Source organism: Bos indicus, chromosome 6 (assembly GCF_029378745.1).
Source record: "Bos indicus isolate NIAB-ARS_2022 breed Sahiwal x Tharparkar chromosome 6, NIAB-ARS_B.indTharparkar_mat_pri_1.0, whole genome shotgun sequence".
Taxonomy (NCBI): Eukaryota; Metazoa; Chordata; class Mammalia; order Artiodactyla; family Bovidae; genus Bos; species Bos indicus.
In genome coordinates, this window is record NC_091765.1 from 89576140 (window position 1) to 89647339 (window position 71200).

General features: G+C 40.5%; 4 protein-coding genes across 6 annotated transcripts; all 4 read left to right on the plus strand.

Moving 5' to 3' along the window:
* The first annotated feature begins 2960 nt into the window (after nt 1–2960).
* Nucleotides 2961–4623, plus strand: PPBP (pro-platelet basic protein). Its single transcript, XM_019962914.2, has 3 exons — nt 2961–3208; nt 3553–3688; nt 3814–4623. The coding sequence occupies exons 1-3, from the start codon at nt 3088–3090 to the stop codon at nt 3914–3916; spliced, it is 360 nt and encodes a 119-aa protein (XP_019818473.1). The 5' UTR covers nt 2961–3087; the 3' UTR covers nt 3917–4623.
* A 7200-nt stretch (nt 4624–11823) lies between these two features.
* Nucleotides 11824–13062, plus strand: LOC109560173 (platelet factor 4). Its single transcript, XM_019962158.2, has 3 exons — nt 11824–12013; nt 12276–12444; nt 12593–13062. The coding sequence occupies exons 1-3, from the start codon at nt 11914–11916 to the stop codon at nt 12678–12680; spliced, it is 357 nt and encodes a 118-aa protein (XP_019817717.1). The 5' UTR covers nt 11824–11913; the 3' UTR covers nt 12681–13062.
* A 20917-nt stretch (nt 13063–33979) lies between these two features.
* Nucleotides 33980–36070, plus strand: LOC109560573 (growth-regulated protein homolog gamma). 2 transcript variants are annotated; one of them, XM_019962915.2, is made up of 4 exons: nt 33982–34153; nt 34237–34360; nt 34474–34557; nt 35313–36070. In XM_019962915.2, coding segments are annotated over exons 1-4 (297 nt in total). In that variant the 5' UTR covers nt 33982–34065; the 3' UTR covers nt 35314–36070. The 2 variants fall into 2 exon arrangements, with proteins under 2 accessions (XP_019818475.2, XP_019818474.2); XM_019962916.2 differs by lacking the exon at nt 35313–36070 and having other exon boundaries at nt 33980–34153; nt 34474–34558.
* Nucleotides 36071–51330: 15260 nt separating this feature from the next.
* Nucleotides 51331–56981, plus strand: LOC109560575 (C-X-C motif chemokine 15-like). 2 transcript variants are annotated; one of them, XM_019962918.2, is made up of 4 exons: nt 51331–51445; nt 52533–52662; nt 53880–53961; nt 55298–56981. In XM_019962918.2, the coding sequence occupies exons 1-3, from the start codon at nt 51385–51387 to the stop codon at nt 53959–53961; spliced, it is 273 nt and encodes a 90-aa protein (XP_019818477.1). In that variant the 5' UTR covers nt 51331–51384; the 3' UTR covers nt 55298–56981. The 2 variants fall into 2 exon arrangements, with proteins under 2 accessions (XP_019818477.1, XP_019818476.1); XM_019962917.2 differs by lacking the exons at nt 53880–53961; nt 55298–56981 and adding an exon at nt 52933–53079.
* Nucleotides 56982–71200: the final 14219 nt, after the last annotated feature.

Below are 71200 nucleotides of genomic sequence, written 5' to 3' on the forward strand. Positions count from 1 at the left end.
AGTATCAAGCGGTAAGCTGCTTGTGATTACGGATGACTGTTTTCTATTTCTTGTGTTTTTCAGTTGCCTATTATGTACATGTTAACGTTTAAGAAATGTATGGCCCTAACAGAAGCAGAAGATATTAAGAAGAGGTGGCAATAATACACAGAAGAACTATACAAAAAAGACCTTCATGACCCAGATAACCACGATGATGTGATCACTCATCTAGAGCCAGACATCCTGGAATGCAAAGCCAAGTGGGCCTTAGGAAAGATCACTATGAACAAAGCTAGTTGTGGGTGATGGAATTACAGTTGAGTTATTTCAAATCCTAAAAAATGATGCTGTGAAAGTGCTGCACTCAATATGCCAGCAAATTTAGAAAACTCAGCAGTGGCCACAGAACTAGAAAGTCAATTTTCTTCCCAATCCCAAAGAAAGGCAATGCCAAAGAATGCTCAAACTACCACACAATTGCACTCATCTCACACACTAGCAAAGTAATACTCAAAGTTCTTCAAGCCAGGCTTCAACAGTACATGAACTGTGAACTTCCAGATGTTCAAGCTGGATTTAGAAAAGGCAAAGGAACCAGAGATCAAATTGCCAGCATCTGTTGGATCATTGAAACAGCAAGAGAGTTCCAGAAAAACATTTACCTCTGCTTCATTGACTACTCCAAAGACTTTGATTGTGTGGATCATAACAAACTGTAGAAAATTCTTAGAGATGGGAATACCAGACCACCTGACCTGCCTCCTGAGAAATCTATATGCAGGTCAAGAAGCAACAGTTAGAACTGGACATGAAACAACAGACTGGTTCCAAAACAGGAAAGGAGTACATCAAGGCTGTATGTCACCCTGCTTATTTAAGTTATATGCAGAGTACATCATGAGAAATGCTGGACTGGATGAAGCCCAAGCTGGAGTAAAGACTGGCGGGAGAAATATCAATAACCTCAAATATGCAGATGACACCACCCTTATGGCAGCAAGAGAAGAACTAAAGAGCCTCTTGATGAAAGCGAAAGAGGAGAGTAAAAAAGCTGGCTTAAAACTCAACATTCAAAAAATGAAAATCATGGCATCTGGTCCCATCACTTCATGGCAAATAGATGGGGAAAGAATGGAAACAGTGGCTGACTTTATTTTGGGGGGCTCCAAAATCACTGCAGACAGTGGCATGGCCTGCAGCCATGAAATTAAAAGACGCTTGCTCCTTGGAAGAAAAGTTATGACCAACCCAAACAGCATATTAAAAAGCAGAGACATTACTTTGCCAACAAAGGTCCATCTAGTCAAACCTATGGTTTTTCCAGTATTCATGTGTGGATGTGAGAGTTGGACCATAAAGAAAGTTCAGAGCCAAAAATTGATGCTTTTGAACTGTGGTGTTGGAGAAGACTCTTGAGAGTCCCTTGGACAGCAAGGAGAGCCAATCAGTCTATCCTAAAGGAAATCAGTCCTGAATATTCACTGGAAGGACTGATGCTGAAGCTGAAGGTCCAATACTTTGGCCACCTGATGCAAAGAACTGACTCAGTGGAAAAGACCCTGATGCTGGGAGGAGAAGGGGACGACAGAGGATGAGATGGTTGGATAGCATCACCAACCGAATGGACATGAGTTTGAGTAAGCTCTGGGAGTTGGTGATGGACAGGGAGGCCTTGCGTGCTACAATCTATGGGGTCGAAAAGAGTCAGGCACAACTGAGCAACTGAACTGAACTGAAATTTTAAGAAATGTCATTTTTTAAAACCTTAAAAAAAAAAAAAACCCAAAACCAAGTGTATAGTCCTGTTGAGGAAGCAATCTTATAGATGAGTCAGAGATCCAGATGACAGCGTACACCAGCCAGTATATGATGTGTGGGCCCCCTCCTGTACATTTGCCAGGCTTTGTCCATATCACGTGGGGTTTGAGATCAAGATCCTTAATTAGAGTTTGAGACTTTAATAAAGATCTTACTGCAATCCATAAGTGCAAAACCAGAAACACCTACAAGGTTGCCAGTAGGACAGAGGGTGGATGACAATTGCTTATCTATAGAACATTATGCAGACATTGAAAAGAATGGAGAAAAATGACATTGAGGTAACATGAAAGGATGATGAAGACATAATTTTATAGAACAAAAGCTGTATAACTCCAACTGTATAAAAAATGATCTATGTCTATCTCTCTATATGTATATCTTTATGTATTATATATGTGGATCTATGTATATGTGTATATATATAAATGTAGATAGAATAGAAAACTAATGCCAAATTTTTACCAATGGTTACCACTGGAGACCCAGAATGTGGAGCAATGATGAAGAGGAACTTGTATATTTTATCTACAGTTTATAAATCTTTTACAGTGAATTGTATCATACATTTCTCTGTTAGATTAAGTGGACTCAGATGATAGAAAAAAGTAAGAAGTTTATTTTATAATACAAGGGAGGATGAGTTTGCTTCTAGTTTCTGGATGAAATTATAAAAGATAATACATTTGGAAGACAGAAAGGATCCATAAACTAATACATAAAGTTGTTTTGATAATAATTGGCTCCTATTTTATCCACATACTCCTAATGAATCCCAGCACTTATCAACAACCAAGATAGTAACCTCTGCTTTCCTTGGCAACTGGAAAGGGAAGATAATTCTCTTTTCCAAGGGCCACATTTTTATGCTTTCAGATACACCTAAAATGTCTATAAGGCCTCTGAATTGCATTATAGGAAAGGCAGGGCGTATTACATAATTATTCAGAGAAAATATATGTAATATTTCAGTCTAGTTCTTGCCTAAATATGTGTAAGGGAGATGGATATTGAGAAAGGGGGGTGAGCATGTGCAGGGATGCAGCAAATGAAATTTAGCAGGAATTTGACTTGCCTGGCATTTATCTGTGTTGGGCACAACTTGACCACTCTTACACTTGTGTTACCACACACCCTCACTTCCCCTATCCCTATCCTTTTTCTCCTTACTGGCCTTGAGGCAGGGTGTATAAAAGACATCAGGCAACTGTGAAAACCACTTAGCTGTAGACTCCTGAGCAGAAGTTCACCCTCCTGGGAACAACTCTAACACAAGTCTTTTCCACCATGAGCCTCAGACCTGACGCCACCTCCTCATATACCGTGCCCAGCCCGCTTCCTGTCCTACAGGTGTTGCTGCTGATGTCACTGCTCCTGGTGATGCTGGTTCCCTCCACCAATGGAAAACGTAAGAGAAACTTTAGGGAGAGGTGAATAGTAGACTCTCTGCTTCTCCTAACCTGAGGCTGCTTCTGCTGCAGCTGTGTCTGGGGGAGGGACTGCCTTAGTGCCCCTGGGACTAGAGAAGGGCACTATATGAATAATTACAAATGGAGATGCTGCACTCTGTGGGCACTTGACCTGTGCCAAGAATTCTGCTCGGTGCTTTAGTAAAGGTTGACAGGTCGATCATATTCACAATGGCGTTTCGAAGGAGGTACTCATCAATATATAAGATCTAGGAGATAATTATGACCACTAATAGAATCATATCTTCTAAAAAAAAAAAAAGAATCTTATCTTCTGCCCTAGTTAGCAGTAAAGAGAGATTTCTACATGTTGAACTTCGCTGCTTGTGTGTGAAGACCATCTCTGGCATTCCTTCCAGTAACATCCAAAGTTTGGAGGTCAACAGGGCAGGACCCCACTGCAACAAAGTCGAAGTAATGTAAGTCTCTGCTTCTCTAGTATTGCCACCCTAAGGAAGCCCTCCATCCTCCTCCCTACCACCACTGCTGGATCCCTTCTGATGATGGCCAGGATGCTCACAGATAACTCTACTCTCTCTTGCAGAGCCGAGTTGAAGAATGGGAAGAAAATCTGCCTGAATCCGGAAGGCCCCCGAATCAAGAAAATAGTCCAGAAAATATTGGAAGATGGTGGGTTAGCTGCTTAATCTTTTTCACTTTCTGTCAAACCTTTTTATCTCCCAAGAAGAACAGAAGTTGAAATCTTGGCTTTCTAGAGTTCTTATTTATCCAGGATACCTAGTCATACCATATTAAACTTTGGATATGTTTTCCATTCTGTCTCAAAAAGTCACAATTTGCTCTGAGATGGCTGGTTAATAGATGACAGGGAGAAGATAAAATTAAGCATGGCTAGGGTGTAAGACAGTCTCAAGGATGTATTGTATAACAGGAGGAATATAACCAATATTTTGTAATAACTCTAAATGGAAAGTAACCTTTTAAAATAGTATAAACATTTTAAAAATTAATAAAAAGGAAAGTAACCAAGGCTTGTTTCAAAATACAATATATGTTTTACTCCCTAACTCTTGGCTAAATGTGGTAATGTGTTTTGCATTTCTTTCTTTAAAAGTTTCTTTCCAAAACCATTTGTCTTAACTTATTGTGCTCCACTGTACTGATAGACTGGACATGACCATGATGATTCCGTAACGGTCAGTGATATTAGAAACCACACAGAGCCCAGCATGGAGCACTTGCTGAATAAATGTTTATTAATACATTTAGATATTTAATAGATTTTTCATTGTGTTAGTCCTAGGATGTCTTGTTTCAAAACATTAGCTGAAAGATTTTTCCAGTGTTTACTTTAGCCTTCAAATCCTAACAATAATAAAATTGTAGAATGTGAGTTTTGTGAGCAGTGGTTATTTACTTTAAAGTAGACACATTTAATACCAGTAGAGCAAACAATATGTGATGACATATGATATCATATATATCTTCAGTGATACAATATTTTCAATAATAACAGCAGATTCTCCTTGGTGTTGAATGTTTTATCCCAACATGTTTGTACATTTTTGTTTACTTAATATCTACATGGTTACATTTTCTGTATTAGAATCAGCCTTGCAAATAAGGACAAGAGAGGATTTAAACTTTACCAGACTATAATTATTATTTTATAATCAACAGAATTTCTTTCACTCTAATCCCTTAAAATATACTATTCTTACAGAAATATTAACATAAAATCAAACTTATTATTGCTTTGTTGTCTTATATTATTACTTTTAACAGAATTGTTAGGGGGAAAAGGCATCTTTTTTAAAAACTTTGGTATTTAACAATATGAACAACAAAATTCACTAGTTTATGATTTGTGCTGTTTTTAATGTACTATAGTAATAGCAAAACTTTATTAACAGCTATTAATATTATAATATTAATAACAATATTAATATGCCAGATAAAATAATTGTTTTGCATGCATTATAATTAAATAATTGTAAAGAATTAAATAATTCTTACAATATAGCTATGATGTGGTTAAGAGCACATCCTCTAAAGACAGAATAACGGGGTAACTTAGTCCACCACTTACTAGCTGTGTAACTTTGGTCAGATTGCATAAACTCTCCGTGCCTTGTTTCTTCATTTCTAAAATGGCATAATAATATTGCTTATCTCATGGAGTTGATGTGAAAATTAAGAGCTAATAAATTCAAAGTGCTGAAAATAATCCATGTCACACAATAATCCATAGGCCAATGTTAGTATTTATTATTATTATAATTAGCATCCCCAGTGCTACAGGGAGAAGGCAAAGGCAACCCACTCCAGTACTCCTGCCTGGAAAATCCCATGGATGGAGGAGCCTGGTAGGTTGCAGTCCATGGGGTCTCTAAGAGTCGGACACAACTGAGCGACTTCACTTTCACTTTTCACTTTCATGCATTGGCGAAGGAAATGGCGACCCACTCCAGTGTTCTTGCCTGGAGAATCCCAGGAATGGGGCAGCCTGGTGGGCTGCCATCTATGTGGTCGCACAGAGTCGGACACGACTGAAGCGACTTAGCAGCAGCAGCAGCAGCAGTGCTACAGAGAAGAAAATCGAAGTTCAAAGAAATTAGGAAATTTGCCTCAGAATCTAATAACTAAATAGGTGACAGAGGGGCGATTTGAAACTGTGCTATTAACCACAACATCTTAACACTTTGCTTGATTTTTCTTTCTCTAATGAAGAGATTATATTATGTTTCACATAATGGTATTGACACAGAAAATAAGACTTGATACATAAATAGCATACTAAACATCCTATGATTATTATAGAAGACATCAGCTCATCTACCCCAACCTGCACATGGAGTTTAGGGAGCACCCATGTATGAAGCATTTAGTTCACAGTCTATGCATTATTAGGTTTCTTTTTATTATGTTCTCATCATTATAGATTTAATGCCTTAAATTTTTTGTGTACAAAATAAACACATTTATTAAATAATAGTTAACAAATAATACACATAAATAAACATTTAATAAATAAAGCACTCACAGTCATCAGTTTTTCACCAATAATTTAAAATAGCTCAGCAACTCATTCATTTCTCTAGGATCTCCTACTGAAATCCAGGAGGGCCACCTTCTGGGACATGACACAGTTTTTACACTATGCTAATACCTCTTCACTGTGCATATGTCTTTTATTTTTGTGTGCACATATTGAATTATTCTATTTAGATGCAGAGAAAGAATGAGTTAACTGCCATTACTCCCTGAGTTTCTTTACACTGCACATATTGAAACCTGGGGGTCAGATTGTACAAATCCAGTATGTTGCCCATCCGTATGCTAAACACTCTTCTATCCATTCCCTCTGTGCTAACCCAAATGGGATCTCAAGTTTCAGTTCCATAAATACATAGGACTTACACCACATGCTGTACTAGCCATTGTGAAGATGCTGGGTATTCAAAGACCTATAAGTTACGGAGAATTGTCCTTGAAGAGATAACTGTCTGGTGGGAGATGCAGACAGGCTGACAAATCATTACAACCACACGTTCGTATAGAGGTATGCTCCTACTGCACAAAGAAATGGCACTTGAATATGTCAAAGCCTCATCATTATCGTTTTCAACATTCATCATCTTCACTAATGCAGTGCTTTATATTGATTCCCTACCAGGGAGCTGGAGAAGAGAAAGGCAACCCACTCTAGTATGCCTGCCTGGAGAATCCCATGGACAGAGGAGCCTGGTGGGCTATAGTCCAGGGGGGTCTCAAAGAATTTGACATGATGGAGCAAAAAACACTTCACTTTTCCTTTTAACAGGGAGTTAGAATAGTGATAGACAATACTATCTCACAGCTCATGGAACTTTTCATCTAGGAAGAGAAACCATTTTAAACACATTTAAATATATATGCATGTCTTGTGTGAGTATCATGTGTGTGTGTTTATACGAGCTGTGACAAACAGGAGAAGCAGTGGGTGCTACATGACAACAAAAGGGAACATGAGTTGCTTAGCTGTCAGGGAAGATCCCTCTGGGGAGGTAATATTTCAGCTGACATTAGAAATATGAGTAGAACTTAGCTAGATGAGAGAGTAAGAGAGAGAGTAAGAGAAAGCACATTCCAGGTCTAGGAATTCAAGCGCACATCCCTGCAGAGGTCAGGTCCTGCTGAGCCTTAAGAGGTCAGCTTGGTCCATGCAGTGGGCTTCCAAGGCCGTTCACCACAGTTAATCAGTATGACAGAGAGCCTCTGGCTTTGAGATGAGGGTGTGTTTTTCCCTAATCAAAACCAAAGTCATTCTTTCTAAGGGAAGGGAAGATGGTCTTGAGGCAGGAGATAGAAAAGCCCTGGAGCAAACAGTTGGAGTTTGTTTTCTGTGGACTGATACCCCAAGACAAAAATAGCAAGAAGGCTGAAGGGAGGAGGCTGGGCCCTGCCCACATAGAAGATGAGAGGCCACATATTTCTCATTCTCTAAGTCAGGAGCCCTGCCTGAACTCAGTTCAGTTTAGTCGCTCAGTCGTGTCTAACTCTTTGCAACCCCATGGACTGCAGCACACCAGGCTTCCCTGTCCATCACCAACTCCCGGAGCTTGCTTAAACTCATGTTCATTGAGTCGGTGATAACATCCAACCATCTCATCCTCTCGGGTCTCCTTCTCCTCCTGTCTTCAATCTTTCCCAGCATCAGGGTCTTTTCCAATGAGTCAGTTCTTTGCTTCAGCTGGCCAAAGTATTGGAGCTTCAGCTTCAACATCAGTCCTTCCAATGAATATTCAGGACTGATTTCCTTTAGGATTAACTGGTTTGATCTCCTTGCTGTTGAACAGACTCTCAAGAGTCTTCTCCAACACCACAGTTCAAAAGTACCAATTCTTTGGCACTCAGCTTTCTTTATGGTCCAACTCTCACATCTATACATGTGAAAAACCATAGCTTTGACTAGACGAACCTTTGTCAGCAAAGTAATGTCTCTGCTTTTTAATATGCTATCTAAGTTGGTCATAGCTTTTCTTCCAAGGAGCAAGTGTCTTTTAATTTCATAGCTGCAGGCACTATCTGCAGTGATTTTGGAGCCCAAGAAAATAAAGTCTCTCAGTTTCCATTTTTTCCCCATTTATTTTCCATGAAGTGATGGGACTGGATGCCATGATTTTCATTTTTTGAATGTTGAGTTTTAAGCCAGCTTTTTCACTCTCCTCTTTTACTTTCATCTAGAGACTCTTTAGTTCCACTTCTCTTTCTGCCATAAGGGTGGTGTCATCTGCATATCTGAGGTTATTGATATTTCTCCCAGCAATCTTGATCCCAGCTTGTGCTTCATTTAGTCTGGCATTATGCATGATGTATTCTGCATATAAATTAAATAAGGGAGGTGACAATATACTGTTTTGAGGTACTCCTTTCCCAATTTGGAACCAGTCAGTTTTTCCATGTCCAGTTCTAACTGCTGCTTCTTGACCTGCATACAGATTTCTCAGGAAGCAAGTAAGGTGGTCTGATATTCCCATCTCTTGAAAAATTTTCCACAGGTTGTTGTGATCTACACAGTCAAAGCCTTTGGCATAGTCAATGAAGCAAAGTAGATGCTTTTCTGGAATTCTCTTGCTTTTTCTATGATCCAATGGATATTGGCAATTTGATCTCTGGTTCCTCTGCCTTTTCTAAATCCAGCTTATACATCTGGGAGTTCTCAGTTCTCTTACTGTTGAAACCTTTCTTGGAAAATTTTGAGCATTATTTTGTTAGCATGTGAAATGAGCTCAACTGTGCAGTAGTTTGAACATTCTTTGGCATTGCCTTTCTTTGGGATTGGAAAGAAAACCGACTTCTTCCAGTCCCGTGGCCCCTGCTGAATTTTCCAAATTTTCTGGCATATTGAGTGCAACACTTTCACAGCATCATCTTTGAGGATTTGAAATAGCTCAACTGGAATTCCATCACCTCCACTAGCTTTGTTCATAGTGATGCCTTGACTTTGCAGTCCAGGATGTCTAGCTCTAGGTGACTGGTCACAGCATCATGGCTATCTGGGTCATTAAGATCTTATTTTGTATAATTCTTCTATGTATTCTTGCCACCTCTTCTTAATATCTTCTGCTTTTGTTAGGTTCCTACCATTTCTGTCCTTTATTGTGCCCATCTTTGCATGAAATGTTCCCTTGTTATCTCTAATTTTCATGAAGAGATCTCTAGTCTTTCCCATTCTATTGTTTTCCTCTATTTCTTTGCATTTCCTCTATTTCTTTCTATTGTTTTCCTTTCTATTTCTTCACTTAGGAAGTTTTTCTTATCTTTCCTTGCTATTCTTTAGAACTCCACATTCAGATGGATATATCTTTCCTTTTCTCCTTTGCCTTTCACTTCTCTTCTTTTCTCAGCTATTTTTAAGTCCTCCTCAAACAACTATTTTGCCTTTTTGCATTTCTTTTTCTTGATCACAGCCTCCTGGACAATGTCATGAACCTCCATCCATAGTTCTTCAGGCACTGTGTCTAATCCCTTGAATCTATTTGTCACTTCCACTGTATAATCATAAGGGATTTGATTTAGGTCATACCTGAATGGTCTGGTGGTTTTTCCTACTTTCTTCAATTTCAGTCTGAATTTTGCAATAAGGAGTTTATGATTTGAGCTACAGTCATATACAGAAGGAAAAGGCGATGGCACCCCACTCCAGTACTCTTGCCTGGAAAATCCCAAGGACAGAGGAGCCTGGTAGGCTGCAGTCCATGGGGTCCCAAAGAGTTGGACATGACTGAGCGACTTCACTTTCACTTTTCACTTTCATGCATTGGAGAAGGAAATGGCAACCCACTCCAGTGTTCTTGCCTGGAGAATCCCACGGACGGGGGAGACTGGTGGGCTGCCTTCTATGGAGTCACACAGAGTCGGACACGACTGAAGTGACTTAGCAGCAGCAGCATATACAGAAAGGCTCCTTGGAAGTCAAAAAGGGAGGAGGTGCCCTTCCATATTAAGTGATGCTAACTACCCATAGACATCTTCAGCATAATCCATCTTGGTTAATTGATGCATGCATACACATGGGAGGATTGTGAGATATACCAAATACAGACTCTGAACCAGGAAAATAAAAATGATTGGCCAAAATAAACCTGGAAGAAATGCCCCATGTAAGTGATTTAAACTACCAGGAGAGCAAGACCCTCTCACTGAGTCCACCCGTGTGTCTATCCACATATACTCTACTCTTTTTTTCTTCCTAAGAAACACTTCACTTGTTTCACTACTTTTCCTCTTTGTGGGAATTTTTTTGTGCAAAGCTGAAAAGCCAGTGCCTTGTCACTGACCAAATATTTGATGCTCTCCCCACCACCACCTGATTAATCTCTGGCCAGGAACTGAAACCCTACTTCAAGCTGCTGCAGGCTGAGGCCAGCAGAGATCAGTCCACATGGATCCCTGAACTTTTCTGTGCAGGATTCTGGTGCATTCTTTTCCACAGTCAGCTCCCAGATGCTCTGTGTCCTCCTGAGAGCACCACTACTCCCGCCAATGGTGCAGCCTACCTCACCCTGTCCCTGGGGGCAGCAGGAGCTGGAAAACCTGAACACTCTTCTTGGTCTCTCTTTCAGGGTGAGCAAAATGATGAAATACCTGGGCAGTAAAGTTTTTACATAAAGAATGAATCCAAATATTCATGTTACAATTCTTCTTAGAATAAGAGGACTTATGAGAACAACAGATTTTGCTTCCTAGGATGTATTGGCTGATGGTTGATAAAGCTGGGGAGATCCCATTCAAGAGTCTGAGGAAGTTTTCCACATCCACCTAACTTCTGGAACCAAGTCCTCACCTAGAGACCAAATTCAACTTTTTAGCAGCAGAATACCATGACAAAACGCACATCTTGCAGACATACAACTGCCAGGTTCAACTCAATGGTCATCCACAAGAAACAGAAGTGAAGGAGCAGTTTTTGAGGAGGCAGTTGGGAGAAGGAAACAGAAACTCCTGCTGCACAAATTGCAAAACAGTGACTGCAGAGTGACTCTACTATTGCGCATAACAAAGAAAACAGACTATTTTAGGGACTTCTCTGGTCATCCAGCGGTTAAGAATCCACCTGCCAATGCAGGGGGCACAGGTTCCATCCCTGATCTAGGAAGATTCCACATGCTGCAGGGCAACTACGCACAGTGCACTGCAGCTACTCAGCCCCCTGTGTCTAGGGCTGGTGCTTTCCAACAAGAGCAGCCACTGTAATGAGAGGCTCCCCCAGCACTGCAAGGAAGAGTAGCCCCTGCTCTCAACTGGCAAAAGCCCCTACATAGCAAGGGAAGATCTAGCACAGCCAATAAATAGATGAATAATAAAGACATTTTTATAAGGTTGAAGTACTGTTTCTGACTGTACGAATGTATGTGAATTCAGGGTGGGGGTCGGATCCTGCCACCAGCTCCCAGTAAGACTGCTGGTCTCTGGCTTTTTTTCTTTTTTCTTGCTTAATCTTGTCTGTCCAGAGCCGAATTCTGCAGAAGTGTCTGTTTCCGCACCGCGGTTCCCCACCCTCCACCCCAAGCTTCCGAAGAAGCGTGCAAATGGCGGGGATAAAACGGGTCTGGAGAGGGTGGGGAACCACGAGTCTGCGGAGCTCCAGCCCTGCAGCCCCTGCGCTGGCTCTCGGCTCCGGCTGGCACTCCTGAGCGCGATGAACCAGGCAGTCGGACCCCGCGCCTCCCGCCCGCGGTCCAGCCCGGGGCTGCTGCTCCTGGGGCTGCTGCTTCTGCCGGCCATCGCCCTGGCCCAAGGTGAGCGCTGATGGAAGCAGGGCGGGGAGAGGTCCAGGGCAGCAGAGAGTCCGGGAAGTCCCAGGAACGGAGTCCGTAATCTCCGGATCCCAGCTAGGATTTCCCGAGCGCTTGCTACGTGTGAAGGCGCGGTGCCACGTGCTGGCCGGTGCGCTCGATCACCTAGCCGGCAACACTCTTTCAGAGGGATGTGGTTTGTGGGTGAGGAAATGAAGGTCCAAGGCAGTGAGAAGATCCCCAAGGTCCCTCTGATTATTCACAGAGTCGTCATTCCCTGCCACCTTCGTCCCGCTCCCAGCGGACTCTGAAGGTGGAGAGTCTGAGGACCTCCAATGCGTGTGCCTGAAGACCACTTCGGGGATTAACCCCAGGCACATCTCCAGCCTGGAAGTGATCGGGGCCGGGCTCCACTGCCCCAGCCCCCAACTGATGTGAGTCCTGGAACTTGTTGCTTTCGTGCCCACCCTCTGCTCTCCCCTTCCCTACCGTCCCTCTAAACCCCGCCGCCTCCCCGCCAGTCTAATTCTAAATTCAAACCCCTAGGACTGAAACGCAGCACCTCTCTTCTTTCTCTGACAGAGCTACGCTGAAGACGGGAAGGAAAATTTGCCTGGACCAGCAGAATCCTCTGTATAAGAAAATAATCAAGAGGCTTTTGAAGAGTTAGTTGCCTAAATCTCTACTTTTGCTATAGAAAATGTTTCTTCTTCTTCTTTTTTAAATTTTCAATCTACTTGTGGAAAACAAATCATCTAATGTTTTTATTGTCCTTGAAACTCTACATAAATAAAAGAAATGAAGTTTTGATAGCATGCCTCAATAGAGCAAAGAAATAACGTTGACATCACAATTTCATATGAAGAAAAATCTCCAGAATTTTAAGCAAAAATATATTTTGAAAGAAGATTTGGTTTAATAAAGACTGATTTTACTTAGTATATGTTGGCTGATACAATTTGCATATTTCCATGATTATATTTCTTAATAACTACTTATTTACCTATTAATGTCACAATTAACTTTGCCAATAAATATTAATTGCAGTTAAACTTTCTGGGCTGCTTTTCTAAAAAAAATTAAATATAGTGGACTCTGCTTTTATCCCCTTAAAATTTATACTGCACTCTAGGATAGAAAATTGATAAAAATGAAACTAGAATTCTCTACTACTTAATGGAAATATATTTCAGAGCATGAAATTAAGATATTTTACTCATTATTGGTCCTTTGATAATGTTGACATTTCACAAAAATGAAATGTTAAAAAACAGTTCTTGGGGTCTTCCCTGGGAGCCCAGTAGGTAAAACTCTGTATGTGTCATCTACATATCTGAGGTTATTGATATTTCTCCCAGCAATCATGATTCCAGCTTGTGCTTCATCCAGTCCAGCATTTCTCATGATGTACTCTGCATTTAAGTTAAATAAGCAGGGTGACAATATACAGCCTTGACGTACTCCTTTTCCTATCTGGAACCAGTCTGTTGTTCCAAGTCCAGTTCTAACTGTTGCTTCCTGACCTGCATATAGGTTTCTCAAGAGGCAGGTCAGATGGTCTGGTATTCCCATCTCTTTCAGAATTTCCCACAGTTTATTGTGATCCACACAGTCAAAGGCTTTGGCATAGTCAATAAAGCAGAAATAGATGTTTTTCTGGAACTCTCTTGCTTTTTGATGATCCAGCAGATGTTGGCAATTTGATCTCTGGTTCCTCTGCCTCATGACCTAATGCCATTTCAACCTAAGGTGGCAGTGTTTGTGTAGAGGCAGGCTTAGACTGCTAAGAGAAAGTGGAGAATGCCCTATTCAGTCTTCTTGAGGTGGGGGAAGTGAGAAGGCTTTGAGATATCAACCTCCTTAAACAGACACTGGGTTTCCCAGGTGGTGCAAGGGGTAAAGAATCCACCTGCCAATGCAGGAAAAGCAAGAAACTTAGGCTCAGTCCCTGGGTTGGGAAGATCCCTTGGAGGAGGGCATGGAAACCCACTCCATATTCTTGCCTGGAGAATCCTATGGACAGAGGATCCTAGGGGGCTAAAGGGTCTCAAAGAGTTGGACACGACTGAAGCAATTTAGCACAAATGATACTATTTACAGAGGTTTATAAAGTATTTCAGAGTATCATCTAAATTTCCATATCCACTTTGCATGCTAGGTAATATTATTTCCATCTTAGAGTTGTGGTAACAGTCTCAGAAAGACTGAGTCTCTCAAGACCACTTTGCTGAAGTCTGAGCAGGTCAGACTTCCAACTCTGTGCTCTTGCTTTTATGGTGGGCTGCCTCTCACACAAGCACATTTTTCAGAGAGGAACTGACCCCAGAACCAGCTCTTGGAGGTGGTATAGGTATTTGCCAAGGGGAAAAAGGAAGAATGAAACAGTCACAAGATGACAAAATAAAAAAGACACAGGACCATTAGGTCCTCAGCATGTTTATCATTCTGCAGAACTAGAGTGTCCACAAGGAGAGGTCTTTCAACTAGTTTCACTCATTTGGTGCTTTTCATTTTTGGTCCACCTTGTGCATCTTCACCCAAATTATCTTCCAGGTCCAAAGTCCTTAGCACGGTCCACAGGATGTGCTATACTCACTTGCCCTCTAGGCCTTAGTTTCCCCATTTATGAAATGGGGTGAATGTCTAATTCATAGATTATTGTGGGGACCAAATAGATGATGCGAACACTTGGCATAACTCCTCTTATGTAGTCTGTACTTAAAAATTAGCAACTATTACAGATATTATTATTTCTATCAATATTGCTCTTAACACACAATTCCCGTCAGCTTGGAGTGCCGAATAAGGCATTTAACAGAGTGATTCTTGGTGATAATTATAAAAACAAGTTGTAAGAGCAACATGTTTCTGAAGCTAAATGAACTTTGGGAGAGGATACATTGGAAATGAGGTGTTCATGGTAAAATACTTTTTTTTTTTTTGCCTGTTTTTCTTTTACTGCTTGCGTCAAAAAACATAGATAGTTGGATTCAGTAATTCCTAAGTATGACTCAAAGGGGCCAAAGGACCAAAACAGTTTTACAAAGTCCTCCAGTTCTGGGGTCTAGTTAATCCTCCCTTCAGAATCACCGTGGCTAACCATCCTGAGAATACTTTCAAGCTGCCGCCTTTATCAGCAATGGTGCTGAGAGAGGGCTTTCCTGCCAGGAAGTCGCAATCAGGTAACAATTTACTGTAGCTACCTGCTGTTCAAACATTCATGGAGTGATAAAGATTGAATGGACTTGAACTTTTTCTTTCTTTCTTTTTTTTCTGACAGGAATTAGTCAGCAGAAACTGTCCACAAACTAGGCGCTTACTACAGCCATAGACCCTATCAACAAACAAAGCCACCAAAGGGTATTTGGCTCTGGGATATTCTTTTGCATTTTTTTTCCCTTTTAAGGCCTTTGTGGTAAAAAATACTTCCTCTTGAGTGCATGGAGTATTGAGGTCTTAGTTGGTTATAAAGATATACTCATATTTTTTTATCATTATAAAAGGCAATGAATGCATGCTCACTGTAGATAACATAGAAATACAGAGGAAATAAGGAGAAAAAAATTTTTTTATGTAATTTCACTACTCAAAGATGCTCTTTCTATTTTTCAAAATATTAGTTATTTGATACTGTTATAACATAAAATGTTAATTTTCAATAAAATACTATTGTACACAATCATAAAAGGAACACAATAATTACTTCATCATGTTGAAATCTGTTAGGAAGTATTCTTATTTCAATTTGGGGTAATAAAATAAGTTTTTACATGGCCAGGGAAATAATACACCTATGTGATCTGGCATCGATTTATATGCAAATGGGGCAATGCTCGTGGCTCAGACAATGGGTAAAGAATCTGCCTGCAATCTGGGAGACCTGGGTTTGATCCCTGGGTCAGGAGGATCCCCAGAGAAGGGAATGGCAACCCACTCCAGTATTCTTGCCTGAAGAATTCCATGGACAGAGGATGGGGTTGCAGTCCATGGGTGTGCAAAGAGTAGGACACAACTAAGTGACTAACACTTTCACTTTCACTATATTTACACACATGCAGACTGTATATGCATGTATTCAGTGTTAGACACAAGTGCCTAAAATAAGTTTACATTACAATACTTATACTTGTTTTGTACAAGTATTGTATTTTGATGTTTTATTTTCTATACTTCTCACCAAACTCAGGTTTGGCTGCTTACTGCTCAAAAGCCAATATTTGAGAGTCGAGTGTTGGTTGGAAAAGGAAAGGTTACTTCATTCAAGAGTCTGGCAACCTGCAGAGAAGGTGAACTTGTGTTCAAAAATCAGCTCTGAAGATTCTAAAGGGAGGAGGAATCATTTGAGGAAGGAGGTCAAAGTCTTCATTATCTTCCCCTGTGTGCGGACTTTCTTCCAATTGGTCAGTGGTGAGTTAGCATGGTGGTGTTCCAGGAATCTTGGGTTCAGTATGAAGTTACCATCCTCCACCTGGGTGGGGGCCTTAGTTCCTGCAGAAGAACTCAAAGGTATTTATATATATATATTACTTGAAGAGGAACCAGGACCCTGCCCCATGACTGCATTATTGTTTCTTGACTGCTCCTCCTTTGTTTCTGCATCCCCTCCCATGCCCGTAAACATTTGTTGGAATCTGAACTTTGGAACTCAGGGAAGGTCTAGGAGGCTGAATGAAACCTATTTCCTACAAACAAGAATAGGGGGCACAGAAAGGATTTGTGCTTTGGAGGACCCCATGTCTTGCTCTTTGAAACCCCTATCCTATTTTATCCACTTAAAAAAATGTTGGTCACAAGCCTATAGAATGATTTCATAATCCACTGATGGATCATAACTTGTAGTTTAAAAACATTGTCTGCTGCTACTGCTAAGTCGCTTCAGTTGTGTCCGACTCTGTGCGACCCCGTAGATGGCAGCCCACCAGGCTCCGCCGCCCCTGGGATTCTCCAGGCAAGAACACTGGAGTGGGTTGCCATTTCCTTCTCCAGTGCGTGAAAGTGAAAAGTGAAAGTGAAGTCACTCAGTCGTGCCCGAATCTTATCGACCCTATGGACTGCAGCCTACCAGGCTCCCCCGTCCATGGGATTTTCCAGGCAAAAGTACTGGAGTGGGGTGCCATTGCCTTCTCCGAAAAACATTGTCTAGATCTTTGATTAAACAGTCAAGTTTTAACATTCCACACTCTAATTTGTGCTTCTCAAGATGCCTTGGCAAGTCAGTAGGGTCAAGAAAGCTCAGAATCAGCAGAACTGTTAAATCTCCTTGCCTCATCTGCCTTCAATCTCTGTCTCCAGGCCTGATCTGGTAATGAAGTCTTTGGGAATGCCATGAAAGTGAAAGTATTAGTTTAGTCATTCAGTCATGTCCAACTCTTTGCAACCGCATGGACTGTAGCCCGCTAGGCTCCTCTGTCCATGGAATTCTCCAGGCAAGGATGTTGGAGAGGGTTGCATTTCTTCTCTATGGGATCTCACCAACCCAGGGATCGAACATGAGTCTCCTGCATTGCAGGCAGATAAGTTTACCATCTGAGCCACCAGAGAAGCCCATGAGAATGCCAGTATTTGAGGGGAAGATGTAGCACCAAGTAGGTAATTTTCTGTATTGTAGAGATTCTATGTCCTTTACAGCTTCTACTTATATCCCTTGTCCATTCTGCTTCAGCCACATGCATCTTGGTTTGGGGGTCTAATGAAAACTGAATTGAGGGCCAAAAGTACCTGCTTTCTAGAACATGTTGGGAAAGAAGCAAAGACATTCACTGAATTTAATTAGTGGTTTCATACTTATTTCTTCATCCTGTGTGATTCTTCTTTATTTTTGTGGTTGCTGGTTTTAACCCAGCAAGCTTCTGAATAAGACAGTCTGGGTTACATCTTTTGACTCTGTGTGACCCTGAGTTTCCCCAGTTTTCTCACCTGCCAAACAAGGGTAGTAATGTCCACCCCACAGGACTCTGGAAAGGACCATCCCAGGCCTGAGTCAAAATTGGAACTTAATAAGTAAAAGCTACTTTTCTTCCCTTTCTTTAGAGTTTTACCCCTAGAGCACATATCATTTGCAAACAGTGGTGGCCACAATCCTTGAACTAAGAAGCAACCCATTAAGAATGTGGTCAAAAAGCTGTAACTGCCCGCCCCTCCCCCACAGAACCATAATCCAAAATTTGAGTGCAGATCTTGCCTGGAAAATCCCATGGACTGGTAGGCTGCAGTCCATGGGGTCGCTAAGAGTCGGACACGACTGAGCGACTTCACTTTCACTTTCATACACTGGAGAAGGAAATGGCAACCCACTCCAGTGTTCTTGCCTGGAGAATCCCAGGAATGGGGGAGCCTGGTGGGCTGCCGTCTATGGGGTCACACAGAGTCGGACACAACTGAAGTGACTTAGCATAGCATCAGATCAGATCAGATAAGTCGCTCAGTCGTGTCTGACTCTTTGGGACCCCGTGAATCGCAGCACGCCAGGCCTCCCTGTCCATCATCAACTCCCGGAGTTCACTCAGACTCACGTCCATCAAGTCAGTGACGCCATCCAGCCATCTCATCCTCTGTCATCCCCTTCTCCTCCTGCCCCCAATCCCTCCCAGCATCAGAGTCTTTTCCAATGAGTCAACTCTTCGCATGAGGTGGCCAAAGTACTGGAGTTTCAGCTTTAGCATCATTCCTTCCAAGGAAATCCCAGGGCTGATCTCCTTCAGAAAGGACTGGTTGGATCTCCTTGCAGTATAGCATAGCAACCTGTTAATATGATAGGCACAAGTTGTATTTTCCCTGTGTGGTAACAACTAAAAGAAAATCAAATAATAAAACCATAATGTTTATCAACCAGCATATCTACAAGATTATAAAATCCACAGAACATCTATTGATTGGGAATCTGGCTTCACTGTCTATTTAGTAAAGAAAGCAAGGTAAAGGAATAAACTTTGGATACAACCTTGTCAAATATTTATTTCCTTGCTGAGGCAAACATAAAAAAGAGATTATGGTATTACTAGCCTGTGTTACGGTGAGAGGTAATAAACTTGCAAGGAGGGCGGTGAATGAGCTGCATGGGGACAATCAGGTCGCACTTATCAGCTGTTTGGGGAAAAAGTCTTCTTTTTCTGGTAATTCTAGGGATGATGATAGGATCTTCTGGGCAAAAAGAAGTAAAGCAATTTATGTACACTCTCATTAGAATTACAACCAGACTGCACTGTGATTATTTATCTGTTTCCCTTTTTTAGATTAAGGAGTAAGGGTCATGCCCATTAACCTCTCTTCATTCCCACTTCCAGAAAAATGCCTGACTGTGTTGGTGCTAAATAAATGATTGTCAGATATTAACTACATGGAGGAAACAAAAGCACAGTTAGTACTATTGTGTAATGGTGCAGCGGGGTGCTGGATAAGGCACCTTCCAATAGAGAGTTGGCTGAATCTTCCCAACTCCTGACCTTGTTAACCTCAGAGATTTCACTAAACTATCCACAGACATCATAACACACTCATGCATTTGCCCAGTAAATGATTTATAAAATTTTTTTGTTAGTTGCATTTATAACTGTTAGAGAAACTTTTAAGAGTTCCCCTCATCTGTACATCTACATGGTTCAATAACACACAGATGCTATAATATGTGCTATTAGACATTATTGATCATTGATATTCACATTTGATGCATAAGATAAACATATGTAACATACATATATGTAATATACACATATTTAAAATACAGCAAAGCCATACTTTCTCTACATCTGCCATAATTTCCACCATACCTAGTTGGGTCTCATATTTCTTTAATACCGTCAACCACTTCAGAAATGTCAATCAATGAACTAGCTAGATCATACAGTAGCAGAGCCACCTCTGTGAAATAAATATCATTCAGAATCCTCTGTCTCCAAGATTACCTGAGTATATGGAAGAAGCCTGGAAAGTGAAAATAAAAGCAAAAATATTTCTGGCTAAAAAATTGGAAAATAATGAACACTGGAAAATACCATGGACATTATTCTCAATGTCAAGTTTTTATGATGAGTCGTAATTTTCCTAGTTGAAATCTTTCTGCTATGCGTGCTATTTTCTTTTGCAATTTACTTACATTCATCTTCTGGCTTCCTAAGTTTTGTTTCCGTTAATACCTTAATGTCATAATGATGATTTCATTTCCAAAATAAATTTCTTATGTGATTCTTTCTAAGAAAAGTTTTCTCATTTCCTTATTCTTTTGCAATTTTGGCAATCCTATTGTCATTTATTTAGTGAGTACTACTTTCAGAAAGCTCAGGAAACAATTTTAAGAAAATAGAGATAAAAAGAAATTTACAAAAACATTCTTAAAACCGAATAAACCTCAAAAAAAAAAATCCCTGCCAAAAGTTAATATATTGAATAGTTTTCAGTGTTAACTAAATGATTTTAAATATTTATAGACTGATCATAACATCAGATAATCATGCCACTGACAGAAAAATAAATGATCTACTATTGCAGACTTTGACTGTGTGGACCACAACAAACTCTGGAAAATTCTTAAAGAGATGGAAATACCAGATGACCTGACCTGCCTCTTGAGAAATCTGTATGCAGGTCAGGAGGCAACAGTTAGAACTGGACTTGGGACAGACTGGTTCCAAATAGGAAAAGGAGTATGTCAAGGCTGTATATTGTCACCCTGCTTATTTAACTTATATGCAGAGTACATCATGAGAAACCCGGGGCTGGAGGAAGCACAAGATGGAATCAAGATTTCCAGAAGAAATATCAATAACCTCAGATATGCAGATGATACCACTCTTATGGCAGAAAGTGAAGAGGAACTAAAAAGCCTCTTGATGAAAGTGAAAGAGGAGAGTGAAAAAGTTGGCTTAAACTCCACATTCAGAAAACTAAGATCATAGCATCTGGTCCCATCACTTCATGGCAAATAGATGGGGAAACAGTGGAAACAGTGTCAGACTTTATTTTTCTGGGCTACAAAATCACTGCGGATGATGACTGTAGCCATGAAATTAAAAGACACTTGATCCTTGGAAGAAAAGCTATGACCAACCTAGACAGCATATTAAAAAGCAGAAACATTACTTTGCCAACAGGAATGTGGTCCACTGGAGAAGGGAATGGCAAACCACTTCAGTATTCTTGCCTTGAGAACCCCATGAACAGTATGAAAAGGCAAAATGATAGGATACTGAAAGAGAAACTCCCCAGGACAGTAGGTGCCCAATATGCTACTGGAGATCAGTGGAGAAATAACTCCAGAAAGAATGAAGTGATGGAGCCAAAGCAAAAACAATACCCAGCTGTGGATGTGACTGGTGATAGAAGCAAGGCCCGATGCTGTAAAGAGCAATATTGCATAGGAACCTGGAATGTCAGGTCCATGAATCAAGGCAAATTGGAAGTGGTCAAACAGGAGATGGCAAGAGTGAATGTCGACATTCTAGGAATCAGTGAACTGAAATGGACTGGAATGGGTGAATTTAACTCAGATGACCATTATATCTACTAGTGCAGGCAGGAATCCCTCAGAAGAAATGGAGTGGCTACCATGGTCAACAAAAGAGTCCGAAATGCAGTACTTGGATGCAATCTCAAAAACGACAGAATGATCTCTGTTCGTTTCCAAGGCAAACCATTCAATATCACAGTAATCCAAGCCTATGCCCCAACCAGTAATGCTGAAGAAGCTGAAGTTGAATGGTTCTATGAAGACCTCCAAGACCTTTTAGAACTAACACCCAAAAAAGATGTCCTTTTCAGTATAGGGGACTGGAATGCAAAAGTAGGAAGTCAAGAAACACCTGGAGTAACAGGCAAATTTGGCCTTGGAATACGGAATGAAGCAGGGCAAAGACTGATAGAGTTTTGCCAAGAAAATGCACTGGTCATAACAAACACTCTCTTCCAACAACACAAGAGAAGACTCTACACATGGACATCACCAGATGGGCAACACCGAAATCAGATTGATTATATTCTTTGCAGCCAAAGATGGAGAAGCTCTATACAGTCAGCAAAAACAAGACTGGGAGCTGACTGTGGCTCAGATCATAAACTCCCTATTGCCAAATTCAGACTGAAATTGAAGAAAGTAGGGAAAACCACTAGACCATTCAGGTATGACCTAAATCAAATCCCTTATGATTATACAGTGGAAGTGAGAAATACATTTAAGGGCCTAGATCTGATAGATAGAGTACCTGATGAATTATGGAATGAGGTTCGTGACATTGTACAGGAGACAGGGACCAAGACCATCCCCATAGAAAAGAAAAGCAAAAAAGCAAATTGGCTGTCTGGGGAGGCCTTACAAATAGCTGTGAAAAGAAGAGAAGCGAAAAGCAAAGGAGAAAAGGAAAGATATAATCATCTGAATGCAGAGTTCCAAAGAATAGCAAGAAGAGATAAGAAAGCCTTCTTCAGTGATCAATACAAAGAAATAGAGGAAAACAACAGAATGGGAAAGACTAGGGATCTATTCAAGAAAATCAGAGATACCAAAGGAACATTTCATGCAAAGATGAGCTCGATAAAGGACAGAAATGGTATGGACCTAACAGAAGCAGAAGATACTAAGAAGAGGTGGCAAGAATACACAGAAGAACTGTACAAAAAAGATCTTCACGACCCAGATAATCACGATGGTGTGATCACACATCTAGAGCCAGACATCCTGGAATGTGAAGTCAAGTGGGCCTTAGAAAGCATCACTACGAACAAAGCTAGTGGAGATGATGGAATTCCAGTTGAGCTCTTTCAAATTCTGAAAGATGATGCTGTGAAAGTGCTGCACTCAATATGCCAGCAAATTTGGAAAACTCAGCAGTGGCCACAGGACTGGAAAAGGTCAGTTTTCATTCCAATCCCAAAGAAAGGCAATGCCAAAGAATGCTCAAACTACCGCACAATTGCACTCATCTCACACACTAGTAAAGTAATGCTCAAAATTCTCCAAGCCAGGCTTCAGCAATATGTGAACCGTGAACTTCCTGATGTTCAAGCTGGTTTTAGAAAAGGCAGAGGAACCAGAGATCAAATTGCCAACATCTGCTGGATCATGGAAAAAGCAAGAGAGTTCCAGAAAAACATCTATTTCTGCTTTATTGACTATGCCAAAGCCTTTGACTGTGTGGATCACAATAAACTGTGGAAAATTATGAAAGAGATGGGAATACCAGACCACCTGATCTGCCTCTTGAGAAATTTGTATGCAGGTCAGGAAGCAACAGTTAGAACTGGACATGGAACAACAGACTGGTTCCAAATAGGAAAAGGAGTTCGTCAAGGCTGTATATTGTCAACCTGTTTATTTAACTTATATACAGAGTACATCAAGAGAAACGCTGGACTGGAAGAAACACAAGCTGGAATCAAGATTGCCAGGAGAAATATCAATAACCTCAGATATGCAGATGATACCACCCTTATGGCAGAAGGTGAAGAGGAACTCAAAAGCCTCTTGATGAAAGTGAAAGAGGAGAGTGAAAAAGTTGGCTTAAAGCTCAACATTCAGAAAACGAAGATCATGGCATCCGGTCCCACCACTTCGTGGGAAATAGATGGGGAAACAGTGGAAACAGTGTCAGACTTTATTTTTCTGGCCTCCAAAATCCCTACAGATGGTTACTGCAGCCATGAAATTAAAAGATGCTTACTCCTTGGAAGGAAAGTTATGACCAACCTAGATAGCATATTGAAAAGCAGAGACGTTACTTTGCCCACAAAGGTCCGGTTAGTCAAGGCTATGGTTTTTCCTGTGGTCATGTATGGATGTGAGAGTTAGACTATAAAGAAAATGAGTCTGAGTGAACTCCGGGAGTTGGTGATGGACAGGGAGGCCTGGTGTACTGCGATTCATGGGGTCGCAAAGAGTCAGGCACGACTGAGCAACTGATCTGTTCTGATCATATCTGAGTCAAGGCTATGGTTTTTCCAGTGATCATGTATGAATGTGAGAGTTAGACCATAAAGACAACTGAGTACTGAAGAATTGATGCTTTTGAACTGTGGTGTTGGAGAAGACTCTTGAGGGTCCCTTGGACTGCAAGAAGATCCAACCAGTCAATCCTAAAGGAAATCAGTCCTGAATATTCATTGGAAGGACCAATGCTGAAGCTGAAACTCCAATACTTGGGCCACCTGATGTGAAGAATTCACTCCTTGGAAAAGGCCCTGATGCTGAGAAAGATTGACGGCAGGAGGAGAAGGGGATGACAGAAGATGAGATGGTTGGATGGCATCACCAACTCAATGGACATGAGTTTGAATAAACTCCAGGAGTTGGTGATGGACAGGGAGGCCTGACGTGCTGTAGTCCATGGTGTCTCAAAGAGTCAGACACGACTGAGCGACTGAGCTGAACTGAACTGAACCACTGCAGAATAAAACAGATAAGCTATAAAAAGAATTTTATTTTAGAAGTTGGACTTTTTCCAGCTTTATATCTCCTACTACACCTATCACTATCTTATAAACAAATTGAATAAGAAAGTATATGGAATAAATAGCTATTATACACTCACTTCCTAACCAGACCTTGTAACTTTAAGTACCTGGATCCTCCCATTTACCTTCAGGCCAATGGCCCATAAAGGCCAAGCATACTACACTTCTATTTGTAGCAATTAATCAGGACCTCCCTTGCTGTATTCTTTTTTTTTTTTTTTTGGTCATACTGTGCTTCATGAGGGATCTTCCCTGACCAGGAGAATCCATGCCCCCCACCTTTGGAACATAGAATTTTAACCATTGGGCTGACAAGGAAGTCTTTTTGATATATTCTTGACATTGCTCCCATTTTGTTCCAGATCTGAGCAGCTCAGGCCCTCTGACTTTGAACATATTGATGGGTCTTACTTGTGTTCTTTGGACTTGATGGCAGAATGTGGGCTCAGGACTTTCTACAGTCTTTGGTTCAGACTCATTTTTCTGGCTGCCCAAGTTCTTTCACTGGAATACAAACTCTGGCCCATCCTGGTTTGCCAAATGTCCAGAGTGGTTAAACTCAAAGGCTGAGTGGTCAAATGCTGAGTGAACAAATCAGGTAAAAGCAAGTAAGAAAATCTAGGCTGTTGCAATCATTTAAGGATAGTTTCCCGGTGTCCTGCTCTCAGGGATAGTGGCCTAAAACCTTTTATTCATGCATTATTTCAGCAAACATTTACTGAATGTTTAGTATGAGTATGGACCCAACTCACATTGGAGATGTGGATAGAAAGAGTAAAAGGTATGATAGTATTATTGGAGAGCATAGAACCCAGCTTGTGAACCAGTGGTCCCCACAATGTGATCTGTATCCAGGGCCAAGGTAAACACTTAGATGAACTGTGAGATTTCTGATGGAGAGGACATTTGAAACGGCTCCTGAGTGACAGGTGTCTGGGCCATGCTTGTCCTCCTGCTCTCTATGTATCCCGGCCTTGATGACAAACTCCAGGTTACAACAAAGACCTGGTCCAACAAAATAAATAAATAAATATTAAAAAAAATTAGGAGAGTCAGATACTCCCTCCTCTGAGTTCCTATAAAGTTCTATACAGTGCTATCACAGACTCCCAGGCAACTCCTTTTTATACTCCCATGGACTGAGTTTGGTAGTGGGAGAGTACTGTTTTTGGTAGTGGGAGTATCTGCTTTTGTTTTTTTGTTATTCTCATCTTTGCAAACTAATTTAGAACCTACTTTAGTTCCTAGGTGGTACTGTTGGTAAAGAACACGCTTGCCAATGCAGGAGATGCAAGAGACATGGGTTCAATCTCTGGGTTGGGAAGATCCCCTGGAGGAAGAAATGGCAACCCACTCCAGTTTTCTCTTTTAGAAAATTTCACAGACAGAGGAGCTTCATGCTATAGTCCATGGGGTCACAAAAGAGTCAGACATAACTGAGCATACACATACTTATGAGTGAAAGACAAATGTTGAAGAGATAAATGAATAGACAGAATAAATGCAGTGAACAGAAAAATGCAATGAATAGAATAGAACTGTGATGAGTTCACCGTGCTCAGCAGACTAGCATCTATTTAGGCAAATTTGCTGTGAGTCCCCTATGTAAAAAGCAATGAGGTTTTCCTTTCCTTTTGTTCTTCTTGCCAGAGAACATGGCTTTGTGACCATGGAGAGTGTTGTCTCTGACCTCTACCATCCAGAAGGTACATGTACCAGTGTGCATCCCAGACTGGGATTCCAAGACATGAAGTCACAAGCAGCATTCTCTTCATCTGGCCGTTCTAGCCATTAGGAGCTTGTCTTAAAGGGTCCCAGTCCATAGGTGGCCTTTGTTGTCTAAATCTTCATTGCTTTGTCAAGTACTGGAAAAGTCCCATTCCAGTAGCACCTGCCCCCTGTCACAGATTAATGCATCTACAGTTGAAGGCATCTCACATTCCCATGAATGACCAGAGACACTGTTTCCATTATATAATTTTTTTTTTAATTATCTATTTATTTGGCTGTGACTTGTCTTAGCTGTGGCATGCCGGGTCTTTTGTTGAAGCATGCAGGTTTCTCTCTAGTTGCTGTGTACAGGCTTAGTCACCCCTCAGCATGGGGATCTTAGTTCCCTAACGGGATGGAATCTATGTTCCCTGAATTGCAAGGAAGATTCTTAACCACTGGACCACCAGGGAAGTCCCTTCACCACATAGTTCTTACCACCTGTGACAAGGAAGGCCTCCTCTTTCTTAAGCTAACTGGAAATTAATTTTCTGGATCTTGTGAGGACAGCAACTTTTTTTTTCCCACTGTATTGTGGGATGCCTCTTGTTTCCTTGGTTAAGCCATAAAAAGGGTTATTGGTCTGAGTCACTATTGAGATTACTATATCCCACTCATCAATGGCCAGATGATGGATCTTTTGAACTGGAAAAGCTTCCATATTTGAAAAAAGAATTGTTTGAGTGCTCTCATCCTAAGCAATTGTCTTACCCTATAGAGACCATATTATAAATGGATATAAAGAAGTGCAATATAATGACCAGCTTTAAGACCCCTTTAACAAGATGAAAAAAACAAACAAAAACAGAAAATGGAATATTACTCAGCCATAAAAAAGAAATCAAATTGTGCAATTTACAGAGGTGTGGAGGGGCCTAGAGACTGTTATACAGAATGAAATAAGTCTGAAAGAGAAAAGCAAGTATCATATAATATTGCTTATATGTGGAATCTGGAAAAATGATAAAGATGAACTTATTTGCAAAGCCAAAATAGAGACACAGAGAATGGGTGTATGGATACTGGGCGTGGGGGGAGGACTGGTGGGATGAATTGGGAGATTGGGATTGACCTATTCACACTGCTAAGTATAAAATAGATAATTAATGAGAACCTACTATATAGTACAGGGACTTCTGCTCAGTGCTTTTGGGTGACCTAAATGGGAAGGAAATATAAAAAAGAGGGGATATATGTATACATATGGCTGATTCACCTTGCTGTACAGAAGAAACTCACACAACATTGTAAAGCAACTGCACTCCAATAAAAATTAATAAAAAAGAAAGTTTTGCTATGTTAAATTGAATGATAAAATTTCATTGACTACCTAGATCATTTCCAAATAAGATAAAATATAGACACATTGATTATTAAACCTAGGTTTGTCCACTTTTGGCTTCTCATTACAGAAAAACTAAAGATATTTCGTTTTTAATGATTATATCTTCTGCTACATTTTAAAACATTGTTATATTGTGAGGAAATGTATCCTACTAAAAAATATAAAACATATTTGCAAAATGCTGGTATTGCTTTGTTGTTCAGTCGCTCAGTCATGTCCAGCTCTTTGCGACCCCATATTTTGCAGCATACCAGGCTTCCCTGTCCTTCATCATCTTCTGGAGCTTGGTGTAGAATTTCACCATTGAAGCTTCCATTTTAAAATTCATTTTATTTATTTAGGAGTCGTGGCTTTCATGGGTTTAAAGACTGTGCATAAAAACCTGGTCTTCAACTTTTGCAAAAGTTAATTGGCTTAAAGAGGCACTTGTTCAAACAAGAAAATGAATTTGTTTATTGTACTAGACTAAGCATTCCTTTGCTTATAAATATTTCTGCATTTGGGTTGATAAGGATCTCATGAATTCAAGTGGCATATGAAGGAGAAAATAATAACAACCACAAAAGAAATCTTTTTACTTCATTTCCAAAAACAAGTGATTTTGATTGTCATTCCCAAAAGTCAAATTCTATATGATTTATAGATGCTGGCTACCTCTTGGCATGCTTCATTTACTTTACCCCTCCGCCTTTTTTTTTTTTTTTGGCAGCTCCTATAGATAAACTGTGGAGAAGGCAACGGCACCCCACTCCAGTACTCTTGCCTGGAAAATCCCATGGATGGAGGAGCCTGGTAGGCTGCAGTCCATGGGGTCGAGAAGAGTCGGACACGACTGAGCGACTTCACTTTCACGTTTCACTTACATGCATTGGAGAAGGAAATGGCAACGCACTCCAGTGTTCTTGCCTGGAGAATCCCAGGGACGGGGGAGCCTGGTGGGCTTGGACACAACTGAAGTGACTTAGCATAGATAAACTGAGGAGAAGGCAATGGCACCCCACTCCAGTACTCCTGCTTGGAAAATCCCATGGATGGAGGAGCCTGGTAGGCTGCAGTCCAAGGGGTTGCTAAGAGTCGGACACGACTGAGCAACTTCACTTTCACTTTTCACTTTCATGCATTGGAGAAGGAAATGGCAACCCACTCCAGTGTTCTTGTCTGGAGAATCCCAGGGACGCGGGAGCCTGGTGGGCTGCCGTCTAAGGGGTCGCACAGAGTCCAGCAGGACTGAAGCGACTTAGCAGCAGCAGCATAGATAAACTGGAGTCCCACTTCCCCTGAACACATTCATTTACGTCAGTTCTGGGTTGGGTCCAGAGACCATTATAGCAAACACTTACTGTTTTTCATCAGTTACAAGAAACAGATGAGAGATTTGGACAGCATGATTAATGCTGAATACAAACTTTTTAAGTCAGTGAAACATGATGAAGTGTCAAAAACAGGACAGCAGATATTCTGGATTCCCACATTTAAGCAAATACGAACTCAGCAAAAAATTTAATTCCCTTTCTAGGAAGCTATCAGGTAAAGTATACATATCTACTGATTTCATTGTAGTGGTATTCTAACTATTCTAACATTGTAGTGGTATCTAGAAAGATAAATTTTTTTAATAACCTTTTTATTTTGAAATAATTTTGAATTATAAAAAGTTGTAAAGATAATACAGCTTTGGGGTACCCTTCATTCATTTTTCCCTTGTTGTACCATTTTTTACATCCTTGTGGTACACTGGTCAAAGCTAAGAAACCAACATTGGCACACTACTACTAATTTATATGAATTTCAACAGTTTTCTCACTTATTGTCCTCTTTTTGTCCCAGGAGTCAATGCAGGTTACCACATTGCATTTGGTTGTCACGTCTCTATATTTTCCTCTGGCCTGTGACAGTTTCTCCGTCTTTCCCAATGTTCATGATCTTGAAATTTATGGAGAATGCTAGTCTGCTATTTAATAATCCTCAATTTAGGTTTGAAAAATGTTTTCCTTATGATTGAAAACCATGTGACCCTTTGGAAGGAAGACCAAAGAGGTGAAGTGCCTTTCTCATCACATCATATCAGAGAATCCATGATATCCACATGACATCACACTGATGATATTAACCTTCAACATAATTGTTTAGATAAGAAAATGTTTGCCAGATTTCTCTATGGTAAAGTTACTATTTTTACCAGAATTGGACACTCAGGCTAGATCAATGCCACAGTAGACAGTTACGCTGTTAGTGAAATCAAACTGTGGAGGTATCTTGTCGTATACTGTCTTTGCATTTCAGAATAAGTAAATTTGAAACATTCAGCTAGTGGAATTATAAACAAATTTTTTAAAACCACTCCTCTCTGAATGTTTTTGTTTTTTGGTTGCGCCGATTCTTCGTTGCTGCATGCAGGCTTTCTCAAGGTGCAGTAAGAGGGGCTATCTCTAGTCATGGTGTGTGGGCCTCTCATTTCGGTGGCTTCTCTTGTGGAGCACAGGCTTAGTTACCCCATAGCATGTGAAATCCTCCGGGACCAGAGGTCAAAGCCATGCCCCCCGCATTGGCAGGCATATTCTTAACCACTAGACCACCAAGGAAGTCCAAAAAATTATTTAGTTAATTAATTAAATAACTTTTTTTTTTGGCCACACCACTCAGCATGCAGGATCTTAGTTTCCCAATCAAGGATGGGACCCATGTTCCCTGCATTGGAAGCGAGGTATTTTCACCACTGAACCACAAGGGAAATCCCCTGAAAATTTTAAATTATATATCACAGAGCATTGTTATAATAGCACAATGGTTAAAAGTCATTTCCTCTGGGTTAGAGTCCCAAGTTTCAATATCTTGTGAACTTTGGGAAGTTCCTTAATCTCTTTCCAATTGTTTCCTTATTTGTAACCTTAAAAAGTACCACAAAGATAATAACAAATACCTTCACAGAGATGTTTGAAAGATTGAATGAGTCAATATTTGTATAACTCTTAGAAGAGAGCCTGGAATTTGGCACCAAATCATTGTGCTGCATTTTGGGGTGGGTACAGAGGCTTAGTAACTTGGCAATGGTATGTGACAACTAAATAAATTAAACAGCCGCTTTCGTATTCACCCAGAACCCTGTGTACTCTTATAACTTGTCAGCTACCATGTTTGTTGAAGAAAAAAAGCAAATTTTCAGTGACTTGTTAAATTTGTGCTGTAGACAAAAATTAAGAGAGATTAGAGGAAAAATAATCTCTTCATGCCTTTCTGACTTTTATAAACTCTAGAAACTGAGCCTGCATTACTTATAATTAGAAAACAAAACAATACATTTTACAACTTTTAAAGCCTAACTTTTGTATACCTGGCTTGTTTCCCATGAAATCCCCCAAAATAATTGATAACAAGGGAAGAAATAACACAAATTCTCAATTATTCCTGAGCTTGTCACCATATTTTATAGCCTTTATATTGTTTTTCATTTCTATTGCTTAAAACAAATATTATGACTCAGACAGTTAAGAATCTGCCCCAAATGCGGGAGACCTGGGTTCAGTCCCTGTGTTGAGAAGATCCCCTGGAGGAGGGCATGGCTACCCACTCCTGTATTCTTGCCTGGAGAATTCCATGGGCAGAGGAGCCTGGAAGGCTACAGTCCTTGCAGTCCTAAAGAGCTGGACAGACTGAACAACTTTCACTTTCAATACAAATGTTAATACTCCTTTAATGTCCCAGGTTTTTCTTTCAGGATCATACTGAAAAACACTAGAATATTTTTAAAGACAGTTGTTTATTTTAATAAGACTTTTCCAATAAATAAGGTGAAGAGTATTGAATTCAAACTCCTTTCTAACAGATGAAGTGATTGAAAACAAGGCTACAGAATAAAGCAATGATAGATCTGAAAAGTAGCAACAAAAAGCAAACAAGCAAAACCACCCAAATCCCATGTACGTGCATCTCCTAATAGAGTGTAACTGTGCATTCTTTTCAAAAAAACTAATACAGAAATTTTTTAAATATAAAAAGAAAAATTGAGAGGTGAACATTTCTATTACCTTTTTTTTCTTTATCGTAAGATTTAAAACAGAGTTTGTGTTTAGGTTATATTGAAAAAAGCTATTTCTATTTTATCTGTTTAAATGTTTACAAATATTTATAAGGCATTTATTCCCAGTCAACTCTCACACATGTTAACTCACTTCTCATAACCACTGTGAGGTGAGCAAGGAAACGTTTAACACTGTGTAGGTTTAGTTCAGTTCAGTTCGGTCTCTCAATCGTGTCTGATTTTTTGTGACCCCATGGACTGTAGCACACCAGGCTTCCCTGTCCATCACCGTCTCCCAGAGTTTGCTCCAACACCACAGTTCAAAAGCGTCAGTTCTTCGGTGCTCAGCTTTCTTTACAGTCCAACTCTCACATTCATACATGACTACTGGAAAAAACGTAGCTTTGACTATACAAAACTTTGTTGACAAAGTAAGGTCTCTGCTTTTTAATATGCTGTCTAGGTTGGTCGTAGCTTTTCTTCCAAGGAGTAAGTGTCTTTTAATTTCATGGCTGCAGTCACCATCTGCAGTGATTTTGGAGCCCTGCAAAATAAAGTCTGTCACTGTTTCCATTGTTCCCCTATCTATTTGTCATGAAGTGACAGGACTGGATGCCATTATCTTAGTTTTTTGAATGTTGAGTTTTAAGCCAACTTTTTCCCTCTCCTCTTTCACTTTCATCAAGAGGCTCTTTAGTTCTTCTTCACTTTCTGCTATAAGGGTGGTGTCATCTGCATATCGGAGGTTATTGAAATTTCTCCTGGCAATCTTGATTCCAACTTGTGCTTCATCCAGCCCGGCATTTCACATGATGTACTCTGCATATAAGTTAAATAAGCATATAAGTTAAATAAGCACAATATACAGCCTTGTGTGTAGGTAATAGATAGCGATGAAAGTGCTGTCGCTATAGGCTGGCTGGCTGTGGGATGTGAGTTATCACCCACTGAGTTGGGCTGCCCAGAGCCCTGTTCCTAGATGCCTGTCCCTAGGCCAGAGGCCACTTTTTTCTTCTTTTCCCACTCCTATAGTATTCCATGTCTCCAGGAGGTCTGAATCTAATCTGGAAATTTTGTTCAGTTGCTAAGTTGTGTCTAACTCTTTGCAATCCCATGGACTGCAGCCTGCCAGGCTTCCCTGTTCTTCACCATCTCCCAGAGTTTGCTCAAACTCATATCCATTGAATCTATGATGCCAACAAACCATCTCATCCTCTAGTGCCCCTTCTCCTCCTGCCCTCAATCTTTCCCAGCATCAGTCTTTTCCAATGAGTCGGCTTTTTACATAGGGTGACCAAAGTACTGGAGCTTCAGCATCAGTCCTTCCAGTTAATATTCAGGATTGATTTTCCTTAGAATTGACTGGTTTGATCTCCTTGCTGTCCAAGGGACTCTCAAGAGTCTTCTCCAACACTATAGTTTGAAAGCATCTTCAGCCAACCTGGATAACTACACTTCAACCTCTAGACTTCATGTTGAGTCAATGCAAGAGCTCTAAAACTTCTGATGAAAAAATAGTAAAGGCATCAGGTGAAAAAACTGAAATTTCTGGTCAGAAAAGAGAGACATCAATATTTCAAGAAAAAGGAGGACCAACACTGATGTTCCCCCTTCAGTGAATGGAACAGGATTTTATGTGTGTTTTCCTCTTTATTTCATCAGCACACATCCGTGTAAGGGTGCTATGCTGCAGAAAGCATTCTTTTGTGTCCATGCGCTATTTTGTCCAAAGACAGACCAGAAGAGGAGACCCCGACCAGCTCGCCCACAGCTTCAGAGTGACCACCAACCCCATATTCCCAGACCAACTCTGAACCCTTCTTAGGTGGAAAAGGAGATCTGCCTCAAATTTTGGAAGTTCCAGTGTTGCTAAGAGAATATTGAGTTGAACAGAACACAAAACACTAGATCGTCTTACAGCCCTCAACTTTCACTGAAATTAACCCAGAATTCAGCTTTTGACACTGATCCCAGTTCTCATGTATGAAATAAGCAAAATTGAATATAGAGAGGCAGAAATATATAGAAGCAGAGGATAGATAACTAAACAATATCTACATGCTTACTTCTCTTTAATTCCCCCAGTCTGAAGTAAAGAAAACGAAGTCTCTAAGACCACCTCCCCAACCCTGTGGGGGTCTCTCCCCAGTGTTCCCAGAGCTTTCCCCTCTCCCTGCCCCGCGACCAGGGTGGCCTGAGACGCACAGCCCCCATCTGGGCTGGAGCCCCAGCGTGGTGGAGGGAGACTCACCGTCGCGTGGGGATTTGGGTACAGGGATGACACCTCAGTGCGCTGACTACGCGTGAGGCGGGCGGGGCCCCCTTCCTTCCGGACCGGGAATTTCCCTGACCCCCGGGCTAGCAACGCCCTTCTGATCAGGATAAAAGGGGTTCACTCGGTTCGGGGAGCCACAGAGCCCGCTCAGCCAGCGCTCCCGCCAGCCTTCCCGCCGCCGCAGACACAGACCCTCCGAGCAGACACCCATGGCTCCAGCCGCGAGCTCCGCCCCCCGGCTCCTCCGCGCAGCAATGCTGCTCCTGCTCCTGGTGGCCGCCGGCCGGCGCGCAGCAGGTGAGACCCGGATCCCCAGGGCGGGACGGGGGTGGGTGGGTGCCTGTGAGGACAGCCCCTAACCCACTCTGTCCTTCCCGCAGGGGCGCCCGTGGTCAACGAACTGCGCTGCCAGTGCCTGCAGACCTTGCAGGGGATTCACCTCAAGAACATCCAGAGCGTGAAGGTGACAACCCCCGGCCCCCACTGCGACCAAACTGAAGTCATGTAAGTGTCACTTCCGTTGCTGTCCTCGTCATCACCACCCACCGTGCCGATGCCCCCACCCCGACCCCCAAATGGGCCACCCAACTCACGTAGATTCTTCCTTCTCTCTGCAGAGCCACTCTCAAGACTGGTCAGGAAGTGTGTCTCAACCCCGCCGCTCCCATGGTTAAGAAAATCATCGATAAGATGCTAAACTAGTGAGTTGTGGTTTTTATTCATCGTGTGACTAGAGTCATTCTGCCTGCTGAAAATTATATCAGAGAAACCTAGGATTTAGCTGAAGGAATGAAAAACCACTATTTCAGAATTAAATTTGCCATTAAGGTCATTAATCTGCTCTGATGCCAGAAGAACATTGCCAATGCTTTCCATCATGGCCTTTGACTCTCCCCATTCAAATGAATGTGGGTTAAACTGCTTTCATTAAAATTCTCACTGCTGTTGGACAGTTCAGTTCAGTCGCTCAGTGGTGTCCAACTTTTTGCAACCCCATGGACTGCAGCACTCCAGGCCTCCCTGTCCATCACCAACTCCCGGAGTTTACCCAAACTCATGTCCATTGAGTCCGTGATGCCATCCAACCATCTCATCCTTTGTTATCCCCTTCTTCTGGCTTCAGTCTTTCCCAGCATCGGAGTCTTTTCAAATGAGTCAGCTCTTCCCATCAGGTGGCTGAAGTATTGGAGTGTCAGCTTCAGCATCAAATAGAATTGGCTATTTGTAGCCAATAATACAGTGAGTACTGCAGGCCCCACCTCCATTCCTAAATAAGAGTATCAGAGAGCCTAGAGGCATCTGCCACACAGTATAGCAGGTGGCAGGCAGTAACCACTTGATGCCAGGCTGGGAAGACTGGACTCAGAAATCTCTGGAACCCAGGGAGAGGGAAAGGAGAAGAGTGCTGTTTCAGTCTTCTGGAGCAGCTACTAAGGAAAACCTTTTCTTCCTGCAGGGCCAGCTCTAACTGACCAGGTGGAAAACAGAAGCTCTTGGATGGCTGTTCCAGAAGTAGACCCTGCCCCTACAGAAATCAAAGAGGGAAAAGAGGAATCACCAGCTCCTAAGGCCACCTGGATCAGGCTTAATATGTTTGAACATCTCTTAGGAGGGTTCTTCCACTTATTTACTTATTTATTTATTTATGTGTTGCTTGGGTTTCAAAGATTCTATGTTAATATTTACATGTGACATGATTAAGGATGTGATCAAATCTACTTGCACATCCTGTCATTATTGGTATTATTTATTTTATGAGAAAAAAAGTTTATTTAGTCCTGATTCTTACTGAGTTTGAAGTAGAAGGTTTGCAAATGTTTGCCAGTCATGAAATTAATATTTCTGAGGAGCCCACATTATGCCAGCCCTTGTGGCAGAAGCTGGAGGATCGAAACAGATAGTGAACTCATTGTCGGGTGGGGGGATACATGTTTTTGTGAATGTTTTTGTAAATGCATGTGTTTGTAAATGTTTAAAAGAATGTTAGTTATTTATTGAAATGATTTCACAGTATGTTGTCAGCATTTCTCATGTTGAAACTTTAAGAGCTACAATGTTCTAAATACCCTTTGGACATTTTATGTCTTTCTTGTAAGGCACAATGCCTTGTTTCATGTTAATTATGCAGTGCTTTTCTATGTCTGAGAAAAGAGAAATCTAAATATTTATTGATGTTTTTACAAAGAACATGAAAATAAAATATTTCAAACTAAACACTGTTTATTTCATTTTTTTCTGAGGAAAACCATTCTACCTTTACTGGATAAATCTGATGATTTATATCAACATTTCTTAGCTTCTTTTTCTCCTCTTGGACATTCATTTGCTACACAGATAAATCAAACTATCAGTTCAGTTCAGTTCAGTTCAGTCGCTCAGTCCTGTCTGACTCTTTGCGACCCCATGAATTGTAGCACGCCAAGCCTCCCTGTCCATTACCAACTCCCGGAGTTCACTCAAACTCACAGCCATTGAGTCCATGATGCCATCCAGCCATTTCATCCTCTGTCGTCCCCTTTTCCTCTTGCCCCCAATCCCTCCCAGCATCAGAGTCTTTTCCAATGAGTCAACTCTTCACATGAGGTGGCCACAGTACTGGAGTTTCAGCTTTAGCATCATTCCTTCCAAAGAAATCCCAGGGCTGATCTCCTTCAGAATAGACTGGTTGGATCTCCTTGCAGTCCAAGGGACTCTCAAAAGTCTTTTCCAACACCACAGTTCAAAAGTATCAATTCTTCAGCACTCAGCTTTCTTCACAGTCCAAAGCTCACATCCATACTTGACTACTGGAAAAACCAAACTATAAGTTATACTTAATTTCATCTGCTGATAGCTGTCACCCTCCTTGGCTCTCACCAACCCAAGAATGTGCTTTTCCAAACTGTGCACTGGCCCTTTCCCCTTAGTGTGAGAGTCACTATAATATTATGAGAGCAATAATAATATATGGCTGTTTTTTGTAAGGACCTTCTTGTACCTTGCTACTCAAGTATACCTCTTTAAAAATTTCTTTTTTTTTTTTTTTTAATTCTTGTAGCTATCTTTAAAAAAAATGTTATCTGTTCTGCCGGGGACCAGCCCCGGCTGATCCAGGGTATTCGAAGGAGAGACGGCGTAGGCGAAGATCAGGAAACAATTGCTTAATTAAATGTTAATTAAGGATATAAAGAGTAATAGAATGAGGATAGCTCAGTAAAATTCAGTGAAGAAAAGAGGCTGAAATAAGGATAGCTCAGTGAGGAAATTCAGTGGAGAAAAGAGGCTGAAATAAGGATAGCTCAGTGAGGAAATTTAGTGCAGAAAAGAGGCTGAATAATTCAGCCAGAAGGTAAGAGAAAGAACGACATGGTGAGACCAAGTTTCGGTGAACAAGGCCCGCACTTTATTTTTCAAAGTAGTTTTTATACCTTAAGTTATGCACAGAGGATAATGGGGGAAGGGGTAGAGTCTTGCAGCAAACCAGGCTTTCTTCCTGCAAACTTATCATATGCAAAAGCTTAGGTGATTTGCATCATCTTCTGGCCCGGAGGCCTGTTAACATTTTAAGACCTTTTCTTCAGAAAACTTATTTTTCTCTAAAGGTGATTGGTCAGGAGCCACCCTCCAAAAGCATTAGATACAGTTGCATTCCTACAGCGCAAAGGTGTGGTGGGCTACAACAAGAAAAAGAATTAACTCAAGGGTCCCAGGTTACAAACATTAAAGCTACTATTTACACCAATTATATTAACCAATACACTGCCAGGGACACAGCAGGTAAGGGATATGGAAACTTAGCAGCAAACATTGGCCCAACAAGTGAAAATCCCTTCACCAATACAATTTCTAATCAATCTTTTAACTACTCAAAAGAATCTGTGTTTAGACAGTTTAGAACATCTCCTGCCTCTCACAGTTGGGAGGCTCTGAACAATCACATGAGGCCGGAAAAACCTATTCAGGCAGGCTAGAGGATTTCCAAAGGAGTTTGTAGGTTAAACACTGTCACACCCAGGAATTATTAACTGGAGCTGTAAGCTAACTTTTTTCAGAGAGGTAGTGGGGGACAGCCCCCCGTAAAGTCAGAGGTGTAGGTGAAAGCACAAAGCAGAAAGTAGGCAGATTCTGGTTTTGGGGGTATATGCTCGAGAATTTCCAGGGGGACTCCTGAAGCTCGATCCCGCCTTTGCGTATGCCGAGCCTCCTTCCTCATGACCTTTGTCATGGGCGGAGTTCCTCACGCTGGCTACCGGCAGTGATAGAATTCCAGTTGAGCTATTCCAGATCCTGAAAAGTGCTGCACTCAATATGCAATATGCACTCAATATGCAATATGCCAGCTCCCGGCATCTCCCCCTTTTTTATTTCTTAAAACAGCCAGATGCAGCTCAGTCGCGAGCTTTTGAATGTTCTGCCGAAGAATCCTGACAATACAAGGAAGAATGATTATGAGAAGCAGAACTAAAGATATTAGACAGAATGTTTTTTCCAGAAATAAAAGTTAGAGAAGGTGAGAAAAAAGTCATTAGCTGCTCCAGCGGTGGTAAAATCCAGTCGACAGTGTTCCAGGGTCTGTATTTGATTATGAAATTTCCCTAAGTCCAGGCCAATGTCAGAGCTGTTCCAAACACCTGAGATACGATTTTTGATTTTTTCCCATTCATAATCTGTCTCGTTTACCTTTAAAGGTGTCACGCATATCCACCAGTAATCAGCGTGGCAAGACAGAGCCATTTTCACTTTTAAAGCCTGTAACTCAGTCCCAATATGCATTATTGCCTCTTTTAAGGCGTCTACTCTCATCTCTAATTTCTTATCTATAGCTTCCTGTGTTGCTAGAGTTAAAGAAACACTTTTAGACATGGTATCAACATATTGGGCAGTATGCACTTGTTGAGTCAATGATATTGCTGCCACAGTAACAGAAGTAATTGCTGCTATTAAAGCTGATATTCCTAAAATAAGTACTCACAAATTGTCATGATCACATTAAATCTTGTAGTTGTTGTAACACAGCAAGACTATAGTTAACATATCAATAAGTGGTTACATCATAAGATAAGGTGGACGTTGTAACACTACAAAGGAGCAAACATTATATTGAGGGTTTAAACAAGATAAGAGCATGCATTGTTCACAAGTCACTACATTGGGTCCACCAGTGAAAGTCACATGTACATTAAGTTTTCCAGAATCATTGGTAAAGAGAAAAACATAAGGAGAGGATAGACAAGCCAAAACAGAATAAGTAGAATTATTTTCTGGTTGGAGTTCGCACTGCAGCAGCCCCGTCGGTCGTGCCAGGATCTCGATGTTTATCTTGCCTCCCCTTCTGGCGGGCTTCTCTTTTGTGATCGAAGCAATGGGGGAACTGGATGTCTGGGGGTCTGCAACATGGCGAATCAACCTGTCTTGGATCTAAATTGGAGAATCTGCATCCTGTGGAAAAATACAAGCACATCCTCGACCGCTAGTTAATAATGGGTCAGGACCCTTCCATTGTCCTGAGAGGAGGTCCTTCCATTTGACTAATGGTTTTGCATTTAATTGCTCCAGGCACCAATGACGAAGCATTGCAGTAGTCCAGCCAGATCAGTATTTAGAATATTTATTACGAAAAGAGCATGTTGCAAGATTTGATGGGGAGAACTATACTTAAACTCCCCTTCTTTTAGTTTTTGAATTTGGATTTTTAATGTTTGATGCTCTCTTTCAACAATGGCCTGTCCCTGGGGATTATAAGAGATGCCTGTATTATGTTTAATTTGAAACTTTATACAAAATTCCTGAAAAGACTTAGACGCAGGAGCATTGTCAGTTTTCAGAGCTTTTAGCAGGCTCAAATATGAAAAACAAGTAAAGAGATGTTGTATTACATTTTTAATTGCTTCCCCTGTATGAGCAGTTGCAATAATAAAATGAGAAAAGGTGTCTACCGTTAAAGAACAGAGGACAGTTTTCCAAATGAAGAAACATGAGTTAGATCCATTTGCCAGAGTACATTGGGCTTAAGACCGCGAGGATTAACTCTCATAGGTAGACTATTATAAACAGTGGGGCAGTGTAAGCAAGAACGCACTATCTCTCGAGCAGTCTCTCTGGGAATTTGGAATTGATATCTTAAAGCAGTAGCATTTTGATGATGAAGTGAGTGAGAGGCTCTGGCCTCCTCAATCACAGTAGCCACTGTATTTCTGGTTAACAAGTCAGCCAAATCATTAAAGGCATTTAAAGGGCCGGGCAATCTGGAATGAGCCCGAATGTGTCCAATGAAAAATATTTTATTTCTTTTCCAAATTTGTTGCTGTAATTTAGTTAACAAATGAAATATGGTAGTTTTGTTTTCAGACAAAACCGCAGTTTTAATATGTGGAAACAACCTGACAATATACTGAGAATCAGAATAAAGGTTAAATTCCTCATCTGCAAACATAGGAAAAGCCTCTATGACTGCTGTTATTTCAGCGCTTTGAGATGAAGTTTCCCGTGTTTCTAAAACTTTTTGGTGATTTTTAGTAACTATGGAGGCTTTACCGTTTGCTGACCCATCAGTAAAAACTATTTGAGCATTTGGAATAGGAGATTGTTTACATCTGACAGAAAAAATAACTGGATGTCTGGATATAAAATTCAGCAAAACATGCGAGGGTAAATGATGCAAAAATTTTGACCAAAATAGTTTCCTATAGCAATCTGCCAATTTTCAAACATTAGAAGAGCATCAAGTTGTTCCTTATTATATGGAATTACAATTTCTGATGGCTCTTTACCAAATAATTCAATGTTCCGCTTTTTTCCTTTAATATCAAAGTAGCTATCAATCCCGGATAAGAAGCCACTACAGTTTTAGTTTGAGCAGGAAGATGTACCCACTCTAGGGGGCTGTTTTGCTATAAAACCAATTTTTTGTCTGGCCACCCCAATTACACCTATGGGGTTTTTATTGCAAAGGAATTATCAAGCAGTTGTCAATTTAATTTTTAAAATTTTTTAAAATTTACATTTTAACAACATAAATTTAGAGATATGTTAATTTAGGTCTAATGTTTAGTTTAGGTCTCTATAAATTTAAATAATAAATGTATAACCTCCTTATCTCATTTTGGTATACAGATATACCTAAATGTAAAATGTATTTATATATGGCAACAAGTATAAACTTATTGACATACAATATATATAAATCAATATACTTGAATTAATCTTATAATTAATATATTAATTCATATATATTACAGCAATACAACACGCACACAGCCAGTACCAACCAACACAAACCAATGTACTGCAATAATACATGTCACACATATATAATTATACAGCATACAGAACATATATCATCACAGCACATCAATCCATACCAACTAATATCAGCCACACACATTATATTACTGCAATATACATTTATACAGTATATATGTAATACATATATTGATTTATATACAAATTAAGTAAGTATAGATCTATAAATAGAATTAGGTATACCTTTATTATGTTTTATTTATACCCATACCTAATTAGGCAAACTGTAGTTAGGCAAATATATTTATATTACGTATTTATAACAATATATAAAGTATTGTTAATTGTACCACCTGTTGATAACTAAGAAATTGAGAAAACCCTTCTCTGAGTATCTCCTATTTGAGACAGCACGTCCCTCCCCCATAGGGTAAAGGGGAGCGTAGGAACTACATACGGTTGGAAAGTTCCACAGGTATCCTCAAACTGCCAATCTAACATTTTTGAACTTTTAACGACTGTGGGGGCTTGAGGGCAAACGAAACAAAATTTGACCCCTGAAATCTATCAGGGCAACTTGCCAATCACTATATTGTAAAAGACTTGCAGTTGATCCTTATTGAATGGAATTATTATATTTGCTACTTCTTTTCTAAAAAGTTCCACACTTCTTTTTTCCTCCTTTTATAATTAATTGTGCCACTGAGCTGGGATAAGATAAAACTATTTTTCTTGGGGTCACTGGTAGATGGAACCAATGGGCCTTTTTGTCACAAGCATCCTGTAGGTGTATGTTTTGTGGGAAGAATAATTTAATCTCATCTTTTGGTAATATTAATCCTAATTAACTGATCATTTAAAGTCTCATCTACTTTAACAAGAGCCGTCTGTCTTATTAGTCAACTTTCTCTTAGAACTGGAATTAGGATCGCTTTTTAAGCAATTAAACAAAGGCTTTAAATCTGCAGTAGTCAGTTTTAAATGTGGGCATATCCAATTAATGTCCCCTAATAATTTTTGGAAATCATTTAAAGTTAGTAAACAATCTCTCCACAGCTTCAAAGGGGCATTATCAGTTTTTTAAAACTTTTGGCCGACCTAAATATGAGAAGCAAGTAAACAGGTGTTGCACAACATCTTAATAAGCTTCTCCAGTTATCGTTTTGTAACCTAAATCTGGTCTATAGCTTTTTAGATGACAAGCAACCATCTAATCTTTGCTTGAATACTTCCAGCAACGGGGAACTCACTATTCTTCAAGGTTTTAAACTCTCCCTCACCTTTTTCTCTACAGCATTCCCAACCCGCATATCACTTTCTCTAATCTCAACTCATTTTCAGTAGTATGTGTTGGCCAGGAGCTGGGTCAGTCTTTCCCAGCAATGTTAAGAGACGTCTGTTCCTGTGTCTAATAGCCCTGACAGTTTATTTTCTTGAATTAAAAGATCTTTTAAAGGCCTTGGAGCTGTAATTTCCTGCACCCAAAAGGCTAGATCACTAGATCTAAATGCTCTGTGGCTCTTAGCTTGAGAAGTCAAGTTTTTTCCTGCCTGATAAGGTAAAAGCAAAAACTGTGTTATTCTTTGACCTTTATTAATTTGCACAGTTTTGGTAGGCAGCGAGATCAAAACTTTTAATTTCTCCAATATAATCTGAATCTACTACACCATACACCACCCAAATTCCTTGAAAAGAAAGCGAGCTATACCCTAGCACAAGTCCTACAATGCCCTCAGGCAGGGGGCCAGCCACTCCCATTGGAATCGGAGCAACCGCAAGTCCGGGGTTCAAATTGTTGCTAAATCCCCTTACCGGTCCGCTTTTTTCTTAGCCTGGGTGAGACCCCCCCTGAGGGGGTTTTCTCCAAAGAGCGTGCTCTGCATATTGTGCACGCAGTCTGTTTTAAAATCTCCACTGTTCAAAAAACTTTTTATCTTCCTCAGGCTTAGGCAACACTTTGAGAGGCTTTGGGGGCAAAGTGGGGAACTCTTGGACCCTGGAAGGCGCAAACGGAGGCGGCAGTAATGGCCTTAAATCAGAAAGTGGTGGATAAGTTTTTTTTTTTTTTTTTTTAAGGTTTGTGCAGTGGGGGTAGGGGGGAGGGGGAGCTCGCCAGGACACCTGGTCACAGCGTCTCTTACAGTCTCTCTCTCTCTTCCTCTCTTCCTGCTTTTCTCACTTTTCTCTCCCCCTTCCTTTTTCGCTACCCTTCTCTTTCCTTCGTTTCTTTCCCTTTACCCTCTTCTCTTCCCTAATCTTTTTTTTTTCTTTCTCCCTATCTTTTTCTCTGTTATCTCCTTTTTTAACTTCCTTTCTCTATCTTGCTGCGTTCCCTGATTCCTTCCTTCTCCGTTCCTCTCCTTTTCACTCTTTAGCTCTTTCTCTATCTTTAGATCTTTCTTTATTTTCTTTCCTTTTTTCTTTTTCACTTTTTTTGTTTTTGTTTTTCTTTTTTTGCTTGGGTGAGGCCCCCCTGAGGGGGTTTTCTGCAAGGAGCAGGCTCTGTATATTGTGTATTTTTTAAAAGCTCCTTTGTTTAAGAGAAATCTTTTTTATCTTTTTCAGCTTTAGGCAATGCTCTGGGAGACTTTGGATGTAAACTGGGGAATTTTTAGGCCCTGGGAGGTGCAAGCGGAGGTGGAGTAGTCGCCTTAAATCAGAAATTGTTGGATAAATTTTAAAGGTTTGTGTAGAGGGGGAGGGGGCTCTCCGGGGCGCCCGGCCGCAGCGTCCTGTAAGCCCTCTCCTTCCTCCGGAGGTAGAGCACAGTCTCCCTCCTTTTCTTCGTCAATGGCAGAAAATATGATCTGCGCAGAAGGTGGAGACCCACTACCATCCACCGCTATAGCCTCTCCCATAGACTATCCCACAGCCTCATGATGAGGGTCCAGAACATTTTTAATCATATTTATAGGATAAGTTTTTAGTTGTTTTTTTTACCTTCACCCAAGTATCTAAATTAACAGTAGCCTCTTTAACAGTTTCAAGATTACTTGTATAAAGAGTTGCCATTCTTAGTTTCGTGTTACCCATGTCAGAAAATGAAGTATAATAGAAGATAAAGCTTTTAGCTTTTAAAAGATCAGGCTCTTCTTTGGCCTTTTAACTTCAGAAACCATTTTCTCTCTCTAAGTCTAACTCTTTTAACACTTTCAACACTTCCCACTCCTCTCGCCCTGTCTATCCTACAGGGGGGTCCGCGGCACCCTTGAGTGGGGTCCTAGGCGTCCCGAACACTGGAAGAACAATAGGGCTGATAACCCAGATTGTTCCGGGGGAGGAACAGTAGGCTGATGGCCCAAACTGTTCCAAGGGAGGAGCAGTAGGGCTGGTCACCCAAACTGCTCCGTGGGGGAACAAGAGGGCTGGTCACCCAGTTGTTCCGAGAACGGGGAGCAATAGGGCTGATGGCTCTGATTGCTTTGGGGAGCTTACCTTCGAAAATCCCTGTCTCGGGCGCCACCTGCCGGGGACCAGCCCCGGCTGATCCAGGGTATTCGAAGGAGAGACGGCGTAGGCGAAGATCAGGAAACAATTGCTTAATTAAATGTTAATTAAGGATATAAAGAGTAATAGAATGAGGATAGCTCAGTAAAATTCAGTGAAGAAAAGAGGCTGAAATAAGGATAGCTCAGTGAGGAAATTCAGTGGAGAAAAGAGGCTGAAATAAGGATAGCTCAGTGAGGAAATTTAGTGCAGAAAAGAGGCTGAATAATTCAGCCAGAAGGTAAGAGAAAGAACGACATGGTGAGACCAAGTTTCGGTGAACAAGGCCCGCACTTTATTTTTCAAAGTAGTTTTTATACCTTAAGTTATGCACAGAGGATAATGGGGGAAGGGGTAGAGTCTTGCAGCAAACCAGGCTTTCTTCCTGCAAACTTATCATATGCAAAAGCTTAGGTGATTTGCATCATCTTCTGGCCCGGAGGCCTGTTAACATTTTAAGACCTTTTCTTCAGAAAACTTATTTTTCTCTAAAGGTGATTGGTCAGGAGCCACCCTCCAAAAGCATTAGATACAGTTGCATTCCTACAGCGCAAAGGTGTGGTGGGCTACAACAAGAAAAAGAATTAACTCAAGGGTCCCAGGTTACAAACATTAAAGCTACTATTTACACCAATTATATTAACCAATACACTGCCAGGGACACAGCAGGTAAGGGATATGGAAACTTAGCAGCAAACATTGGCCCAACAAGTGAAAATCCCTTCACCAATACAATTTCTAATCAATCTTTTAACTACTCAAAAGAATCTGTGTTTAGACAGTTTAGAACATCTCCTGCCTCTCACAGTTGGGAGGCTCTGAACAATCACATGAGGCCGGAAAAACCTATTCAGGCAGGCTAGAGGATTTCCAAAGGAGTTTGTAGGTTAAACACTGTCACACCCAGGAATTATTAACTGGAGCTGTAAGCTAACTTTTTTCAGAGAGGTAGTGGGGGACAGCCCCGCGTAAAGTCAGAGGTGTAGGTGAAAGCACAAAGCAGAAAGTAGGCAGATTCTGGTTTTGGGGGTATATGCTCGAGAATTTCCAGGGGGACTCCTGAAGCTCGATCCCGCCTTTGCGTATGCCGAGCCTCCTTCCTCATGACCTTTGTCATGGGCGGAGTTCCTCACGCTGGCTACCGGCAGTGATAGAATTCCAGTTGAGCTATTCCAGATCCTGAAAAGTGCTGCACTCAATATGCAATATGCACTCAATATGCAATATGCTGGCTCCCGGCACTGTTCTTTATTTTTTTTTTAAATAACTATTTATTTATTTATTTGGCTGTCCTGGATCTTAGTTTCAGCATGCAGGATCTTGTGTCTTCACTGAGGCATGTGGGCTCTAGTTCCCTGACCAGGGACGGAACCCTGGTCCCCTTCACTTGGAGTGTGGAGTCTCAGCCACTGGACCACCAAGCAAGTTTCTCTTGTAGCTGTCTTAACAATAACCCTCATTTCATTGCTTTGGCTAAAGGATTTTTCAAACAACTATTAACAATTTAGTGAAACTGGCAGTGAAATGATAATAAAGAGGATTTTTTTTCTTCAGGACTCAAAGTACTTTGTGTCATCAATAGAAGCACAAAAAGTGAGTGGCTGATAATATATAAAAGATCTAATTGACATTTGGGTTCAGTTTTCTAACTTTCATAAGTAACTATCTCTGAGTTTGGGTTTCCTTGGTGGCTCAGATGGTAAAGAATCTCACCACAGAGTTTAAGGTTATCCAAACCCCTTACATCAGTTTATCAAATGCAGTAAAATGGTTTTAAGATTTGAATGTGTTAGTTACCACCCTTCAGCATGTTTTCCTTTCCTTATATTAGAGTAGGATCTCTAGTCAGTCAAAAGAACAGGTTTTTATGTCAGTTTATCTCCATTTAGCTATCTCCATGCCTCTAGAGCTTCCCCAGTGGCTCAGTGGTCAAGAATTCACCTGCCAATGCAAGAGACAGAAGAGATGTGGGTTCAATCCCTGGGTTGAAGATCCCCTGGAGTAAGAAATGGCAACCAGCTCCAGTATTCTTGCCTGGAGAAGCCCATGGACAGAGGAGCCTGGCAGGCTATAGTCCATGGGGTCGCAATGAGTCCCACATGACTAAGCACAGCACACACACACAGGTAGCAAGAAACAACCTCTGTGAGGTTAGTTTCACACTTACAAAAGCTAAAAAAGTGATCATCTCTTCATAATTCCAATGTATTGATTATGAGATGAGAAGAAATAAACTGTGAACTACAGAATAAATTAAAGCCAGTTGTTTAGATGCTCCCTAAATGCTAGCATTTGCTCCCTAATCCTAAGTCAGAGGACATGGGAAAATGTTTACAAGTGTGACTCACTTGAGAGAGAGTTCAATTAAGCCCTCACCCTTAAGACCAGTCCTTACCCTCAAACGTGGGACTTGCTATATTGGCCACTTAGCACTTGTCAATACAGAACACAGCCCCTAAAAGCAAAAAGATGTTGCTGTTCATTTTGTTGATGAAAGACAACCATTTCAAAGAATCATATTTACTTCAGAGTAAATTCCAGCTCTACCAGTTGTGGACTGTGTGCTCTAGGGTAAGTTCCTGATCTAACCTTAATTTCCCTTCTACCCAGTAAAGGTAATGACAGAACACTCTTTCTGAAGTTGTACAGGGATTTAAACATTACCAGTGTCTCCAGGAATCTGCCATTGGCCCTCAAGGCCAACTCCATAGGTATCATCTCAACTTCCAGTGCTGTATCAAGTGGATATGCAGTGTAGTTTTGACATCGAATTTCCCGGGCAGTTCCCATTGGAAGTGTCACAGCAGGAAGTGAATCACAAAGCATGTGAGGTTGTGGTCACAGCATGAAGGAAGTAGAAAATGAATATTTCGTGTTATGTCACAACGTTGAGGGGTCATCAGCGGGAAATAGCAATGGCAGCAGTGACTGAGATTTCCTGAGCAATGTTACTAAATGAACTAGAGCTAGAGAGGAGAAAGTATGGTGTATCCCATTTTGTTCTTGTGAATCTTTCTTTGTGAGTTGTATCAAGAGATGTCCTCTCAGGACTTCCAGAAGTAACTGGAGAAACACTGGGAGATGGCAGAGGTGGCAGATCTGTGATAGCACAATGAGGGCCATCCAGAATCACAGATGGTGCTATTTCTCCTTTCTGGGACTTCTCATACAAATAACAAGGGGAAGGGCTTGTCCTATCTTTACCGTTGATGTCCCGCTTGTATCCCCTCTGCTTACCGATGAGTTCTGAAGTCACAATAAGCAACATCTATACTTTTCTGGTGGCTTCCCAACTCAAACGCCTCTCTCCTGCTTCTTTCCTGAGAGTTTTCTCTGCTTGGGAGTATGGAAGAGGGGAATGGCAGAGGAGTCTGCTCAGCTTACAGGTTGGATGGCCTGTCATGAGATGACTCTCACTGAGGGTCAGGAGTTAATGGATGTGTATTCTATTTTCTAGTTGGACATTTCTAGAAGTTGCACTAAATATATATATATAGTTTCTACTTCTCTCTTCATCATGTTCACATTTTCTTTTAAACTTTTTTAGCATATTTATGATAGGTATTTTAATATCCTCATATATTAATTCTATAATTCTGTCCTTTCTGAGTCTATTTCTATTGCTTGAATTTTCCTCCTGGTATGGGTTATGATTTTCTACTTCCTGGCATGTGTAGTAATTTTTGATTGGATGCAGGAAAAATTGTATATTATGTTATGGAATATCAAGATTTTGTTTTCTTCTTTTGGAGCCTTAGCCTCTGTTCTGGTGGGCAGCTAAGTTACTGGAGCATCAGCTTAATCTTTTTGAGGCTTGTTTTTCAGCATAGTTAGGGTGGTCTAGAGAGAGTTCTTTGCTTTGGAGTTCATTTAATTGTACTGCTGAGTCATATCTCTTTTGTGTCTCTACGGAATGCCCTGAGTGCTCACAAGCTCTCTAACAAGTCAGACCTCAAGTGTCTCCCCACTCCAAAAGAGGTCTGAGAACTGCTCAGCCTGAACATCTATGGATGTCCTTTCCCTGAGCTTATGGACTTTCACCCTATACATTTGTGACTTAGTATTGATTAAAGAGAACCAATGGAAGTTCAATGCCAATTTCTAGAGCTCTATATTATTTAGCCAACTCCTTAATAACTATCATGATGTTCTGAGCCTTTTTTTTTTTTCTGAGCCTATTTTTTAAGCCTTGAAAAACTAAGTTACTTTGAGTCTTTGAACACTTGGTTGTCATATCTTTGTATCCTTTCCTATTATCATCATAATATCTAAACACCTTATAACATAGTATTTTGTGATTTTTAGTGAAGAAAAATGAGACTCAAAGAAATTAAAGTTATGTCTGAATAGTGTTTCTAACTTAGTTTTAACTTTTTGGTTTGTAAAAAGGCCAAGGTCTGATCATGTTGTCAAGTTATTGTAACTTATTTTAATATTGAAATAACATTTTTTCTCCACTTTCTCAACATGCCAAGACTGTTGTCTGAGTCCATTTGGGCAGCTGTAACAAAATACCACAGACTGGGTGGTTTATAAACAAAAGATAGTTATTTCACAGAGTTCTTGAGGTTGGAAGTCAAAGCCAGCAGAGCTGGGTGAAGGACCTCTTCTGGATTGTATCCCCACGTGACATAAGGGATGAGAAAACCCTCTGGGGTCACTTTTATGAGGGTACTAATCTCATTCATGAGGGCCCCACACTTATAACCTAATCACCTCCCAAAGACTTCCACCCCCTAACACCATCACATTAGGGGTTAGGATTCCAACATGTGAATTGTGGGGGAGACACAAGCATTCAGACCAGAGCAACCCTTCACAAATATATGTTAATATGAGCTTCCTTTCATCTGTAATAACTCCAGTGTTGCCTCTACTGCAAAGTCTTTCCTGGCTCTGAGGGGGAGGTCCTCCCTCCACTGCCTCCAGGGTACCTATATATTATAACACAGATCACCATCTTTAATCTGTTTACATGTCTGCCTCCCCCTATAGTCCATGAACTTCTCAAGATAAAAAACTCAATTTTTACTCTTTAAATACTTAGTGTCCAACAAAAGTCCTTCAGGTTGTTCAATGAGAATTAGCCAGAAAAACAAACATTCTTTTTAGACTATGTTCATCTTCAGGCTATATTAGCCCTCAGTAATCACCGATTCTTAACTTAAGTGTTGTTACAGGTTGAATGGCATCCCCTACTCCCACCTTCTAAATTCATAGATTAAGACTCTAACCCCCAATACCTCACTTGGAGATAAGATTTTTACAGAAATAATCAAACTAAAGTCAGGTCATTGGGGTGGGTTATCCAATGTGACTGGTGTCCTCACAAAAAGGGAAAACTTAGAGTGGACGTGCACACAAGAAGAACAGCATGTGAAGAAGATGAAGGAAAGACACTTGAAACAGCTTTTTCCCTCCCAGATCTAGGAAAGAACCAACCTTATCAACACCATGATTTTCGACTTCTAGGCTCCAAAACAGTGAGATAAAGATTTATGTTGTCTAAGCAACATAGTATGTGGGACTTTTTTTTTATGGCAGCCCCAGGAAACTGAAACAAATGCTTTGGTTTTTTCCACTTTTTTTCTTAAGCAGTTTTATAAATGACCTTCATTATCCTATACAGCTCCTTTATTTGTATATAATAAATAAATAAATAAATGAGCTGTATAGGATAATGAAGGTCATTTATAAAACTGCTTAAGAAAAAAAAATGAAGTTCATAATCCACTGAGTTAATTCAGCTTCAAGCCTTTTGAAACTGCTGCCTTTAAACCGCAAGTAAACCATAATTTGCTGTTCTTGACAGGACAAGGGTTGCTGTAATCTGAACTTTATTCAGTATCTTTGCGAAAGTGCAAGTCACTCCATCATGTCTGACTCTTTACGACCCCATGGACTGTAGCCTGCCAGGCTCCTCTCTCCATGGGTTTTTCCAGGTTAGAGTACTGGAGTGAGTAGCTGTTCCCTTCTCCAGGGGGTCTTACCAACACAGGGATTGAACCCAGGTCTCCCACACTGCAGGCAGATTCTTTACCACTTGAGCCACAAGGGGAGCCCTCAGTATCTTTAGAGGTTACCCATACTTTAAGTATGGGGCTTCTCCACTGGCCCTAGTGGTGAAGAATCCACCTGCCAGCGCAGGAGACATAAGAGACACAGGATCTACCCCTAGGTCGAAAAGATCCCCTGGAAAAGGATATGGCAACCCACTCCAGGATTCTTGCCTGAAGAATACAATGGACAGAGGAGCCTGGTGGGCTATAGTCCATGGGATCAGAGTTGGAAAAGACTGAGGCGACTTAGCACACATGCATGCACACATTATGAGTATAGTTAGAGCTTGGAAGAGTCTATTATAACCTTGAATGGATTTACGAGAATAGGCACAAAAGCCAAAAGTAAATACTTGAGGAGGAAAAGCATCTTCATTTCCTACATTGTACAAACATGACCTTTGAAAAGATGTACAGACATCTTTTATTATTCCATTTTGTAAGTTGCTAATTGTAACTGGCACTGAACCCTTCACGATCATGCAGTTTCCCTCCCAGGGAATAATGGGTTCATTTTTCTATTCAATACATTCATCTCCTCATGCCTGAAATCGCTCAGTTAAAACAAAGCTTGAAAAATAAACCCAGCTTCCTCATTGACTTGTAAGTGACAAATATGCCACTTGAATAAACTGTTCCTTCTATTCTTCATGGAAAGAGAGTGCAAGAACAACAAAAAACTTCCATGGTTACAGAGAGCATATAAAAGAGGCTGCAGTATTGACTCTACCATTCAGACAAGGATCAAGATCAAGCGTAGACATGGCTACTGAGAGCTCACAAATGTTCCTCCTGTTGGCCGTCCTTGTCCTGGGCATCTTTGGTAAGGAGCTATGGCTTACATCTTTTCCTTCTTGGCTTTGGAAAAAATCGAAGCCCAAATGTTTCCAGATCAAATGAGATTGAATCTGGTGTTAGGGCAAAATGTAGAAAAAATTAAAACCTAAGCAGCACATACACTGAGATTGTGGAATGTCAAAGATGTTCCTGTTGAGTTAAAATTTTTAAATCTGTTGAATTAATTAATTAATATTGAGAATGTTATGAATACCCACACACACACGTGTGCATGCTAAGTCATCGCTTCAGTTGTGTCTGACCCTTTGCAACACTATGGACTGTAGCCCACCAGCCTCCTCTGTCCATGGGATTCTCCAGGCAAGAATGGGGGAGTGGGTTGCCGTTTCCTTCTCCAGGGGACTTTCCCGACCCAGGGATCAAACGCCTGTCTCTCATGTCTCCTGCATTGGCAAATGGGTACACTGTAAGGGTCTGTGCTTTTCTTATTAAAGATGATAGCAGCAGCGCGGACTTTCCTGGTGGCTCAGTGGTAAAGAAACCACTTGCCAATGCAGGAGACACAGGTTCAGTCCCTGGGTCAGGAAGCTCCCCTGAAGAAGGGAATGGCTACCCACTCCAATATTCTTGCCTGGAAAACCTCACGGACAGAGGAGGCTGGCGGGCTACAGTCCATGGAGTTACAAAGACTTAAAGATTGAACAACAAGAAGCAGCAGCACACTGCAAAAAGGTTTAGGACGTTTATTTTAATGGTGGAAATTGCCACCTTCAACTGATAGAATTCACATAAAATTTTGGTATTTAAAGTATTTTATAGAAGGCAATGAAGTTGATTTTTACCATTAAACATTTCTTATTGACCATATATGCCTTCAAGCAATAAATTATTGGTCTAGTACATTTACCCATTTCTCAAATATAGTAGATGTTCAATAGTTTCATTGATCATAACAATAGCAAATGATTATATTTATGTGATTGTCTCCCTAAAAATTTCTGATGGTATTTGGTGAGTTGAGTATCTTGCTGCATTGATCTCAGATTTCATAAGTAAAGAATTAAGCATCACGGCTGTCTTTGTTCTTAGTGTTTCCCTATTTTCTCACACAGCTGATCCCTCTGAGAGCCAAGAGCTGCGATGCCAGTGTATTCAGACACAATCTGACTTTATTTCTCCCAAATTCATTGCAAAAGTCCAGATAATCCCTGAAGGTGCTCACTGCAACAGAAAAGAAATCATGTAAGTGCCGAAGATGTAGAGGGAGAAGTCTTTTTTTGTGACTGTTCCCCAAGTTTTATTGAAACATAATTAGCATACATCACTATAAGTTTAAGGTGTACTGCATAATGTTTTGAATTATATATATTGTGAAATGATTACTACAATAAGTTTAGTTAGCCTCCATCATCTCATAGATAAATTAAAAATAGATTTTTCTTTGTGATGAGAACTCTCCAGATCTACTCTCTTAATAACTTTATTAATAACCTTTTCTTTATTGCCTCACAGGTGTTCTTTACACATTCTGGATATTAAACCCTCATCAAATTTATGGATAGAAAAGCTCATTTTCCAATTTGTGGTTCATGTTTTTAATCTTTCTGTGGTGTCCTTTCAATTAGTATAAATATATTTTTAATATGCTTTAGATTAGTAACGTTCTCTTTTCTGCTTAGCACTTTTAGTGTTTTAGTTCAAAAAAACTTTCCTTCACAGAGTTCATAAAAATATTCTTCTGTATTGTCTGCTAAATTTTTTTACAGTCTATTCCTTTGTATTTAAAACTTTAATCCACCTGGAATTGATTCTTGCATATGGTGCATCTTTTCCCATGACTCAGCTCTTTGCATCAGGTGGCCAAAGTACTGAAGCCTCAGCTTTAGCATCAGTCCCTCCAATGAATATTCGGGGTTGATTTGCTTTAGGACTGACTGGTTTAATGGTCCTCATGTAATGAACCTCAAAGGGATGGAGCTTTGCTGTTCTGTTAAGTGCAGTTGAAAACTACAGAATAGATTTAAATAACTAGTTTATGGTATCCTCCTCTCTTCCGATAATAAATGAGGCTTTAATGAAGTCTTAAAATCTAACCAAATTTGCAGAGGTGTAGTGATAAAGAGTACATAGTAAATGGTTGATAACTGGCAGCCTGGAAGATACCCTCTATATGCACATTTTCCAGAGTCTGACACTATACCCTGTGCATTTTAAGTCTAGTAAATGTTCAGTGATTATCAGCTGATATCTCTAAAGACTCTAGGAAATTTATCTTCTAGTTGATTTTTTTTAATTGTTATGTACACTGTTATGATTAAAAGTCACATTCTAATAATATGATTAGTTTAAAATATTTGTGTGTTCATTTTAAGCATATGAATTTCATGTTACAGAAATTGTAATGAATAAATTTCAAGTGTTATTAAATTATATACAGTTATATACTCTTTTCTTTTCAGAGTCACACTGAAAGATGGACAATTAATTTGTTTGGATCCTGAGTCTGAATGGGTGATGAATATTATCAAAAAGATTGTATAGGTATAATTAATTTCAATGACTCTCACATTAATATTCTAATTTCTTTTAATTAAAAATATATTTAGAAATGCATGCAGATTCTGCTACATATCAGAATAAAATTACAATAAGACTAAAATAAGTTTATATCAGAAAACCCAAAAATATGGTTCCAAGGCCAGCAGAATTATCATCTGGCAATTTTATGGAAATCCCAGTTCTCAGTCTCATTTCAGAAGTTCTGGGGATGAGCCCAAGAGGCTGTGTCTAACAAGCCCTCCAGGTGATTTTGAGCTTCCCAGGTGATAATGGGCTTCCCTGGTAGCTCAGTTGGTAAAAAATCTGACTGCAATACAAGAGACCCAGTTTCAATCCCTGATCTGGAAGATCCCCTGGAAATGGCAACCCATTCCAGTATTCTTGCCTGGAAAATCACATGGACAGAGGAGCCTGGCAGGCTACAATCCATAAGGTCACAAAGAGGTGGACATCACTTAGCGACTAAACCACTCAAGTTTGAGAACCACGGGTTCAAACAGATTTAACATGATATCCAAGTTGACCTATTTATAAATATCTCCACTGAATATAAAAGTGATTAAAATTGCTAGAAGGTCTGTTACAGAAATCAATCAGAAGCAACAGAACTATTTGATGAGAAATTTTAAGAAAAAAATTTCTCCCTCTTTGAAAAAAAATTACTTGAGGCACAGCCTTTCTAAAGCTAAACTCCAAATAGAGTTTATAAACTGGTGGATGGAGAAGATAGAGGGAGGTGATAACGGGAGTGTATTTGGATTAACTTGTGAAATAAAGAAAAACTCAAACTAGCTTTTGGGAGTGTTTTGGTTTTGTTTTGTTTTGATTTGGTTTGTCTAAGTCATAGCAGTAGGTAAGACCACTTATCACGGAAAAACTTATAATGGTAACCACTTACAATGGAAAAACTAAATTTTGTGGATTTTTAATTAAAAAATGAAAATAAAATAGAGAAATTTGAAGGTTGTGATCCACCTGAGGGTCACCTTGGCAGTTGAGAGGTGTAATGTGGTAGGAAGTACTTGAGTTTTTTTTTAATCCTACAGGTATGATATAATGTTCCCAAACCATCTAGCTATAAGTGATGTCATTTTGGATAATTCACTTAACATTGAAGATTGACATGCTTTTGTTTGCTCTTGCTTTATAATTAGAGAAGTAGATAATACATATAAAGTGTTTCATTATGACCATTAATAATTTTTAACTTACTAAACACTTTTATCTTTAGAGGTTTTTTTTTCCCCCCTCACAAGAGACTACAAATGAATAATCCTGTGTATGTATCTAATTGCATGTCACTCTCCTTGTATTGTAGAGCCCTTAACTGATGACCGCAGAAGAAGCATCACATTCTATGGATCTCAAGAGCCCTTTGTATCATCACAAATTTGGACACTGTCCCGAGTTTTCTTTGAAAATAGCACGGACTTATACTAATTTAGGACTAGCTTGAACTGCTTTTTCTACTCATTCTGATTAATTTCAGGCCAGTGATTGGCTACTTGTGGGAGGAGTAATGGGAGGAGAGGTAATACAATTTCCATTATGTAGGAAGCATAATCCTGAACTCATACAGCAGGTGAGAGATTTCCTCTTTGGGCTCTACACCTCTTAACAGAGCCTACCTTCTCCATGATGTCCTCTGCCACAGACAGAAAAAAAAAAAAAAAAAAACACTTCCTCAGGAGGAACTTGCTTTTTAAAGAGGCGTTTTACACATCTTGAAAATGCTCTAGGCCAAAAGTCCAGGGGCCAGGGTGCCACGTTCTGAGCAACTGTCTGTTCTGAGCAACTGTCTGAACTTCTGTATACTCCTGTAAATGTGAAAACCTGGCAAAAACAAAGCAAAGTATCTCTATCACTTGAAAAATAGTTGAGATAATAAAATTACAGTTGCTTTGAAAGTAAGCATGAAGAATCACAGTGTTATCCTTATTAAAATTGTAAAATCACTTCCAATTAGTATTGAATAAAGCTAGTTTCACGGTACCTATTCACACTGTTTTAGGCACAATTATACACCAGGTCTCCAAACTGTTTACGGCTGCAGATCTTGGCAAAAATAATAATCATATTATTAAGCTGTATACTAACAACTAGCTCTGAGACTGAGCCTGTTAAAAGAACTATCTCAGGACCATGAGGGCAAGACTAACAGTAGTTTGGAGTATAAAATTCAAAATTTCAAGAGAAAGGAATCTAGTCGGCACAGTTTGAGTATATCCACTCACAGTCCAGGCTTCCCTGGTGGCTCAGAGGTAGAAGAATCTGCCTGCAATGCAGGAAACACAGGTTTGATCCTGGGGTCGGGAAGATCCCCTGGAGAAGGAATTGGCAATCCGCTCTAGTGTTCTTGCCTGGGAAATCCCATGTACAGAGGAGCCTGGAGGGCTACTGTCCATGGGGTCACAAAAGAGTCAGACACGACTGAGTGACTACACAACAAATCATTGTCCAGCCACCCGTAGGCAGAAGTGTGAGAACACGTCACAGAAGCAAGGCTTCCAGGAGCTGCCCCAGGGTGACACAGTTCATTTCCAGAGTAACAGGCACACGACTCAGTAGAGTCTCTCTACAACCCAGAGAACACTCTCCTCAAAACTAAGGGAAGAGTAAAGTTTTCTGTTTTGCTGTGGGTTTTTTTATGTGTTTGTTTTTACAGAATAGCTTAAAATCCTTATTCTAGAAACTACTTGGAAATCCTGAAGATTTGAAAGACTCCTTCCAAATGAACAGCTCAGTTGGCCAGAGAAAAGTCCAAAGATCTTCCTCTCAAAAAAGGAAACAGAAACTAGGAAAGGAAATTTCCTAGGTATATACTGTGGCTTGTTCTGAGTGAGGCTTAAAGCTGGTTGCTCTATCAAGATTTAAATGCTAACATTTTAATCTCTCATTAAGACTGATGATATGATTTTGGATCCTTATAAGGAAGAGAGTTGTAACAAAAATCTTTGTATAAAATAAAAACTGTCACTGGAAATAAATCCACTAAAAAAACATGGGTTTGTGATAAGGAAGCATGTCTGCCTCAATCTGGACAATGGGTGGAAAAAAAATTTTTTTTCAACCCCTAAAGGTCTGTACCAATAGTCTGCCTTCAGGTAAGTTTGGGATTTCATTACAGCCCTTGTATGGTCTGGAAACTCCCAGGTAGCATAGAAGGAGGCCCAGATCAATATCTGGCAGAAATGAAAGTCAAACTGTCTTACTAAGATATGTCTTCAACATGGACCCCAAAGGACTGTCAGAGATAAGAGTCTCATGCAGCTGGTGAGTCTACATACAAATTTATAAAACTCTGGAGGAACCATCAACACTACACAGGAGTCAAGACCCACAGTATAGAACATACCTAAACTTGAAAGTGTTAAAATCAACTACAGACCATAATGAATAAGCATGTTCCAGATCATTAGACATTAAAGAAGGCTTTGGAACTTAAGAAAATAATATAATATTAGGAAACTAAGCAGATTCAAGAGTGGAGGGGGGAGACAGAGACAAATAGGTAATAGGGAAAGGAACAGCAATTGTAAAAACATTCAAGAAATAAAAATATGATTATATAAAGTAAAATCTCATTGGACAACTTAAACAATAGATGAACTTGAACCAGAGGGACAATTATTTTTTATTCATCTAGGACACAACAGAGAGATAAAAATATAGAATACACAAAAAGGAAGTTAAGAGACTTTAAGCATAGTATGAGAATACGTAACTTATTTCTGAAAGGAACTGCAGACTATGAGAAGAGGGAGAATGCATAAAAAGTAATATTTGAAAGAACTATAACTGAAAATTTTCTAGGATAGACTAAGCCACCATAATCAAGGAGCCCAGTAGATTCTAAGCAAGATAGAAGAGCAAAAATCACACCCAACTACATTGCAGTGAACCTGCAAGATCCAGAACACACAGAAAAGACCTTAGGATAAGTAAGCATGACCCACTGTGCCCCAGGTGGTCTTGGAGGAGGACTCTAGGAGGCTCAAATCTATGATGGGTCGCTGGAAATACATGGTTTTTTTAAATGGAATTGCTGTGGATGAATTAGTTGTGGAAGAGTATTAATTTACTGTGGCTTTTTTCTTTACATTTGTAGTGAGGAATCAAGGTCACCAAATTTGGCTTGTGTTCATTATGCCTAAAGGTGAGATGGTTTCTACAGGATATAGTGAACTAGTAAGAAGAACACAGGGTTAGTGATTCACGTATTTATTTGACTAATTCTAATAGAAGTTTTTCGCTTCCTTATGCTTGTGATTCAAACACTACCTCATGACTCACACATTTCACATCTTTTCCACTATGATTTTTTCTTTAGATTCAGAGTCTTTCAAACTATAACCTGTTGGACTGAGAAAAATATGCCTTTATGACTGCTTCCCCCAGTCTCACCCATCTTAATATGTTAATGTGGAGAAGTGGTGGGCTTTCCTGTGGCTCATTTGTAAAGAACCTGCCTGCCCATGCAGGAGATGAGGGTTTAATCCCTGGGTTGGGAAGATCCACTGGAGAAGGAAAGGGCAACCCACTCTAGTATTCTTGCCTGGGAAATTCCATGCATATAGGAGCCTTGTGGGCTAAAGTCCACGGTGTCTCAAAGAGTTGGATGCGACTTACTGACTGAGCACGCATGCTCAGAGAAGTGGTCAAAGTAGTTCAAACAGGATTTGCAGCAGACTCACTAGCTCTACCATTTATGAGGTTATGAGATTTTAGGCAAGAAACTTCTAAATTTCAGTTTCTCATTCCATAAAATGTCAGTACTAGTATCTACTTTGCTGCTGCTGCTGCTGCGTCACGTCAGTCGTGTCCGACTCTGTGCGACCCCATAGACGGCAGCCCAACAGGCTCCTCTGTCCCTGGGATTCTCCAGGCAAGAACACTGGAGTGGGTTGCCATTTCCTTCTCCAATGCATGAAAGTGAAAAGTGAAAGTGAAGTCGCTCAGTCGTGTCCGACTCTTAGCGACCCCATGGACTGTAGCCCACCAGGCTCCTCCATCCATGGGGTTCACCAGGAAAGAGTACTGGAGTGGGTTGCCATTGCCTTCTCCAAGTATCTACTTTAGGGGGTGATTAAAAGGATGAAATAAGTGAATGCCTTTTGCTCATTTTATTATAATCTAGAGGTCATATCAAATTACTCATAGTCTTTCTGAAGATTCTATTTCATTTCTTAGCTTAACACTTTTATTCATACTGTTTCCTCTGCTTGGGCCATGCCACCTTACACCTCCCCTGACCTAACATTTAAAGGAACTAAAATCTGAAGAATGATCTTGGTTAGTATATAACTTCCTCCAGGAGGCCTCCTCGAACTCTTCAAGGCTGGGTGCTCTTTGTCTATATAAGCTGTTAAAATTACAATTGCTTCACATTTTACCTCATTTCACAGAGGAAGCTTTTAAATCAGCACAAACTTAAATGACTTGCCAAGGATGACAAAACCAGCTAGTGGCAGAGCCCAGGCATGCAGCCAGGAATCCTGATCTTTTATCCCTAATTACCACCATTACTTCCGTTTAAGCTAGCAGGGCCGGCTCCACCCTGGTTACACCCAGATTCTGTGGGATGCTGAAACATAAAATCTCCAGAAAGAGACCCTCTGTATATTTCTGGGTGAGTTGCATTTCTTCCCTATGACATGGTCACTCATCAGGCCATCCAAGACATCCTGACTTCTACTCCTTGCCAGCTCTATCAGTCTCCTTTAATCAGATACCATAATCTTGGTCTGGACCGATGCCTGTCTTTCTTCATTTTCTTCTTAGTGCCAACAAAAATATGCTATCATTTTAATTTAGCCAAATCTCCTTCCAAAACTCGTCATTCACATACAGCTTTTTCTCTCCACTTGAGACTCAATCATTCCCACTGCTGAAACAAATAGTCCTCTGTCTCTCACCAACACCCCACACCCTGAAAAACACATTTATACATGACTGTGCCTAATCCCGTAGGTGAGGGAGCTCAAGGAGAGGGTGCATTTATTATCATCCCCCAATCTGCTGTTTTCCTGTATCCTGTTTTATTATACCATAGTTTATCTAGCTGCCTAAGCCAAGACTGGGGCTTCCCAGGAGGCGCTGGTGGTAAGGAACCCACTTGCCAATGCAGGAGATGTAAGAGATTCAAGTTCTATCCCTTGGTCAGGAAGATCCCCTGGAGGAGGAAATGGCAATCCACTCCAGTATTCTTGCCTGGAGAATCCCATGGACAGAGGATCTTGGTGGGCTACAGCTCATGGGTTGCAAAGAGTTGGACATGACTGAGTGATTGAGCACACACACACACACAAGCCTGGACTGAGGGTCATCATTTACCGATCTTCTCTCTGTGCCTCACATCCAGCCAGGCTCTAGGTGCTGCCATTTCTACACATTTTCTAGCCTTCATGTAGCCCTCCTTTCTCTTCCTTCTGTGACTGCCTTAGTCCTGGATATCTCATATTTTCACCAGTAACACTAAAAGTACCCTCCAAACTGGTCTCCATGACTTTAGGATGTCCCTGTTTCAGTCAGTCTTATTCCCTGCAAAGAGATTGTTTAAACATGCAAATCTCACCAAATGGGATAGATTCCTCATCTATAAGGCAGGTCAATAATCAGGAAAGACCATTAACCAGATTCTTTATGAAAGCTACCTTAATTTTCATCTCAAAACACACTAAATGGACACAGTTCTGACCCAGTTCTCTTGGAGTTATTCAAATCATGATAACTCTGGGTAACTGGGTAACTCATGATAACTCTACTACTACTACTGCTACTACTACTAAGTCGCTTGAGTCGTGTCCGACTCTGTGCGACCCCAGAGACGGCAGCCCACCAGGCTCCCCTATCCCTGGGATTCTCCAGGCAAGAATACTGGAGTGGGTTGCCATTTCCTTCTCCAATCCATGAAAGTGAAAAGTGAAAGGAAGTTGCTCAGTCGTGTCCAACTCTTAGCGACCCCATGGACTGCGGCCCACCAAGCTCCTGAGTCCATGGGATTTTCCAGGCAAGAGTGCTGGAGTGGGGTGCCATTGCCGTCTCCAATGATAACTTTACCCTATACCATACTTATAATGCAGTATCATTTTATTCAAGTTGCTATTTCCAATCTATGGGCCAAATTTACATCAACAAATAGAGACATGTGCTACATTTACTGAAAGAAAACATGTACATGGTGAAAACTCAAGTAGGGTCAGGAATTAGTCTTTTTTAAAGGGAAGATATTAATTTTTCTGTATTGCCTGGTTTCCAACACTAGAAGTATTGATTTTTAGCAATTTTGTGGGTATATATTCTCAGAAATGTTCTCTGCGTGCATCATCGTATCTGATGACAAAACTGGAAGCACTGTTTCATTTAAGGGCATCTATTTACTGATTTCCTCAGGATAGGGAGTGGAGGCAGTATGTTTCATTGCAGGTATCTGCCATTGTTAGTTTACCAACCCATTCTGATGGACATTCAGGTATTTCCAGAATTTTTTAAATACAGCAAATGATATTACAGTGAACATTTATGTACTGTGTATGCATACAGGTTATGCAAGTTTATCTGTAGGATAAATTCACAGAACAGGAATTTCTGAGTCAAAGGATCTGTGCATTTTACATTTTGATAAACAGTGCCAAAACACTTCCAAAGAATTTGCAGTAGTAAACTCCCTGTTAAACTAAGAAAATGCTTATGTCACAACAATCTGGTAATCATACTCATATCAAACTTTTTGATCTTTACCAGATTGATAGGTGAAAATTTCCATTTCATTGTTTGAGTCTGTATTTCTCTAATTCTGAGTGGTATTGGGTTCTTTGCATTTCTTTCTTTCCTTTTTCCCCCCAGCTGTTTATATTTTGCTATCTGGGATTTTTTATTCTGTTGGTTATAGGCCTTATACATTTTTTAAAAAAATGTTTATACATTGAGAAAATACCATTTTTTCTGCAAATAAATTGCAAAATATTTATTTTGTACTTTCCATTTGTATTTTTATTTTATTTCAATTTTCCTTATGGAGAAACTATTATTTTAGTATGGATAATTCATCAAATGTTTCCTTAGTAGAGTCTGTGTGTGTCTTTCTGTATGTATATATATTCAGTAAAAACTATATATGTAGTATTTTGTCTGCATATATAGTAAAAACTATATATGTAGATATTCATAAATATAAATATCTACTTTTACATATTTATACATATTTATATACCTGTATTCCCTGGTGGCTCAGACAGTAAAGAATATGTCCACAATGTGCAAGACCTGGCTTCGATCCCTGGGTTGGGAAGATTCCCTGGAGAAGGAAATGGCAACCCACTCCAGTCTTCTTGCCTGGAGAATTCCACAGACAGAGGAGCCGGGTGGATTCCAGTCCATGGAGTCACAAAGAGTCAGACACAACTGTAACACTATACCTATATACATACATTTAAGACAAAAATACTGTATTTTTGTATATGCATGCATACATATAAAATGCTATATACATATAGTTTTTAACTGAAAAAGGTATTTAACCACATTATAATGTGTTTTGGGTAATAGATGAGGAAGTTATTACCCAAGTCTCACTATGTTAATATAACTTCTGCCATCATTTTGGTTTTCCAGGTGGCTCAGTGGGTAAGAATCTGCCTGCAATGCAGGAGACACAGATTCAATCTCTGGGTCAGGAAGATCCTCTGGAGAAGGGCATGGCAACCCACTCCAGTATTCTGGCCTGGAAAATCCCATGGACAGAGAAGTCTGGAGGGCTACAGTCCATAGGGTCACAAAGAGTCAGGCACGACTGAAATGATTGAGTATGCATCATTATAGTGTATTTCCTTTCAGTCTGTTTTCCTATTTGAGTTATAAGTCTAATGGCATAAGTCATCTTTAAGGGACACTATAAAGGTGTCTCCTATTAGATCAAGATAACAAAAGCAGGAAGAAGCTGGAGGAAGAGTGCCTTGGAAGCAGAAGTTGTAGGGAGGAGTTTATAAGAATTTGGGTGGGGCCTGCATCCCATCCAATCCTACTCCACCCCACTAGGAAGTGGAAAAATGCATGGTATTTTGGGTAAGTGTACTTAGAGAACTAACCAACATACCCATAAAAAGCTAACATGTGTATAAAAACATTATGCTAAAAAATAATGTACAATCAGTCAGTGTCAGCCAAATAGTACTGCAAATAGTACCAGCTAAACAAACAAAAAAAATTGGCCTTTTCCACTATATCCCTCTACCCCTGCTCTGACCCTAGAAAATGCAGAAGCAACAGAATGAGTAGAGGATGTAAAGAGGAAATTGAAAGTAGAGGAAGAGAAAAAGAACAGACCTCCATGATTTCATCCAGTCTTATGACTTTAGATGTCATCTGTATGCCAATGACTCTCAAACTTATAGCCCCAACCTTGAATCTCTCCTGAACGTGACTTGCATATCGAAAATCCCATTGAACATCTCTATGTTATAGATGCCTCAGAGTTAACATGTCCAAAACTGAACACTTGATCACCCTCAAAGAACTGATCTACCTGCAAACTCTATCCATTATAGTTGATGGCAACTTCATCCTTCCAACTGTTTTGACCAAAAATCTTGGAGTTTTACTTGACTTCTCTTTATCCACACATTGCATATTAATTTTTGGTCAGAAAATCATGTGGAATCTAACTTTAAAACATATGTATGGAATCTGACCATTTCTCACCACCTCAACTACTACCTGCCTGATTAGAGAATTAGCATCATCTTTCACTTGGAGACGCCCCAAACTCCAAACAGACCTCCTGCTTCTATACTTGCCACTGGCACTTCCATCATCTATTTCAAAATAGCAGCAATAACTGTGTTCGAAAAGCACAAATCAGATTGGTATTCTTCTTTTTTCTTTTATTAAATTAATTTTTATTGAAGTATAGTTGCTTTGCAATGTTGTGTTAGTTTCTACTGTACAGAAAGCAAATCAGCTATGAAAGTGAAAGTTACAGCTATGAAAGTGAAAGTCACCCAGTCATGTCTGACTCTTTGTGACCTAATGGACTGTAGCCCACAAGACTTCTCTGTCCATGGGATTCTCCAGGCAAGAGTACTGGAGTACGTTGCCATTCTCTTCTCCAGGGGATCTTCCAAACCCAGGGATCGAACCTGGGTCTCCTACATTGCAGGCAGACTCTTACTGTCTGAACCACCAGGGAAGCTGCTATGTGTCTACATACATCCCTTCTCTTGGATTTCCTTCCCATTTTGGTCACCACAGAGCACTGAGTAGAGTTTCCTGTGCTATATAGGAGGTTCTCATTAGTTATCTATTTTATACATAGTATCAATACTGTATATATGTCAGTCCAAATCTCCCTGTTCATCCCACCCCTCCCCACCCGGTGTCCATATGTTTGTTATTTTTATCTGTGTCTCTATTTCTGCTTTGAAAATAAAATTTTATCACTTTTATAGATTCCACGTATTGCCTTAATATGCAATATTTGCTTTTCTTTCTTTAACTCAAAACTTTCCAATCATTTTCCATCTCACTTTGAGAAAAGCCAAAGTTCTTACAATGGCCAGCAAGGCCTTATGCTATCCTCCCCCTCTCATCCTCCACCTCATCCTTTCAAGTCTACCATAACAAAATACCATAGACTGGTGGCTCAAACAACAGAAGTTATTTTCTCACAGCTCTGGATGCTGGATCAGAGTGCCAGCATGGTCAGATTCTGGTGAGAGTGCTCTTGCTGACTTGCTGATGGTCCCCTTCTTGCTGTATCCTCATATGGTAGGGGGAGAGAGAGAGACAAATGAGCTCTCTGGTGTCTCTTCATATGGAGATACTAATCCTATTGGATCAGAGTCCTACCCTTATGACCTCAACTAACTTTACTTTCATAAAGATACTCTCTCTGAATACAGTCACATCAGGGGTTAGGGATTCAACATGAATTTTTTTGAGGGGATGGACCACACACTTTCAGTCCATAATACCTTTACCAACAATAAGACCTTATCTCCTGCTAAGTGCCCCTTGCTTACTCTCTCTATCCTCATTGACTGGTTGATGACCTTGAACAATCCATACCCATGCCTGCTTTAGAGTCTTTGCACAGGCTTCTTCCTCTCCCTGGAGTGTATTGCTTTTAGCTAGCCCCATGGAAAACTCCCTCACTCTTCACTGCAGCTGCTGCTAAGTCGCTTCAGTTGTGTCCGACTCTGTGCGACCCCATAGATAGCAGCCCACCAGGCTCCCCCATCCCTGGGATTCTCCCTCTCTTCACGTCTTTGTTCAAATGCCAACTTCTCAGTTGAGTCTACCCTTCAGCCTATTTACAATTGCTACCAACCCTCACCAGCACCCTTGGTCTCCTTATCTTGCTCTCTCTTTTGTTGCTCCACACAACCATCCAAGATACTTTACAAGGAGCTGGACATATAGTGGAGACTCAAACAGATAGGGAAGGGTAACAAGAGCCTGATGAGAATGGCTGCAACTGACCCAGAGAGCAGGGCAGGGATGGGGTTGGGGAAGAGTGGTTCAGAGACGAGACCACACAAGAGCTGAGCCCCCCAGAATGAATACAACAATAGAATCACAGGCATTATGATAAGACAATGGGAAGAAATTTGAAGGAAGGTGGACAAATAGGGGGAAGGTGGATCCTTTTCTACTGAGCAGATAGGGTTCTGACTCTGGACTATTTCAAAAAGTTGTATTCCCAGCCTGTTTGCTTAAATAATACGGTGTCACTCTCATCTGACTATGCTATTGCCAACTTCTCTCCTGAGAGAAGGAATATTTCTTGCCATGTGTACGCATGCTCAGTCGTGTCCAACACTTTGCAAACCCATGGATGGTAGCCCAGTACCGGGTGGTAGAGCTCCTCTGTCCATGGAATTTTCCAGGCAATGATTCTGGAGTAGGTTGCCATTTCCGTTTCAGGAGATCCTCCCAACCCAGAATCAAACCAAGTTTCTCCTGCATTGGCAGGTGGATTCTTTACCACTGCACCACCTAGGAAGCCATATTTCTTGCTGTATCAGTAAGCAAAGGATATCACAGTCTGCAGCGACTGCAGCTCACTGCTGGTGAGCTGGTGAGTCCTAAGGGAACTCAGGAAGGAAAAGAATACCTACCATCTAGCAGCCATCAGACTGCAACTCCTCCCTACAGTCACTCCCTATGGTGGGCCCCGAGGAAACTCAGAGTGTGAAAACATCAAATACTGGCCGCAGATAGCTGAGGTGCCTATCAAAGGAATGAAATCAGTGAGCCCAGATTTGAATCTTCTCATACATAAGAAGGTACTAAATTCCTTAATTTGGGATATTTGGTTTTCTTTCATTAATAATCATCTTTTGATATTCTGACTACCTGCCCTTTATTGCAAAACTCCTATATAAGCTAGCTCCCCCTGCATGCCACCTCAGAGCAGTTATCTCAGTATTATTTGAGATGCTGCTTCCCAGACTTGAAGTCTTAGAAATTCCCACCAAATAAAATACAACTCTTAACTTTTAGGTTGTGAACATTTTTTTAAGTCAACACTCCTTTATATGGCTTAAAATTTATAGATGTGTCTAATGGGAACTGAATACAATAACTTGTGTATGTGTATGCTCAGTCACTCTTGAGACCCCATGGACTGTAGCCTGCCAGATACCTCTCTCCGTGGGATTTTTCAGGCAAGAAGGGTTGCCATTTCCTTCTCCAGGGGATTTTCCTGACCCAGGGATGGAACATGCATCTCCTGAGTGTCCTGCATCTCCTGTATTGGCAGAATCTTTACCACTGAGCCAATAATTTAGAGTTGCATTAAGATATGCAATCTCAATGAGGGTCATAGTGCCCTTAAAAAGACAGAAAATTGATGTGTGGAGAGTCGAATGGCCTTAGATAATACATTGCCTCAACTTTCCAAAGAGCCATCGTAGATGAACAGATGTATCTCTGGTTTTAAAATTTCATGGAGGAGTAGAAGTTGATTAGGAAAATCATGTTTAGAAAGTCTCTTTGCAAGGAGAGGCCAATACCCATCACCACCATCACAGCACCAACATTGAGAAACACTGCTTTGAATGATGGAGAATCAATAATCAATTTATAATACCCATTTTATCTATAGTATTGATAGCTTGTATCTATGAATCCCAAACTCTGAATATATCCCTACCGCTTCCTGCTTGGTAACCATACGTTTGTTTTCTTTGTGAATCTGTTCTGTTTCATATATGAGTTCCTTTGCATCATATTTTACATTCTACATACAAATGATATCATATGATATTTCTCTTTCTCTGTCTGACTTACTTCATGTAGTATGATCTAATAAAAAGCTTGAAGGAGCTTTATGGCCAACCCAGTATATAATTAAACTATACAAACTGATCACCGTACCACCAAGGAAATCCCAGAAATGGCTTCTTCTGACATACAATTCTGATAAACAATGCAATAACTAGTATTTCACTAAAATACTGGCAGTCTTTGCTGTGCATGCTTTCAGTTTCAATGTGCACACATTTCAATTGAATCTGGAAGCATGCACAGCACAGACTGCCAGTATTTAAGTCAAATACTAGTATGCTTTCAGTTTCAATGTGCACACATTTCAATTGAATCTGGAAGCATGCACAGCACAGACTGCCAGTATTTAAGTCAAATACTAGTATGCTTTCAGTTTCAATGTGCACACATTTCAATTGAATCTGGAAGCATGCACAGCAAAGACTGCCAGTATGTTAGTGAAATACAAGTTATTGCATTGTTTATTAGAATTGTATGTCAGAAGAAGCCATTTCTGGGATTTCTTTGGTGGTGCAATGGTCAGTTAGTATAGTTTAATTTTATAGTGGGTTGGCCAAAAAGCTCCTTCAAGCTTTTTATAAGATCTTACAGAAAAAACGGAATGAAATGTTTGGTCAACCCAATAACTCCAATCCCTCAGTAGGGTCTAATTTCAGTTATAGTAACCATGAATAGGGCTTGCCAGGTGGTGTTAGTGGTAAAGAACCCACCTACAAATGCAGGAGACATAAGAATCTTGGTTTCAATCCTTGGGTCAGGAAAATCCCTTAAAGGAGGGCATGGCAACCCACTCCAGTGTTCTTGCGGGAGAATCCCACAGACTGAGGAGCCTAGTGGGCTACAGACTATTGGGTCACAAAGAGTCGGACATGACTGAATCAACTTAGCACAGTATCACACAGAACAACCACGAATAATTGCAAAAGATACAAACTGTCTTTGTGGAGCTTATACCATAATGGGGGAGACAAGACCACAGCAAATAAACAAATACATCACATCATATCAGGTTATATCAGAATTATTCTGACATTTACATCAGAAAGAAATGTGATAGGGCAAGGAAGAAAAATAACAGTCAAGGAAATTGCTAGGATGCTCCAGAAAGGCTTTTTTGAGAAGCGGACATTTGAACAGAAAGCTGAATAAAATGAAGGAAAAAGTCATGTGAATTTCTGGTGGAGAAACATTTCTGGCAGGTGGAAGAACAAAATTCGTGAAATGAAACCTGAGTGGAAAGTTCTAGGAAGAATAATGAAAAAAGAGCTGAAATCATAGAATAAATGAAGCAGTAGCCAGGAACTAAAATAAAGGACTTTGAAGCCGTGGAAAATATTTTAGACTTTCCATGTAGTACAGGTGAGAAGCCACTGAAGGCCTAAGGACAAGAGAGTGAAATGTTTGATTCTTTGTAAAATATCACCCGGGCTACAGGTGGAGAACAGGGGGTGAGGATGAGGAGCCAGAGGGCAGGCGAAGAGACAAGCTTGGTGGCTGTTTCAGCAGTTCATCTGAGACAGTGAATGGTGGCTTGGACTCAGGAGATAACAGTAGGGGAAGTGAGGATGTTGAATTAATGGTATCTTATGAAGAGAGAGAGGATTTGCTGATGGATTCGATGCAGAGTTCGAAAAAAAAAAAAAGTGAAGAATCCAAACAGGCAACACAGTTTTGGTCCTAGTGATTGAGTGAATAGTAGTGCCATTTGTGAGATAAAGATGAAGAATAAGTAAGTTCCTCTTGCAGAGTAACGCAAGTTCTTTTTTGGACAAGCACATTGTGCATAAAAATGGTCATTACAGTCATGGAAGGAGATCAGTTGATGTAGGTCATGATTGTAGATAAAGTTGAGAAAAAGGTCGCATAGGATGGGCCTGGGTATATGCCAGCTTTTAGGGGTCAAAAAACTGAAGATTGGAATTCCCTCGAGGTGCAGGGGTCAAGACAGTGCTTTCACTGGTGTGGGCCTTGGTTCAGTTCCTGGTCAGGGAACTAAGATCCTATGTGCAGTGCAGCCAAGGAAAGAAAGAAAACTGAAGATGATCCAACAGTGGAGACTGAAAGGAAAACAGATGTTTATACTTTATTTCAAATAACTAATAATCCTGCTCTGCACCATGAATGCACTGAATTTGCGGTGGCAGCAATAGTCCAAATAATTGAGAGAAAATGTCTGCCATGCACTGTAAGAAAAGTTGCTTTTTTCTTATTACAAATTCTCAAAAGATATTGATCCAGGATTACTATATTTTGAAGACAAAAATTATTTGAAATGACTCAATAGGAGGCACCACTATTAGAATGAAAGTGAGAGTCTTTCAGTCCTGTCCGACTCTTTTCAATCCCATGGATTGTACAGTCCCTGGAATTCTCCAGGCCAGAATAGTGGAGTGGCTAGCCTTTCCCTTCTCCAGGGAATCTTCCCAACCCAGGGATCGAACCCAGGTCTCCCATATTTCAGGTGGATTCTTTACCAGCTGAGCCACAAGGGAAACCCAAGAACACTGGAGTGGGTAGCCTATCCCTTCTCCAGCAGATCTTCCTGACCCAGAAATCAAACCGGGGTCTCCTGCATTACAGGCAGATTCTTTACCAACTGAGCTATCAGGGAAGCCCCACTATTAGAATAAGAGAAACTATTTGTGTCAAGAAAGATGTGTGATACCGATAAAACCTTAAACTAGGTGCTTTTATTTAGATATTCACACACACACACACAGACATGCACACACACACATACACACCCTTACATGCGCTCCGTTTTTGCATTGATGTGGTCTTATTCTTACCAGTGGGGAATAAAGTACTGAACTTGGTGGTGCATGCCCATATGCTGTTCATTGCCTTTCTGAAAACTGATTTGTGCTCCAAGTTGCTACCTGTCCAAAAACACCTTAAATCTTAAAGTTTGAGGTTTAATATCACCTAGGCTTCATCATCCAATATGAAATATGGTCAAAAGCTAGTTTACATGCGGTTCTTCTTTATCCTATCTATGCCATCTCCTAGGTTATGAACTTACTGAAGGCAGTCTTTTATTATACTGGTAGGTACATAAAATTAAGTTCAGATATAGGGAAATTAACAAATCTCCTTAGGGACAAAGAGATACTCCTTTCATGCTCTATTTATTTGAGTTCCTGATGCTCTTCAAAGTTTGGTCCAATAATTCTTGCCTTTCTTGAGTATTCAACTTTTAAAAGGTTTTTTCAAATGCTTTATCTACTATTTTTATTTGCTTTTTCTCTGGGTGTGTGCTTGCTTAGTCTCTCAGTTGTATCCGACTTTCTGCAAGCCTTTCAGCTGTAGCTTGTCAGGCTCCTCTGTCCATGGGATTTCTCAGGCAAGAATACCGGAACAGGTTGCCATTTCCTTCTCCAGGTTATTTTTCCAACCCAGGGATCGAACCAGCATCTCCTGTGTCTCCTGCATTGGCAGGTGGATTCTTTACCACTGCACCACCTAGGAAGCCATATTTCTTGCTGTATCAGTAAGCAAAGGATATCACAGTCTGCAGCGACTGCAGCTCACTGCTGGTGAGCTGGTGAGTCCTAAGGGAACTCAGGAAGGAAAAGAATACCTACCATCTAGCAGCCATCAGACTGCAACTCCTCCCTACAGTCACTCCCTATGGTGGGCCCCGAGGAAACTCAGAGTGTGAAAACACCAAATACTGGCCGCAGATAGCTGAGGTGCCTATCAAAGGAATGAAATCAGTGAGCCCAGATTTGAATCTTCTCATACATAAGAAGGTACTAAATTCCTTAATTTGGGATATTTGGTTTTCTTTCATTAATAATCATCTTTTGATATTCTGACTACCTGCCCTTTATTGCAAAACTCCTATATAAGCTAGCTCCCCCTGCATGCCACCTCAGAGCAGTTATCTCAGTATTATTTGAGATGCTGCTTCCCAGACTTGAAGTCTTAGAAA

Coding starts and splice junctions, on each gene's coding strand:
- PPBP (XM_019962914.2), top strand. CDS start 3,088: ATGAGCCTCAGACCTGACGCCACCTCCTCATATACCGTGCCCAGCCCG. Junction 3,209..3,552: donor TCCCTCCACCAATGGAAAAC/GTAAGAGAAACT, acceptor CTTCTGCCCTAG/TTAGCAGTAAAGAGAGATTT. Junction 3,689..3,813: donor TGCAACAAAGTCGAAGTAAT/GTAAGTCTCTGC, acceptor TCTCTCTTGCAG/AGCCGAGTTGAAGAATGGGA.
- LOC109560575 (XM_019962917.2), top strand. CDS start 51,385: ATGGCTACTGAGAGCTCACAAATGTTCCTCCTGTTGGCCGTCCTTGTC. Junction 51,446..52,532: donor CCTTGTCCTGGGCATCTTTG/GTAAGGAGCTAT, acceptor TTTCTCACACAG/CTGATCCCTCTGAGAGCCAA. Junction 52,663..52,932: donor TGCAACAGAAAAGAAATCAT/GTAAGTGCCGAA, acceptor ATTGCCTCACAG/GTGTTCTTTACACATTCTGG.
- LOC109560573 (XM_019962916.2), top strand. CDS start 34,066: ATGGCTCCAGCCGCGAGCTCCGCCCCCCGGCTCCTCCGCGCAGCAATG. Junction 34,154..34,236: donor CGCCGGCCGGCGCGCAGCAG/GTGAGACCCGGA, acceptor TCCTTCCCGCAG/GGGCGCCCGTGGTCAACGAA. Junction 34,361..34,473: donor TGCGACCAAACTGAAGTCAT/GTAAGTGTCACT, acceptor TTCTCTCTGCAG/AGCCACTCTCAAGACTGGTC.
- LOC109560173 (XM_019962158.2), top strand. CDS start 11,914: ATGAACCAGGCAGTCGGACCCCGCGCCTCCCGCCCGCGGTCCAGCCCG. Junction 12,014..12,275: donor GGCCATCGCCCTGGCCCAAG/GTGAGCGCTGAT, acceptor GATTATTCACAG/AGTCGTCATTCCCTGCCACC. Junction 12,445..12,592: donor TGCCCCAGCCCCCAACTGAT/GTGAGTCCTGGA, acceptor TTTCTCTGACAG/AGCTACGCTGAAGACGGGAA.